At 36.0% G+C, this 71706-nt stretch overlaps 5 protein-coding genes across 6 annotated transcripts; 3 read left to right on the top strand and 2 right to left on the bottom strand.

Annotated features, from left to right (window-relative positions):
- Window positions 1–13740: 13740 nt before the first annotated feature.
- LOC135593489 (protein LUTEIN DEFICIENT 5, chloroplastic-like) lies at window positions 13741–21603 on the top strand. The gene is made up of 15 exons (XM_065083577.1): window positions 13741–14163; window positions 14249–14471; window positions 14601–14672; window positions 14751–14861; window positions 14958–15149; window positions 15239–15400; window positions 15828–15923; window positions 16007–16108; window positions 16381–16413; window positions 16499–16579; window positions 16685–16767; window positions 17887–18018; window positions 19549–19609; window positions 20952–21017; window positions 21107–21603. Exons 1-15 carry the CDS (start codon window positions 13847–13849, stop codon window positions 21344–21346), a joined length of 1971 nt encoding a protein of 656 aa, XP_064939649.1. The 5' UTR covers window positions 13741–13846; the 3' UTR covers window positions 21347–21603.
- Window positions 21604–22544: 941 nt separating this feature from the next.
- Window positions 22545–24702, top strand: LOC103973687 (uncharacterized). The gene is made up of 4 exons (XM_009388323.3): window positions 22545–22852; window positions 23525–23586; window positions 23695–23799; window positions 24312–24702. Exons 1-4 carry the CDS (start codon window positions 22669–22671, stop codon window positions 24444–24446), a joined length of 486 nt encoding a protein of 161 aa, XP_009386598.1. The 5' UTR covers window positions 22545–22668; the 3' UTR covers window positions 24447–24702.
- Window positions 24703–28283: 3581 nt separating this feature from the next.
- LOC135593488 (auxin-responsive protein IAA10-like) lies at window positions 28284–31135 on the top strand. The gene is made up of 5 exons (XM_065083576.1): window positions 28284–28755; window positions 29218–29558; window positions 29710–29812; window positions 30451–30535; window positions 30812–31135. Exons 1-5 carry the CDS (start codon window positions 28292–28294, stop codon window positions 30857–30859), a joined length of 1041 nt encoding a protein of 346 aa, XP_064939648.1. The 5' UTR covers window positions 28284–28291; the 3' UTR covers window positions 30860–31135.
- Window positions 31136–31496: 361 nt separating this feature from the next.
- LOC103973688 (myosin-8) lies at window positions 31497–53042 on the bottom strand. Of its 2 annotated transcripts, none has more exons than XM_009388326.3 (39): window positions 52674–53042; window positions 52118–52246; window positions 51711–51854; window positions 51359–51504; window positions 51122–51278; window positions 50920–50978; window positions 50656–50815; window positions 49763–49912; window positions 49524–49660; window positions 49289–49435; window positions 49040–49141; window positions 48096–48153; window positions 47901–48002; window positions 46104–46141; window positions 45856–45982; window positions 45586–45756; window positions 45374–45505; window positions 45175–45284; window positions 45041–45101; window positions 42259–42436; window positions 41916–42121; window positions 41455–41574; window positions 39741–39839; window positions 37916–38128; window positions 37638–37777; window positions 37351–37474; window positions 37224–37262; window positions 37042–37125; window positions 36790–36960; window positions 35719–35874; window positions 35399–35584; window positions 34637–34765; window positions 34481–34551; window positions 34311–34410; window positions 34168–34224; window positions 32868–32924; window positions 32598–32678; window positions 32140–32222; window positions 31497–32035 (listed from the first exon to the last, which is right to left on the bottom strand). In XM_009388326.3, the coding sequence occupies exons 1-39, from the start codon at window positions 52674–52676 to the stop codon at window positions 31921–31923; spliced, it is 4542 nt and encodes a 1513-aa protein (XP_009386601.2). In that variant the 5' UTR covers window positions 52677–53042; the 3' UTR covers window positions 31497–31920. The 2 variants fall into 2 exon arrangements, with proteins under 2 accessions (XP_009386601.2, XP_018677091.2); XM_018821546.2 differs by having other exon boundaries at window positions 37042–37116.
- Window positions 53043–63724: 10682 nt separating this feature from the next.
- On the bottom strand, window positions 63725–69621 carry LOC103973691 (WAT1-related protein At4g16620-like). Its single transcript, XM_065084525.1, has 7 exons — window positions 69449–69621; window positions 68855–68920; window positions 68328–68444; window positions 64759–65008; window positions 64343–64504; window positions 64112–64263; window positions 63725–63845 (listed from the first exon to the last, which is right to left on the bottom strand). The coding sequence occupies exons 1-7, from the start codon at window positions 69619–69621 to the stop codon at window positions 63725–63727; spliced, it is 1041 nt and encodes a 346-aa protein (XP_064940597.1).
- Window positions 69622–71706: the final 2085 nt, after the last annotated feature.

Below are 71706 nucleotides of genomic sequence, written 5' to 3'. Positions count from 1 at the left end.
GTTTTTACCCTTCACATTGAAGGGGTTTTCCACGTATATCTTGGTGTTCTGTTTGATTGTGTTTCCATTTTATTCCGCTGCATATTATGGTCTTCTAGTATTTGTTCATATACAAAAGTTATTCCTCTTTATATCCCCATCAACTAGTATCAGAGCGGGGTTTTGGTGATTTAATTTTTGTATTTGAACATGGAGGCCAGTAATATTTCTCGCATGATTAGTTTGAATGGAAATAATTGGATGATATGGAAACCAAGAATGGAAGATCTCTTGTATTGCAAAGATTTGTATGGACCTTTGCAAGGGGATAGTGCAAAACCTATAACTATGACAGATAATGAGTGGAAGAGGTTAGATCGAAAAATAATTGAGTTTATTAGACAGTGGCTTGATGATAGTGTCTTTCACCATGTTTCTACTGAAATTTCTACATATTCTCTTTGGAAAAAATTAGAAAGTCTCTATGAAAGAAAAACAATTGGCAACAAAGCTTTTTTGATCAGAAAACTTGTGAACCTAAAATATAGAGAGGGTGCTTCTATTGCTGAGCATTTGAATAAAATGCAGAGTATTACTAACCAGTTATCCTCTATGAAAATGTCTCTTGATAATGAGTTGCAGGCATTGTTACTTCTCAGTTCATTACCAGAAAGTTGGGAGACACTAATGGTTTCCCTTAGTAATTCTGCGCTAAATGGTATTGTCACTATGAGTCAAGTAACAAGCAGTTTATTGAATGAGGAGTTGAGAAGAAAGAGTTCGGCAACATCTCAGAATGATTCACAGGCACTTATCTTAGAGAACAGAGGAAGGTCAAAGTCTAGAAGCAGTTCACGTATGGGTAGGAGCAAGTCAAGATCAAGAAAAGATATTGTTTGCTATAACTATGGTGAGAAAGGACATTACAAGAACCAATATAAGCAACCTAAGAAGAACAAGAAAAAGGGAAAAGAAGTGGAGTCTACAGAGTCAAAGGATAATACTACAACTACAGTGCAGGGTGGTGATTATTTGATTTTGTCTCCTTCTGATGATATTTTTTCTTGTGTGTGTCAGGATCTTGAGTGGGTGATTGACACAGATGCTTCTTATCATGCTACACCTCGGAGAGAGTTTTTTGCTACATACAGGTCTGGAAACTTTGGTGTTGTCAAGATGGGCAACTATGGCACAACAAACATCATTGGCATGGGTGATATCCATTTAAAGACCAACCTTGGCTGCAAGTTGGTACTTAAGGATGTGAGGCATGTGGTTGACTTGAGGCTGAATTTAATTTCAGTTGGAAGACTAGATGATGAAGACTATGAAAGCAGATTTCACAAAGGGCAATGGAAGCTCAGTAAGGGTTCTCTTGTTATAGCTAGTGGAAAGAAATGTCATACTTTGTACAGGTTGCAGGCTAAAGCTTATGGTGAGCAGTTAAATGCTACAGAGAAAGACTTCAGTATGGAGTTGTGGCATAGGCGATTGGGACACATGAGCGAGAAGGGGCTGCAAGCTCTTTCCAAGAGAGAGGTATTACCAGATCTCAGAGGTATACATCTGAACCCTTGTATTGATTGTTTGGCTGGTAAACAACATAGAGTTTCATTTGCTAGTGCTGCTTTGTCTAGAAAAATGCATGCCTTAGACCGTGTTTATACAGATATATGTGGTCCTTTGAGGACAAAAACTCTTGGTGGATCTATTGATGTTCTTGGTATAAGTGGTACACTTTATTTTGTCACTTTTATAGATGATTTTTCCAGGAAAGTTTGGGCTTATACTTTGAAGACCAAAGATCAAGTTATTAATGTCTTCAAAGAGTTTCATGCCAGGGTTGAAAGGGAGACAGAAAGGAAATTGAAATGCATAAGATCAGATAATGGTGGTGAGTATACGGGATTGTTTAATGACTATTGCAGGTCACATGGGATCCAACATGAGATGACAGTTCCTAGTACACCTCAGCATAATGCAATTGCAGAGAGGATGAACCGCACCATCATGGAAAAGATCAGATGTATGCTTTCACAGGCTAAGCTACCCAAAAGGTTTTGGGATGAGGCTTTGAGGACTGCAGTTGATGTGATCAACTTATCACCATGTACAGCCCTAGATGGTGATGTTGCAGAGCATGCATGGTCAGGGAAAGATGTTTCCTACAGGCATTTGAGAGTGTTTGGTTGTCGTGCATTTGCACATGTTCCAGATAATGAGAGGTCCAAGCTGGATGGTAAGTCTAAAGAATATATTTTTCTTGGTTACTCACATGATCAGTTTGGTTACAGGCTTTGGGATCCAGAAAAGCAAAAGGTGTTCAGGAGCAGAGATGTGGTCTTCTTTGAGGATCAAACATTTGAGGATTTGAAGAAGAAGGCACCAGCCAAGACTTCTGCAGAAGGATTAGCAGATTGTGACCCAGTTATTCCTCCAGTATATCAGGGTGATGGGGGAGATGTGTAGGAAAATAGTGTAGAGCCTGATGTTGATTTACCTGCAGGACATGTTGAGCAAGAAGAAGTAGGAGAGCAAGTTCCCGTAGAACCTCAGTTAAGAAGATCTTCTAGACAACGTCAACCTTCCAGAAGATACTCTACAGATGAGTATGTGATGCTTACTGATGCAGGTGAACCAGAGAGTTACCAGGAAGCAGTTGAGAGTGAGCAGAAAGAGAAGTGGTTAGTTGCTATGCAGGAAGAGATGGATGCTCTTCAGAAGAACCACACTTATGATTTGGTGCTGCTACCAAATGGAATGAAGGCCTTGAAGAACAAGTGGGTTTTTAGGTTGAAGACTCAAGAATATTGTTCTCAACCAAAGTACAAAGCTAGATTGGTTGTGAAAGGCTTTGGTCAAAAGAAAGGTATTGACTTTGAAGAGATATTTTCTCCTATTGTTAAAATGTCTTCTATTCGTGTTGCTCTTGGTATTGCTGCTAGCCAAGACTTAGAGGTTGAGCAGTTAGATGTGAAGACAGCTTTCCTTCATGGTGATTTGGAGGAGGAAATTTATATGGAGCAACCAGAAGGCTTCAAAGTCAAAGGTAAAGATAATTTTGTCTGCAAGTTGAAGAAGAGCTTGTATGGGCTAAAGCAAGCTCCAAGACAGTGGTACAGAAAGTTTGATTCATTTATGACAGAAAATGGATACAAAAGAACGGCTTCAGATCATTGTGTGTACATCAAATGGTTTGATGAGGATTTTATTATTCTCTTACTTTATGTTGATGACATGCTTATTCTTGGGAAAGATATGTCTAAAATTGACAGGTTGAAGAAGAAACTGAGTGAGTCTTTTGCAATGAAGGACATGGGGCCAGCAAAGTAAATACTAGGCATGCAGATTTCTCGTGACAGAAAAAACAAGAAGATTTGGTTGTCATAGGAGAAATACATCAAGAAGGTATTGGAAAGATTCAGTATGAGCAACACAAAACCAGTTGGTTCTCCTCTTGCAGGTCACTTCAAGTTGTGCTCAGAATAGAGTCCGTCAAGTGATGAGGAGAAGGAGAAAATGCAAAAGGTTCCTTATGCTTCAGCAGTTGGAAGTTTAATGTATGCAATGGTATGTACGAGGCCAGACATCGCATATGTAGTGGGTGTTACTAGCAGATTTCTTGCAAATCCAGGCAAAGAGCACTGGGCAGCAGTGAAGTGGATTTTTAGATATCTCAGAGGGAGCTCTAAGGTTTGTTTAAGCTTTGGAGGTGGATCACCTGTGTTGACAGGTTACACAGATGCAGATATGGCAAGAGATATAGATACGAGAAAGTCTACTTCAGGTTATGTACTTACTTTTGCAGGGGGAGTTGTGTCATGACAATCCAGGTTACAAAGGTGTATTGCTCTCTCTACCACAAAAGCAGAATATATTGCTGCTACAGAGGTATGCAAAGAAATGTTATGGATGAAAGAATTCTTACAAGAATTGGGGCTAAAATAAGAAAATTATGTGGTGCATTGTGACAGCCAGAGTGTCATCCATTTGTGTAAGAACCCAATGTTTCATTCTAAGTCAAAGCATATAGATGTCAGATACCACTAGATTCGAAATGTATTTGAAGAGAAGCAGTTGCAGCTTCAGAAAATTCATACAAATGACAATGGAGCAGACATGTTGACGAAGACCTTACCAAAAGAAAGACGGGAGATATGCCGACAGTTGGTCGGCATGGCTTCACATTGAGGAGTCATGGGACAGCCTCCCTTATGGGCTGAAGGGGGAGGTTGTTGGGTTGATAACCCATATTCAGCCCATGTGGGCTAGGGCAGCTCACAACCCACACCCCCTCTTAACCTAACCCTAATTAAAATTAGGGGGCTGTGGTGGCTACGTTTTAGAAGCAGAAAAAGGCTATAAAAAGGCAGCAATGAGGCAGATCTTGTGAGCCACGAGATTCCAAAGAGAAGAAAGAGAACAAGACAGAAAAGGAAGAGAAAGAAAGGGAAGAAAACAAGGACAACGCAAAGAGACTATTCTCAATCATCTAGCAGTGTTCTCATCTCAGGTTAGATCAAATCTACAGTAGACTCTTGCTGTGATTACTTGGGGAGGTTTTAGATATTGTGGGTAGTGACGTGATCCTTGTATCCCAGTTATTCTCTTGTGGTTGTTGCTAGGGTTTTGGGCAAGAGATTGAGATTTGTATATTCATTATTCTCATAGTGGATTATCTCTAGTTTGCCCCGTGGTTTTTACCCTTCACATTGAAGGGGTTTTCCACGTACATCTTGGTTTTCTGTTTGATTGTATTTACATTTTATTCCGCTGCGTATTATGGTCTTCTAGTAGTTGTTCATATACAAAAGTTATTCCTCTTTATATCCCCATCAGTGAAAGCTAGCAAATCTTTCTCTTTTGAGATATACACACTAGCAATTCTTTCTCCCCCTTTGTCATTGGCAAAAAGAGGGAAATAACAATATAATAATGTAATTCATTTCCCTTTACTATAATCTTCAAATCATAACAAAGATAAATAACAAAGATGAAAAATCAAGTCATGGATGTCAAAATAATTTTTCATCATGAATATTTCATCATTGCATGCATCATTATCATAAGTTGAAGTACTACATGCATAATATCAAATCATCATTCATAATTACATCAATATTCCAATCATTATTTCAATCATAAAAAATGAGATATCAAGTCTAAATTTCGAGTAATCAAGATCATGAAACAAAAAATGTATAAGAAGAATTTATGCATTTGGGAGCTCTAATATGTTTATGTTTATCATTCAAGCTAGCAAATTTGGTTCTCTTGAGATGCTAGCTATTTTCTTTCCACCTTTTGTCATTGTAAACAATAAAGAAGAATGGAATAACATAATGGTATAAATGTTCAAGTCATCACAAAAATACAAAGGTGTCATTTGAAAATCATGACATAAAAGATATTAATATGAAATTATGAATGCCACAAGACATGATTTATTTCAACAAATCTCTTCTTTTTATAAATGAAAAATAGAAACATAAGAGATCAAATGATATAATATATTGATTGCATAAGAAATCTCAAGTTATAAAACTCAAAAAATCAAGGTAAAGCTCATTCAAATTTAAATCGTCAAATCAACAAAATTACCTTTAAGAGGTTCAAAATGACATAAACAACTTTATCAATCTCTTACTGAAAAATAGATAAGATAGATAAAAGAAATTTTCAAAAAAAATGCTTTTCTCTTTTTAGTTGTTTCAATGATTTATTTCATAGAAGTATGTCTTTTTCATTTATGCCGAATAAAAACATACATCAACGTTTAAAACCGAAAGGGAACTTTTATTATGGCAAAGATCGATAATCCATAAATCATAAAAAATATCATGTATTATTTCAAAAGAAAAACTCATTAAACATGATCATTATGCTTCATTACTTTGGGTATAATACCAAAACATGGTTCTAAGTTTTCAAGATATAACATGCATAATTTCAAACTATAAACTCATTAAGCATGATATCAAATCTCTTAGACATTTTCATTACATCATTACATCATCAAAATTGATTTCATCAAACATAAAGCATTTTCAAAATATATTTTTATTTTTAAGTGAATCTAACTTTTCATGCTTAATGCTTGGAATTAACATGCAATTGTCATGCTTAAATTTTAATTTTTTTTTCAAAATCACTTAGAAAGAGAAGCATGATATTTTTTTTCATTTTTTTTTATTTTCTTACTAACTAATTTAAAAATAATTCATGAAAAATCATCAAGTAATTTCAAAATAAAGTAAAGGAGTTTCGTTTGAGTTATTTACCTCATTGTCGAGAGTCACCAAGGCAAAGTTTGTTGTTTCGTCTTCATTGGTTTGCTCCTCTTCTTCAGATATACTCATTTCATCCCAAGTTACTTTGAGTGTTATCTTCTTCTTTGATAACTTCTTTTTAAGTTTATTTTTATTTTTTAATTCTTTTTAATAAATTTTTTAAGTTTTAGAGTGAGAAATTTAAGTTCATCATCACTTGAGTGCTCAAGTGGTTTTCATTTGTTCTAAGTGCAAAATACTTCATGTTCTTTGGAATATTGTTCTCATATTCGTTTTGTGCCACATTGGTCATTTCATAGGTCATCAAAAACTCGATAAGTTCTTCGATCAAAAAAGTATTCAAATCCTTGGCCTCTTGAATGACCATTACTTTATAGTCCCAATTTTTATAAAGAGATCGTACAATTTTGTTTACAAGTTCAAGGTTCGAAAAACTTTTACCAAGAGTTTTTAGACTATTGACGACATCCGTAAAACGAGTGTAAATGTCTCCAATAGTCTTGCTTGGCTTCATTCGCAAAAGTTCAAAATCATATATCAAAAGATTTATCTTAGAATCTTTTACTCTACTAGTGCCTTCGTGTATGATTTCAAGAGTGTGCCAAATATCAAAAGTTGTTTCGCACATAGAAATTTAATTGAATTCATTTTTGTCTAAGGTGCAAAATAGAGCATTTATAGCTCTAGCATTTAAAGAAAAAGTTTTCTTCTCTAAATCATTCTATTCTTTCGAGTAGAAGATTTTTTAAAATCATTTTCGATAATATTCCATAAATTTAAATCCATAGAAAGCAAGAAAACTCTTGAGTTTTTCAATAAGTGTAGTCCGTCCCATTAAAACTATTTTTGATAATATTTCATAAATTCAAATCCATAGAAAGCAAGAAAACTCTCATCCGAGTTTTCTAATAAGTGTAGTCCGTCCCATTGAACATAGGAGGACGAACGATAGAAAAGCCCTCTTGAAAGCTGAAAAGAGTCATTTCTCTTGGGTGTTAAACCAAGTAAGAAATAATGTGGCTCTGATACCAACGGTTAGGAACGAGTCAGCACTAAGAGAGGGGGTAAATTAGTGCAGTAGTAAAATCATGTCGGTTTGAAAATCTTTCATACGATAAAACTCATTTCATAAAGATGCTTAAATTGAAAGCGTTTGGAAGAGTATAGTAAGTAATAAGAAGTCAGTTTGCAATTAAAGTAAATTGCCCAAAAGAAATGTAAACCAGATTTTTATAGTGGTTTGATCATCGTGACCTACATCCACTTCACTGATTCCTCTTCCGTCGAGGCCACTGGCATCCACTATCAGTCTTCTTTCAATGGATAAAGACCAACTACCCTTTTATAACCCTCTTCTCCTTTTCACATGTTTAGGTGACAACATTTACAAGCACGCACTCCTCCCTAAACAAAATTCTAAACTTAGAACTAGAGGAGGGGATTTCTAAAGTGATTACTACAGTATTTTCTCACTTTTAAACTCTATGTGCTTATGTGTGTTAATTACGGATGAGAGGGGTATTTATAGACCTCAAGTTGATTCAAACTTGGAACCTAAAAATGTCTCATCTTGGGTTTCCTAGGTCCTTGCGGTACCATCGCTTGTGTTGGTGGTACCACCGCTTGGGAGACTGTGTCTGGATGGTACTATTACCTAGACTAGTGGTACCATTGCCTGACACCGAGCAGTACCATCGTCTGACACTGACACCGAGCGGTACCACCACCCAGTCTGATGGTACCACTACCTAACACAATCTCGGAGACTATACCACGACGGTGCTGCCTGTTGGGTAACTGTTTGGGCTTTTCACTTAACCCAACATAGTCCATACATGGGCCCAACTGGCCTCTAATTGGGTTAGCCCAATTTCAATCTCAATTATGTGCTAACCATGAAATTTAAGGTATACACTAAGAAAATCCAATCCAGTTAGTCTAGGTTTCTTCCGACGAGCTTCCGGCGATCTTCTGATGATCTCTCGGCAATGTTCCAGTGGACTCTCGGTAAGCTCCTGGACTTCACGACAATCTTCTTGACGAGTTTCGATGAGCTTTTTTGGTAAGCTCCTGGACTTCTCGATCAATTTCGGTAGAATATCCGATGAACGTCCGAACTTTCGATGAACTCTCGAACTCTCAACGAAGTCTCGTTCTTGACCCTAGGGCTTCATTTTGTTTTATGCCTTGATCACTATCATAGTTAATCTTGCATAAATAAAGCCTACTTTGATCTAGACAATTATTACAAAGCTTGAATCATGTTGTCCGGCATGTCATTGGTTCATCAACGCTTCATCTGATTCTTCAACGCATCATCCACTCTTATGGCCTATTGCCCAATCGCCCAATTGACCTCCGCAACTCCGATTTTCTTGACGCAATTTCAACTCTTCTTGGCCCGATGCCTGAATCCATGGCCCGAAACCTTTTGTCGATATGTCGATCGATTCGCTGACTCGACGCCCAATTTTCTGACATGTTTCTCTCCGGCCCAACATAGTTCTTCCTGCTTTAATTGTCTCTCCCTGATTGAAGCTTCCTGCGTCACTCAAAATGCAGATTAAATCATAAACACTCTCAATTGGTTTTATCATGAAAATTTGAGATTCAACATATTTAAGCTTTGTAATAATTGTCTAGATCAAAGTAGGTTTTATTTGTGTAGGATTAATTATGATAGTGATCAAGGCATAAAGCAAAATGAAGTCCCGGAGTCAAGAATGAGATTTCGCTAGGAGTTCAAGAGTTCGTCGGAAGTCCGGATGTTCGTCGAAAGTTCTGCTGGAATTGATCGAGAAGTCTAGGAACTTGCCGAAGAAGCTCGTTGGAACTTGCCAAGAAGATCGTCATGAAGTCCAGGAACTTATCAGGAGTCTATTGGAACATTATCGAGAGATCGTTGGAAGTTCGCCAGAAGATCGTCGGAAGCTTGTCGGAAGAAAACAAGACTAACCGGACCAGATTTGCTTAGCGTATGCCTTAGAATTCGTAGTTAGCACATAATTGGGATTGGAATTAGGCTAACCCAATTAGGGGCTAGTTGGGCCCATGTATGGACTGTGTTGGGCCAAGTGAAAGGCCCAAATAATGATCCAACAGGTGGCACCGTCGGTGGCATAGTCTCCGAGACTATGTCAGGCAATGGTACCACTAGACTGGGTGGTAGTACTACCCAATGGCAGTATAAGGTGGTGATACCACCCAGACACAGTCTTCTAAGCAATGGTACCGCCAAACTGGGCGGTGGTACCGTCGAGTGTCAGTGTTGTAGGTGGTGGTATCGCTAGGACCCAGGAAACCCGGGATGATACCTTTTTAGGCTCCGAGTTTGAATCAACTTGAGGCCTATGAATACCCCTCTCATCCCTAGTTAATGCACACAAGAATTGAGAGTGAAAAAGAAGAAAAACATTGTTGTAATCTTGTATGAACTCCTCTTAAACTCAGTATTAGAGAAGCTTAAGGGAGGAGGTTGTAAAGGTTATCTCCTGAACCTGTTAAAAGGAGAATCGAGTTGTAACGGTAGTTGATCTTTGTCTATTGAAGGAAGATTGTTAGTAGATGCTGGTGGCCTCAATGGAAGAGGAATCGGCGAAGTGGATGTAGGTCACGATGACTAAACCACTATAAAACTTAGTTTGTATTTCCATTCTTGTAATTTATCTTTACTGCAAACTACCTTACATGCTTACTGCTTTCACTATGCTTACGAACTTGATTTGAGGTTATCTTTCCGAAATCGATTTTTTAACATATGAAGATTTTTGTATCGATGATTTTTATTCATTGCACTAATTCACCACCCCCTCCCCCCCCTCTTAGTGTCGACTCATTCCTAATGATTGGTATTAGAGCCACGTTATTTCTCGTTTGGTTTAACACCCAAGAGAAATGACTCTTTTCGGCTTTCAAGAGGGCTTTTATATCGTTCGACCTCCCATGTTCAATGGGACAGACTACATATATTGGAAAACTCGAATGAGAGTTTTCTTGCTTTCTTTGGATTTAAATTTATGGAGTATTGTGGAAAACGACTTTCGAAAGTCTTCTTCTCCAATGAACGAATAAAATGATTTGGAGAAGAAATTTTTTTCTTTAAATGCTAGAGCTATGAATGCTCTATTTTGTGCTTTGAGCAAAAATGAGTTCAATCGAGTTTCTACTTGCGAAATGACTTTTGACATTTGGCACACACTCGAAATCACACACGAATGCACTAGTAGAGTTAAAGACTCTAAAATAAATATTTTGATGTGTGATTTTGAATTATTTTGGATGAAGCCAAACGAGATTATTGGAGACATATACACATGTTTTACGGATGTCGTCAATAGTCTAAAAGCTCTTAGTAAATGTTTTTCAAATTTTAAACTTGTTAATAAAGTTTTATGATCTCTTTCTAAAATTTGAGATTCGAAAGTAATGACAATACAAGAATCAAACAACTTAAACCATTTTCCCATCAAAGAACTGATTGGGTCATTGATGACCTATGAAATGAGTTGCATGAAACTTGATGAACATGAGAACAAGAATTAAAGAACAAGAAGGATTTGACACTTAGAACAAATGAAGTCCACTCAAACGAAAGCCGAAGACGAGGATGATGAACTTAAACTTCTTATTATAAAACTAAAAAGTTCATTAAACAAGAATTAAAGAATAAAAATGAATTTAAAAGGAAGTTGTCAAAAAAGAAGAGAACAGCACTTAAAGTGAGTTGGGATGAAACGAGTGCATCCGAAGACGAGGAGCAAACCAACAAGGGCAAGGTGACGAACTATACTTTGATGGCTTTCGTTAACAAGGTAAGCGACTCAATCAAATATCCTTTTCCTCACCATGAAATTACTTAGTGCTTTTCATGCTTAGTTATATATATATATATATATATATATATATATATATATATATATATATATATATATATATATATATATATATATATATATATATATATATATATCATGACTATTGCATGTTTTATGATAAAAGAATAAAATGTTAAAATTAAATATTTTATGTGTAATAAAAATATTAAAGTTTTGATACCTTGATGATTTTATACTATGTATGAGATTTTAAAATTATACATGATGATTTTTGTGATTTATGGTTTATTGATCTTTGTCGCAATGGAAGTTGCTTTTTCAGTTTTAAACAAGATGGATGGTTTTAAAAACTTGAGCATATTTATATGAAATCAATCACATAAAATGAAACATATAAAAAGGAAAATGAATTATCATTGGAATTAAAATGATGAATCAAATCTCTTGTTTGAAGAAGCCTTATGTTTAATATGTTATACTTTTTTTGGTCTTGATGGTTTTTATGATGAAATTTATTTTTCGATCCTAAATATTGATGCATGTTTTTATTTGGCATAAAAAGACAAAGGCATGTTTGAATGAAAGAAACAACTTAAAATAAAACACATAAAAAGGGAATATATTTTCCATCTCTATCTTATTGATTTTTCGATAAAAGATTAATGAATCCATGTATATTATGCTTTTGTGAATCTCTTGGACTATGAAAATGAATTTGAATGAGTTTTATCAAAATCATAATTTCTCAAGATTTATAACATAAAATATTTTATAAATCAAGATCTCTTATTTGATCTCTTAGGTTTCTCTTTGCCATTTTCTAAAGAGGAAAACAATCCAATTCATGATTTTGATTTCTCGATATTTAATACTTGAAATCTTTGTATGAATTGAGATTATTTTCTCCTTTTTCTTTTTGCTATTCACAAAAAAAAAGGGAGACTTATCCTAACAAACCATGATATGCTACTTGACATCTTCAGAATTTATAACTTAGTTTTGTTATGCATATCTTCCCTTTTTCGTTCTTGTTTACTATGATAAAAGGGAGAAAGAAAATTTCTAGCATCTCAAGAGATTGATAAATCAACTTATGTCATTTTGAATCTCTTGAAAATAATTTTGATGATTTGAATTTGAATGAGTTTTATTCAAATATTGATTTCTTGGAATTACTTAAGATTTTTTTTAATCAAGATCTCTTCTTTGTACTCCTATGATTTTTTCTTGGTATTTTATTTAAAGAGTAGATTTACTATATGAATAATGTCTTTTGGTATTCATATGATCTTATATATGATTTTTATAATTCCTTGTATCCATGAAATATATCTCATCACTAAATTTTTCTTGTTATCCTTCATGTGATGATATGAAATTATGTATGATATTATGTTGATGGATACAAATGAGAAGTTATGATCATGCATGGTAGGATGTAATATAATTTGACAAATTGATACCATCATGATGTGAAAATTTTATGATTTGGAATGATGTATATAATACTATGATTTTTTTTTATAAAATGATATATCATAAATGCTTGAGTATCATGTATGATATTCCCATAATGATGATTATTTTTTTTTGTATCATGCATAAAGTAAAGATAAAATTTAAGATTTTAAAATTATGCATATCTTAATTTAAAACTATAATGATGCATAAATAAAATTGATACTTTACCTTTGTTATAATTTAAAATTAATAAAAAGAGAAATAAATTGTATTATTATTTTATTATTCTTCTCTTTTTGTCAATGACAAAGAGGAGAAAAAATTACTAGTGTGCGCGAGATTTGCTAGTTTGTACAATTCAAGTAGATACAAAAGTTGCTCTGTTGGGTGCGCCATCTACGGGAAAGACCCCAAGGATCTCTGCAATGGGATCCCCGATGATGCGACGGCTTCGGATTCCAAGCCTTTCTTGCTCTCAAATGTCCTCATCTTCCATTTCTTGTCCCGGTATCATCAGAGAAGCTTTGTGGATTGTTGGTCTGGAAGTGCATCGTCTTGATTTATCCCATCCTCCTTCACGCACCGCACCAGGCGATCCAAGTTCGCTCGATCATCTTGTTCTCTTCCCATCTTCAGGCAGCAGAAGATCTAAAACATTAGGGCCCCAGAGACGGAGTTCGACACCATTCCGTGTCCGCAACGAGAGAGGAAAAAAGGTATGCATCGAGGACAAAACATAGTTTACTTTTTGGGCATAAACTACTCAGGAGGATCAACAAGGTACTGCAGCATGGCACATCGAGGTCTAGGAGGTATGCATCGAGGACAAAACAAAGTTCCAAGTTTTGGGCATAAACCAGTCAGGAGGATCAACAGGGTTACTGCAGCATGGCACATCGACATTACAGTCCAATGGAAGTCTCTCTGGTGATTTCATAACCCAAACCATATTAAGGTTCCCCCCAGATACCAACAAGGATCCAAATGAGGACATTATCGAAAGTAGAGAGACTTGATTTGCATCGTCGTCTTGATTTGATAGCCAAGCAGAATTTTTGTAGCTTTCTATACGGAATTTTGGAGCACTGAGATGGAATCTTCAAACTTCACCTTTCATAGGTAGTGACGCACGTGAAGCGTGTCTACTTGAAAGCTCTTGATATCTAATCCTCCCACGTGCCTTTGTGTTGGCCGGTTAAAGCGCTACTTCTACCACCTTCCTTCTTGAGAAAAGGAGGAACGCTTGACCTCTTTCTCGTGGGGGAGCAAGAGTAACGTTCCATGGCTTTTAACCTCTCCTCCTCTCTTCTCCAAGTCGCCCATATCTCATCCAAACCGCGGCTGCAACGCAAAGCCTTGGCTGCTGCCTCTTCTCGTCGTCCGTTTGGTCGTAAAGCTGAGTCACCCGCACATCTCCGATCTACTCCGAGCCTCCCCTTGCGGCCTACAGGGCGTTCCTTCCGATGCTCGTCCTCCAGCAACGACCGTGGTGACGAGGACCAGGCGGTGACGGAAGTCCAGCGGCCGTTAGAGGAGAACCGGAGTGCTGAGCTCGCCGCCCGCATCGCCTCCGGCGAGTTCACCGTCCAGCAGCCTGGGTCCGTTGCACTTCTCCTTTTCTCTTTCGTCAATTTGTTCTTTTCTGAACTAGTGATGGATTTGGACCTGTCTTCTCAAGAAAAGGTGGGTTCTTGCGCTGAGGAATGGGCTTTCGACTCTGGGGCTGCCGCACGAGTTCTTGGAGCGGCTGTTCTCGAGATGGGCCTGCAGCGGCAGCGGTGAGCTCCTTGAGATCCCTCAGGCGAGAGGATCGGTTGATGCCGTTGCAGGGCAGGCCTTCTTCATCCCTCTCTACGAGCTCTTCCTCACTTATGGAGGCATATTTCGCCTCAACTTCGGCCCTAAGGTAAAATCATGGGCATATCTATTATCATTCTGTTTCTTTGCCTTCTTACTGAAAAATTCGAAAAAAAGAAAAAAGGTTGTAGTTCTGCAACCTTTTTTCAATGAGTGCTAACGTTTCGATTTTTATCAGTCCTTTCTGATTATTTCGGACCCGGACATTGCTAAGCACATACTGAAGAACAACTCCAAGGCTTATTCCAAGGTATCTCCATGTTTTTATCATTGTACCTGTTCGGTTGTCTAACATTTATAATTATACCTAGAGTAATGGTTAATGCAGGGTATACTAGCAGAAATTCTGGAGTTTGTGATGGGGAAGGGTTTGATTCCAGCTGATGGTGAGGTTTGGCGTGTTAGGAGACGTGCAATTGTTCCGGCATTGCATCAGAAGGTGATTCCTAAACGATTGTAATTAAGTAATCTGAATCTGTACTTTCTAAACATTTGTTTGATTTCTGATACATACTAATTTTGGTCTATTTAACAGTATGTGTCTGCGATGATAAACCTCTTTGGGAAAGCTTCATTTGGACTGTGTGAGAAGTTGGATGCTGCAGCCTCGGATGGAGAGGATGTGGAGATGGAGTCGCTCTTTTCACGGTTGACACTTGACATAATTGGAAAGGCAGTTTTTAATTATGAGTTTGATTCATTAACCCATGATAATGGAATTGTCGAGGTGATCATTTGTTTGTTTCTTTTACCATTAGAATCAGTTAAAATTTGTTTCTTTTCCATAATATGTTTCTCTGTTAATGGGATCATCAGGCAGTATATGTCGCCCTGCGGGAAGCAGAGATGCGTAGTACTTCTCCCATTCCTACTTGGGAAATTCCAATATGGAAAAACATCTCCCCAAGGCAGAGGAAGGTTTCAGAAGCCCTTAAGTTGATTAATACGACACTGGATGATCTTATTGCTATCTGCAAGGTAATTCATGATAACTGCTTTATATTTATTGCAACTGGTTAGTCATTTTTTTGTTCATTGGGTTTCATTTCTTGATGAACTGAAATGTCAGCAATTCTCTCTCCCTTTATTTAGAGTCTAGAGAGTTGTTAAGATATTCATAGGCATGAACTCTTTTTCCTGGTTGTCATTATTCAGTACACTTCATGATTTTATTCAGAAAGATCTCTGTATATAACTTAATGACTATGCTATATATCTGCTGCCCCTTGTGTTGCTTCTTACCAACATCTTGGCATGCTATGATCCTTTGCTCCTTTAGTGCAGCTACCAAGGTTTACTTTGACTTCAATGTTCTATAACTTCAATAAATTATTTGATCTATTTGTAACATTATAGTAAGATCATTGCATTATTCTCGTTACAATTTATATGTTCATAATTGCAGAGAATGGTAGAGCAAGAAGAATTGCAATTCCATGAAGAATACATGAATGAGCAAGATCCTAGCATTCTTCACTTCCTACTTGCTTCTGGAGATGATGTATGCCTTGAATTCCATGCTTTATTTAATACGCAGGTCTCTCAGTCAATCTTACTCGCTTAATTGTTTTATTTTTTGTCTAGGTCTCTAGCAAACAACTTCGAGATGATTTGATGACAATGCTTATAGCTGGTCATGAAACATCTGCTGCAGTGTTAACATGGACATTTTATCTTCTTTCTAAGGTGTCTATTCTATGATTACAATACTTCTGAGTACTGTTCTTATGCCAAGTATTGTAGTAAGTATTGGAGATTTTAATAGGAAACTTGGATGGAATGTCTGCCAAATGACATACTAACATCATCATACACAAACATGAATAAAAAACATTCGTCGTTGCCAAAAACCTAATTTTCTTTTATGTAATTCTTCATAGAGGTACAATGAATTTTATGTGGAGATTGCAAGTTATATAGTTCTATTGCAAGTTAACTGATGTATTTTCTTTATATAGGCACCAGAAGTAGTTGCTAAGCTCCAGGATGAGGTAAAATTATGTAATTCTGGATAAAGGTGTTATTCTTTTTGCTCAGTGACAACCATATGGCACTTCATTTGATGATGGGTATTAGGTTGATTCTGTTTTAGGTGACCGATCTCCAACAATTGAGGACATGAAGAAACTGAAGTATACTTCTAGAGTAATTAATGAAGTAAGATCTTCATTCGGTATATACCTACCAATGGGACATTGCTTTTGTTGTATGCTTTATGTGAAATAGCAATGTTTATGCATCCAAATTTAATCCTTTTTGCAGTCATTGAGACTTTACCCACAGCCACCTGTTTTAATCCGTCGTTCTCTCGAAGATGATGTGCTCGGAAAGTATCCAATAAGCAGGTGATGAGATGCTATTGTACTCTTAAATAATTCATGCATATTTTACTGAACTAGATATGATTATCTATCTTTAGAATTTTTTCATTGTGTATGGTAGCTCTTCTTTGCACAAACGAGAAGCGAAAACCATTGGATGATAGTAATCTTATACTTCAGAATGTTCCCTATTACTGACTGTGAATGGAATTGACGGTATTCCTGAATTAGGCATGTGCTTAAATCTTCTAATCTGATTAGAAGTGCCTGCTGCCCGTGGTGGTTCTATATGTGCTTACCAATGTCAGTGGTTTGTAATTTTCCCATTACTGGATCAACCAAACATAAACAACAGACTTTAACACTTGATGCTTTCTGTAACTCTATGGGGGAGGAAATAGAATATGATAGTCTTTAATGAAGACAGGTATCGTTCAACCCAATATTTTGTCCATTAAATTATATGAAGGAAAGAGAACATGGGATGACACTAATCAGATGACATGGGCATGGAGCTGTCATTGGAAATGGAAATAACTTAAATGAGGCTTCTACATGGATTGCCAGCAATCACATTTAAGAAATGTTATAGGTACATTTGGAAATGTGGTTTATAGATCAAGGGTAAAAAAGGAAAAAAGTATATATTAGTGAAGATAGAGAAAATCCATAAAATGTAAAAGCCCCAGAAGGGACATGAGATTGCTATAAGGAAATCCACCTTAGATTGTATAAACTCAACCTGCTAGATGCACAAGTTAAACCTCAACCTTGAATGTCTCAAAAATATAGCTTTGTGAACTATTAGTATGTAGTGTTCATCATTTTTCTTCTTTTTGTGCCCATAATTTCACCGTAGATGTGTTTCACCTGCAGATGAGCAAGCATATACATGAAGGATAGCATAATAAAAAGTCATGCATGCATGCATTTTATTTGTCCTTTGAGCATCCAAACACATAGACCTACTTTGACAGCAAGATCATAGTGTAGTTTATCAATTTGATACTATTAGCTCTGAGCTCATTCATTATGATACAGTGATGTGATTCTTATTTCCACTGTGTCTAGTGTCAGTTTTAAGATATCTGGAAGTTAATAACTATACTTTCCATCATTATTGAAGTCTTCTTTGAATGACAGGGGTGAAGACATTTTCATTTCTGTATGGAACCTCCATAGAAGTCCTAAGCATTGGGTTGATGCTGAGAGTTTCAATCCTGAAAGGTGGCCATTGGATGGACCGAATCCAAATGAAAGCAATCAGAATTTCAGGTTCCATGCTGACTCTGAATTAGCATCTACTATTAGTCTTAGATTCTGCAGCTGTGGTTCTCTTGTTGGAGAAATTTAAGTATCCAAATAACTACATATGTATAGCTTGCTTACCAATCTTGCAGTCTTTTGCTTGCCTCCAAATTTTAATAATAAAGTCTCAGACTGCAAAAATTATCTATAGGAATCTCTTTAGTACATATCGCTTTTCATATGGTCTCTTATTTATGCTGCAGTGTTCAATTTAAACTGTTGTATATTATTGTTTAGTTGATGTTTTTTGGGAGATATTGCTTACTTGGATTAAGCCAAACTATGATGTACTCTCTTGTGCCCAGTCGCATGTATATGCTGCCTAGTAAACATTATTCTTCTTCACAAAGCTAAACTTTACAGTCTACATATTCTTAATTGTTGGATGTTAACTGTTATCTTTCTGCCTGTTATTTCTCCAGTTGTAAGTCTTTGTTGCACCAAATGATTCTACTTTGTTGCTTTATATGGGATTCTTTAAAACTAATGACCAGAAAGCTTTAGTGAATCATTTCCAACAATTGGAAACCTTTCTCATGTGTACCTCCAGTAAGTTGAATACTACATGTGATGGAACAGTGACATATTTTCAATCAATAATTGTTCAACTAGCATTCTTTTTTTTATATCCAATTACAGTTACATCTATTCTCAATATTGACCTTCATGATAATTGTGAAGGGAGTAGCAGGAGAGTTTAATTGCAATATATTTAACCTGCACTACAACTGGTTAGTTTCTTCCTTCAGCAAAATATCCCTGAGAAAATCATTTGAATTTTATGGTTGTTAAGATTTGATCAGAAAAGTGAGTGTTTTACTTTCAAAAAGCAGTTTCTGTCGAACATGAACTCCTGTTAAATCACATGAATGAGAGATCATTTTAGTTCAGGAGTCAAAATCTGATCTGAGAAAACCAGGGACTGAAGGATGATCCAAATGAATGGTTGATCAAGTGATTTGTGTTAATGGAAATTCATTTTTTGTAATTTGGGTCCATTGAAGCTATGATGGATTCAATTTAAAGAAGCAATTATAGCTCCTGTTAAAATCGTAGGATGATAGGATCATTTTATTTTGGAAGCCAGATTCTAAACTCAGAAATCTGGACTAAGTGTTGGTCTAAATGGATAGTCAGTTAAGTGATTTGTGTAAATGGAAATTAATCTTTTAAATTTTGGGCTCATTGAAGCTTTATTGTATTCCATTTAAGGAAGTGATCATACGTGCTACATCCCATCTTTGATGTCATGGTTTTATATTGCTTGTATATGTATTGAGGAAATTACATCAATTTCAATATTGATGAATGATCCCTGAAGAGAACATTATAATGAATCATATTTGGAATCAAGAACTACATGTTGCTGACATTATTTTTATGTTTCACATGTTGTCTTGTGAACTATCAATTGTTAATGAACCATGTGTATGGAAGTTTTTCAGTATTTCGTTTTCAACTGCTATATAAATAATATATTGTATCCACTTCTTTCAGTTATTTACCATTTGGTGGTGGACCACGAAAATGCATTGGAGACATGTTTGCCACCTTTGAGGTAACACAATGACAATAACAAAGTCGTAAGTCCTAACTATTTGGGGTTAGTTATATGGATCTTTTGTCATCATTGAAATTTGTAAAAAACCATATGTTTAGTTGAGTTCAGATTACTTAAATCCTTATATATAATTTCTATTAAAGTCATTTTAGGTCTTCCTCTATCTTTTCTCGTACCACTAATATTAATTATTTTATCTTTTCTGATTATCGTATCATGAGCTCCTTAGCACATACCCATACTATCTTAAATATTTGTTTCTCATCTTATCCTCTATCGAAGCAATACTTAATTATTTATGAAAAAAATATTTTTTTCTTATTTTTCCTAGTAATTCTATATATCCGTCTCAACATTCTTATCTCGGCAATATAAATTTTTTATATATGTTTTTCTTAACTGCCTAACATATAGATCCATAAAGTATTGTTGGTCTCATGATCGTCTTATAAAAATTTTTTTTAATCTCAAAAATATCTGATGATCACACAAGACTTTTGATGCCCCTCATTATTTTAACCATCTTATTTTTACTTTATGAATAATATATTTATCGATCTTTTCATCTTGTTGAATAATTAATCTAAGATATCTAAGACCTTTACTTAAAGGGATTTCTTGTCCATCCATTATAATTATATTCTCGTCTATTTTTAGAATTACTAAATTTGTATTTAAGATATTCAGTTTTAGTTCTATTTAATCTAAAACCTTTAGTTTCATTTGAGATCATCGTTCTTTTATTACATATTTCTAGATTAAATGATCTCTAGAAACAATTATATATATGTTATTTTTTAATCTAGTTTTCTGTTTACTTTATTGTTGATCAATCATATGGAAATGAATACATACACGCAGACCATGTCAAACTCCACATCATTTCTCTGATCATCAGATTCCGAACTCTTCTCATTGCTTATAACGCAGACTTGAAGCTAGAGATCCTTTTCTTTCTTTCCTCATTCATGTTACGGGCCTTGGCGTCCTACCATCATGCTGTGATGTATATTATTTCATATTAGTAATTTTTAGTGTGATTCTCACCTGTTTCTGGCTCTTGGCACTTGAGATTTCTGACTTTTGTATTTCATTGTCATGCTGAAGATGTTCAACATGATCTGATCGAGTTATTGGTATGAGGATTAGAGCTGACCAGTGCAACAGATGAACCCCAAAAATAATTAGCCTGCAGATGAAACAATGGAATATCATATTATTGATAGAATAATGCTTTCATGTTTCATATTTGGAACATTTCTCTGCTTCGAGGAAAGATATTTAAACAGTTCTCGGCCTTGAAATGCTATTGTTGATCTTGTACACGTATTTTCTGCAGACAGTGGTTGCGACTGCAATGCTAATTAGGCGATTCAACTTCCAAATGGCCTTAGGAGCTCCCCCGGTATGCATTCCTGATATTATGGACATCGTAGCTTACAACTGCTCTAACGTTGATCATCTGATGGCTGCGTGTCTTATCCTTTTGTGCAGGTAGAGATGACTACAGGTGCAACGATCCACACAACCAAGGGCTTGAAGATGACAGTTACGCGTAGGACAAGGCCTCCCATAATCCCCACCTTGGAGACCAAAGTAGTAACAGTAGATGGTGATCTGCAACTGAGCTCGACCCTGTCCAATGCTGCAGAAATTAGCAGTGGTGCACCTAAAGAGGATCAGCAAGGTGAAATCTCTACAGCAGCCCACCAGTCTCAACAAGTTACTGGCTAGGCCATATCCCAAGCCCTGATGGCACTTGAATGGCTCAATTGTAGCCCTCTTGTCAGATTAATCTTTCCAAAATTTGTAGTTTATGTTGTGTAAATGCGTTATAATTGGAAATGCTCTTAGCTGGCCTTGTCAGCCTTCAGTCTCATATTGAAATCGTTTTTCTTGTTTTTCCATCCTTATTCAGAAGGATGACTAGCGTGAAAATGGATAAATATGTTTTCTATATTACCAAAGTAATTTCTCTTTTCTTGATTTTACATGATAAAGTTTTCTTTTCTCTAACAGTATGAGTTTATAATCTGTATATCGACATCAAACAGTTTGAATTTAATTCTGTGTGATCAATATGTATTTGACCAGATTTCAGTTACAAGTTGGTATGGTGTATTGAAAATGAACAAATGTATTTTTTTACTTCCATGGTACATTTCTCTTTTCATAATTCTACATGCTAAACTTTTCTTTGCAGTAATCTTTGTAACTCATATAATTTTGAGGATGTCAGATAACTTTTGTTAACGAATGAAATATATATATATACATGATCTCTTGCTCGCTATCGTCACCTGCTCGCTAGACATAAGGGTGTCGCGAGCATGAGCATAGGTATCCACGCAAGAAGGGGATGGTCCAAGGGATTAGCATGTGCACAAAAACATCGGAGGAGGGTTAGACCACGAGCGCAATGGGTATGGTTGGTGAGGTTAACTTACGTATGGAAGCATAAGCAACTAGTGGAGGGTGACTAATGGGGTAGAGGAGGGTGATCTATCAGGCAAAAGGCGACGATCGATGGAGGTAGGATGATCATTTTGAAAAAAAAGATATTATATAAAAAATTTTGGGTGCTCTTTGAAAAATTTTTAAACTTGATATTTTTTTTAAAGAATTCGTTGTATATAAATTGATCCTCGAATTATAACATATTGGACCCTAAATTTTCGGATCTTCTGTTTGGAAAGTCAGATCCTTGGCGGATTGAATCCGATAATGCATGGAAACTAACTTCTTCTTACAAGCTTCTTCGGGCTAGCATCATAGATCGATCCGTCCTGATCACATCCCCACGTAGCGCCTCTTGTGGGTGCCATTGTAAAGGTGCGGATCGAATCGGATACACTAATCTTAAAGCGGGATGAAACCGGCACACCATGGAGGACCCGAATTCATGCTGCGGTTGTGAGGCTGGGGTTTCTCCGTGCATAAAAAATCCCACGCTTATCTCACGGCCCATATCTTCTCTCTCCACCATCTCCGCCGATTCCGATCGTCTTCTTCCTCCTCCTCCTCCTCCCTCTGTCCCCCTCGAAAGTTGACGAGAAATGGCCGCTGCTTCTACGGCTCTCCGCCCACTTTTCCTTCCCCATCTCCCGACCACCGCCACCGTCGCCGTCCGCCTCCACCCCCCGCCTCTCCTCCTCCCGCTTAGAAGCCTCCGGAGCTCTCTCCCCCCTTCGCGTTCTCGCCTCTCCCCCGTCGTCTTCGCCCAATCCAACCTGTTCAAGGGTTCGTCTCTTACTCTACTCTCTCCCTCTTCCACCCTGTTCCAAATCTGTGCAACGACCTTTGTATTTGTGTTTCTGATTCGTGTATTGTTGTCCGTTTATCCGGGAGTAGGATTCGGGGTAGGCAAGTTGTTCTTGTCGTGATAAAACACGAGCCTTTTTGTGTCGATTACTAATTTGATGTAGGAACTCGACCTGTGAGATTTTTTGTGCATCTAATGTTTGCTTATCTTCTATTACATCGATCAATTCCTTTTTTTATAAGTTGGTAAATATCTGGATAACTCAATATCGACCAATGTCGGCATACTTCTGGTGGCGTACCATTGTAAGATGATGTATCAAAATAGTCCCAGTGTGACATGGTGTTGTGCTTGCGAGAAACTACTTTGGTGAATTAAATTCAACTAGTTAGGTATATTTGCATGCATGTCCTGTATATTGTTCCTCATTTGTGTGATCACTAATAGAGATCACATTCATTTAGTGCTTAATAAAGCATGTAGCATTTTAGGTCTCAACTGAATGTACCAGCAAAATCATGGATGAAGATGTTCTCAAGGTATTTGATGGTACTAAATGATTTTGCCAATCATGAAATGGAGCTCATTGCCTTGTTTAAGCTGGTATTTGTTGATATTACCCTCTAACTTTTGCTTGTGATATGATGTAGCCATTCAGACAGCTTGGAGAATTGGAAAAGATGTGACAGAGGCTGGAGCTAATCTGGTGCCGGTAGGTTTGCTACAGTGATGATTCTTCATTAAGTTATACCATTTAATTATGCGTCTCTCTTGGGTAGAATGCATCATTCAAACATAACATTGGCAATTTTAATATCAGGATTCAATTCCTCGACCAATAGCAAGGATTGGCATCATTACTGTTGCTGTCACTATTGCCCTTTTTATTCTGAAGTCCTTCGTATCTACTGTATTCTTCGTATTGGTACGTTCTCTTGCCACTAATTTCCGAGGAAGTTCACAAATGTCAGTCCTGCGATGAATTAGTTTTAGAAGAAAAATATTTATGTTATTGACTTTAGTGGAAAAAATCAAGGTAACAATTTTCATAACTTACTATATGTTCTTAATATCTTAAAGATCAATACTTCTACACTAAAGTTCCAAAAATGTTTAAATTAACTAGCTTTCATCTTGAATGATATCCACTGTTTCCGACGATATGGATGATTTTTTTTAAGATAATCATATAAGCACTCAATTTTCACTTTATACTAACACTCGCTACATGGAAGTTACATAGGTCGTGTTATTAGCATCGAGGAAACACACTTTCCTCTGGATTTTCTTTGAGATTATGTGGTTTTTATGTTTCACAAAGGAGGCACTAAACACTCATTTCTGTCTCACGAAGGGCTTGGAAGAAAAGAGTTTGTTGTCACTTTGTATTTTTGACATTCTTTAACTACGGCTGACAGGCATTTGATTTGTCAACAGGCCGTGATGGGACTCGTGTATTTCGTCTTTGTTTCTTTGAACACGGACGAACTCTCTACGCGCAGCAAGATCACCACATCCAATGAGGAGGAAACATTAGAAGAAGCAAGAAGGATAATGGAGAAATACAAGTAGCAGATTTCTGAGATGGAATAATTTTTCTCTTTTTTTCCTTATAGATTTTGATTCAATACTAGGTTCTATAAATGTAATTAATCCAGGGAATTAAGGATGCACATCTTTCAAGCACCATGAAGAAAAAACTCGAAGAAATTTCACCTTTAGCTGAAGATAGAACATGCTTATTTCTTGCAACATTCTGTTGTGCTTATCTTGCAAATTACTGATAATTTGCTGTATGTGTTCTCATCAATTATCCACTTTGAAACAATCTGTGCAAATTTTGGTTTCTGTGAATTAGTTTTGAAAAAGCAGTTCATATATGGTGGAACAAATTAAATCTTTTTTGTGATGGTCTTGAAGAAGCAGTTCATTAAATCTTTTTTTGAGGACACTAAGCTCATTTGATAGCGGAACAAATTGCTACTGGATCGATGGAGATGTTTTATTTTCTATACCACAGAGATAACCTCGGGAAAAGAACATGGCTCCTTGGCTTGATGGAAACATGAATCTCTTGGTTCTTGTTGCCTAGTAGGGTAAGAGATGCCTGAAATTAACACCCAAGGAGGCCACAACTAATCATAGTTAGCATTAACTAGTTTGAGTTTGAAAAATAAAATAAATATCACAAAGCATCTCCAATATTCTTATAATCATAATAGTATGTATTAATGTTAATTAGAGTTTGAATTTAACTGTCAAATACTAGTAAATTAAGAGAGAGATTGACCATAATGACATATGTACAAATTTTTTATTATGAAATGACATACAGATACTAAATCTATTTAGAAAGACAAATATGAAATTAATTAATTTATATATATATATATCCAATAATTTCTTTAAGAATATGCTATTGTGATATAATAATAATAATAATAATAATAATAATAATAATAATAATAATAATAAAGTTCCTAAGAATATAAATTCATGAACATGATTGCCTCTTAGATTAAGCCAATGGCCATGATCATCTGATTGGCTATCTAAAAGAAGAACCATCTGAAAGTGGAGAACTTGGTAATTCATCTCAAACATTGTTTACCTTCTCCGCAGTCTCTTGTGCAATCCATCCATCTTTAAGTCTGGAAGAATGTCTCATCAAAATCATGTCAAATCTTAGAAAAGAAGAAGAAATAAAAACATAGAAAGGTTTCTTGGACACAGACATCACAATCAGGTCATTGTTGGGGAAACTAGGAGAATACAAAAGGCTTAAAATGTTTACTATTTGTTATGGTTTTATGTAGTGTTTAAGTTCATGGAATGGCCATGGGACAAACATAAAAGGCATAATATTCTTGGTTGCTTAACCACATACACCAAACCACTCCGGTGTTTGATTCAGACCCAGCAGAAGAAGATGGAACTCCATCAAACTATAGGTTCTCGTTTTGTCTCCCATGGATTATTGTCTCTGTGTTCACCTAAAAGCTCGGCTGACGAATGTGCCTCGCAAATCTGCTTATGTGCGTGCATCTCTCTCACTGTAGTAAACATATTATCAAGGACAGGAAACACCTCCGCTCGTTCATCATTCTGCCAGAAAAGATCAAAGGATATGAGCTGCTTCCTAACATCACATAATTCTATGTGTCGTGTTATGATCCGATTCTAGTTTAAACATATTGGCAGCTACCTCTGAATCGATTCAGTCAGTACTGGTTCTCATTGCTTCCAGCTCCACAACAAAAGCTGTAGAAAGGGATGCTGCAAACTGTGGCGAAGACACACGGAACAAGGAGTCCGCTGAGACCTTTTGTGAAACCCAAGAACAAGACCACCGGGTCAAAATAATCATCATCAACATCATATTTTTTTGGCAAAGTAGTCTTCAAAATTAATTAAATTATACACAAGTATAAATATTTTTCCTTTAACACATCAATCATGGATAGCATTTAGTGGTCAATCGTGACTACAATAATGTTAAGGACATCGATTTCGCGCCTCACATCCGAATTATTCCTCGTCGATGGCTTTCCAAGTCGTCAAAATTCTGATCCAAGTGAAAGTGTTGCAACAATGAGATGGGTAATACTTTCTTTCGGGTCGTCCCCTTATATCCGATAGATAGTACGTGTCGGGCTCATCATTATCCGTACCCGTTAATTTGGGATCCACATGACCATTATGGGGTGTGGTAAAGGTTGTTCCGAAACGAACTCAGCAAATTTTTGATGATCATGATCGTTTTGTTTACGATGTGGACGGTCAAGATTAGACAGACATCATGCGAGGACCTTTTGGTGTGCGAGCTCACGAGCTACTTCGTTCGACTCGCCACGAAAATGTGGTTCGTAATCGAAAGCGGACGTAAACCCAGCGTCTTACCCGAGTCGAGATGTTGGGCCACCTGGATAGCAGCAGCTCACGTGTTGCCCTCGGGCCCCACCTCCTTGGCTTGTCATCCCGGTAGGAGCAGCACTACAAAGGCACGATCATTCTGCACGCGCACGAGACCACCACTGCTCGGAAAAGGAGACGACACGTCATCACGTACGCCTCCTCAGCCGTGGAGTGATTTGATAGTTTAATATTCAACCGTGTCATCATTAATTAGTCCCGCAAATCTGACTCTCCATGAGTAATTAGTTCTAATTCTTAATTAAATGTGCGCTTAAGAAAAACCATTGACTCGCTTAAATTTATGATTAGAAAGACAGAGCATCTTTGCATGATTACTATGGTATTTAGCAATAGGTCCAACTTGCTAGATTTAAATTGGCAATGATAGATAGGAAAGAGGGAGGATTATTAATTAGGGCACGCAACTTTGATTAAGAAAAACATGATTGTAGATGATCGATGTGACCTCCATCGAAGAGTGAGTGCACCGTGATTTAATTTGTCCCACCATTGTCACCATATCAGCTTCTCAAATTGTTGAAGGATCGTCGAGTTTGATGTGATTACGTCGGACGATTATCGGGTTAGAAACATCAAACATTCGCTCGCTCGGATCCTACGCCTAAATGAATGAACATAAGGGGTTTTATGCGTGCTATAATAACTAATCTCTTCTCTTCTCACGTGTAAGAATGTGATTTATATCATAAAATAAAAAAGGACATAAATTTGAAATAACTTACATAACGGATCCCATTTTATCGGGTTAAGAATCCGATAGGTATACTAGTGATCTTCTTTAACCATCTTATGTTACGAGAGAGAGAGAGAGAGAGAGAGTCAATGGGTTGGGTGTCGTGTTGGCCCCAAACCAGCATCTTTCCCATCCTTTTCTCCCTACCCTCCCACTGGGGAGACAGCATCTTTGCCTGCCAAGTCCTTTGTCCCCTCATTATAACGAATGTGGGGGTGAGAGCAACCCCAATTACCCACTTAATCTCCCGTTAATTAAGCCTCTCTCTCTCTTATTTGCTCCTTTATCCAACAGATATGGCAGCTTGTGCTCGGTAGATGCGCTGTCGGATCCACGGCAGGGAACACGGGAGGCTTTCTGGCAATGTTAATGACTACGAGAATATGACGTCACTTCCTCTCTGTAATCTCAAAAAATGTTGTTCGCTGTTCGAGGTGAGACAGGCGAGGGAAAGTCTGGGCTGTAAAGAGAGAACAAGAACAACAAGTCGTCGGGGGCCACCACCATCGCAGGGCACGTAATTTTCCGAGAACCCGAGACCTGCACGAGGCCAATGACTCACGGAGCCTCACGACCGTTGACGACTCGTAACGGTGATTGGTGGGTGTGTGTGGGTATGCGGCGTTGTGTCACTTGCAGCTCTTCAGACTCGCTGCTTTAAAGGGTCCCGTCGCCGCGCTGTGGTTCCCATCTCGAGCTATAACACCTGAGTGGAGAAGTACTACCACCCGAGAGGGGAGAAGGCAGAATGCAGATGGTTCGTGGCTACGATGGAGGCTTGGCGTCGCCTGGGTCGGTGTCGAAGGCGGAAGCGGCGGCGGCGGCGGCGGAGGAGGAGGAGGAGGGTTTAGTGGCGGATGATGTCGGCGGTGGAGCGCCAGGGAAGGCCGGGGAAAGGGAGGAGGAAGTGTTGAGTGGCGATGGCGAGGAGGAGGGAGAAGAGGAGCTGGATTTGGGGCTGACCCTGGGGGCGGCGAAGAGGGGGAAGTCGGAGCCGTCGGCGGCGCGGTGGGGCTCGTGTTGCCGCATCCTGACGGCAAAGGACTTCCCGTCCCTGTCGTCCCTTGGTTCCCCCAGGTCCCCCTCCGCCTCCTCCGTCTCGTCTTCCTCCGGCACTAACCTCGGCGGAGGGATCGGGACTGGCGTCGCTGGGACGAGGCGGGCGGCGGAGTCCGTCTCGCACGACGTCGGTGGCTCCTCTCACCCGCCCAGGTGAGCCCGAGGTCCTTTCTTCACGTTCCCTTGCTTTCTCTTCACTTTAGGCTTCTGTTTCCACACATTTCCTCTGTCTTATCTTTTCCTTTCCCCCTTCGTTTTGTTACTTCTCGTTGCCGAATGACTGAAAAGTCATAAAAATTCCATCTTTACTCTCCTCATATTGTTGCCTTTCTCTTTGCTAATATCATCACCGTTATTTCCTTGAATGCTACTTTAATTAGTCTCTACTATCATCTTTTCAATGGTATGTTCTAAAGCAAAAAGATCTCAGTGACTGAAAGTATTCAGTGCTTGTTGTAACGGATTTGGTACACAAAAGCCTCTTGAAAAGGAGTGAGAAGGGAAAAAGAAACCTTTTTTTTTAATCTCTCAAACTTATGCTGTTGATTTCTATTGAAAGATTTGTGTAATGTTAATCCTTAGATTGATTCCTGAATAAATTTGGGTTGGGAGCAGTCAGGTGGTGGTGGGATGGCCGCCTATCAGGCAATTCAGGATGAACAACTTGTTCAACCATTCCAAAGACAGCACCCTTGAGGCTGATACTGCTGTTGCCATCAAGAGGAGCAACATCGCTGGTGGCGCCGATGGTGGTAGCAAGGCAGACAATGGCAACAAGGATCATGAGAGCAGAGGAAAAGTGAGGAGTTCCTTCTTCGTTAAGGTGAAAATGGATGGGGATCCTATTGGTAGGAAGGTGGATCTCAGTGCCCATGACTCTTATGAGGCACTTGCCGTCGCGCTTGAGCTCATGTTTCACTTGCCCACCATTTCCTCTGCCATCGAGGCCTCTGTCCGTAAGTTCATCACTTATCTTTCTGCCTAAGAATCGAAATGTTTTATGTCATAGTACAAAGGAATTGTATCGACTCCACAATTGTCTCTACTTTACACTAATTATGTTGGGATTTGATGGAGTCATAATTTCATTGGTGTGGATGATGGCAGATGGGGCAAAGATTTCAAAGTTATTGGATGGCTCTCTGGAGTTTGCTCTTACTTACGAAGACAAAGATGGAGATTGGATGCTGGTTGGAGATGTGCCATGGGGGTAGGTCTTCTTTGCATCTCATACCGATGCTGATTCTTGCCTAGTTATATACAAGCCCTATAAGTGCAGCTAGAAATCATCCCTGGATGACTATCTTGGCTGCACGACATACTTCTTTGTTGATGGTGATATCGTTGGTGTCTTTATCGCCATTAGTATAAATATGTGGATCGGGATTGTTTGCACTATGATTTAAGCACCTTTTTCTGAAGCTGCTGACTAGCTTAGCTATAATTTTAGTGGAAATACATTAGCAGATCATTGCATACTTTTGTTGTTGAAATACTGTATTTGAGATTTTTTGTGCAATGCATACTTTTGTTGTTGTTGCAATGTTACAGCTACTATTCTGAGCTAAGGTTTTAAATCTTGGTCGAATACCAGTCTGTATTATTATACATAGCTAGAATTGGTAGGGTACGAGCGTACCAGGCGGTAAACCAACGTAAACCAACATGTACCACAATAGTAACAGAAAAAAAGAAAAAAGAACAATAATACCAATCGAACTGATACCAGGATTTTTGTCAGACTGGTATTTAAAACTTTTTGTCTGCACTAATTTTTCATCGTTACTTCTATCAATATCTTATTTCTTTCTGCATTTATCTGATTCGGTATACCAACCTGACTTGCAGAATGTTCTTGGAAGCAGTCAAGAGACTTAGAATCATGAGGACTTTGGATGCAAATGGGCTTGGTAGGTCGATTCATTTTGGAAAGGTTAGTTCCAACTTCCAAGCCTAGTGCTATACTGATTGAAGTCGATCCTAACAATCACAATGTTCAAAATTGCACTTTTCATGGCCCCCATTTTTTTTTCTTATCTCATCTGTGCATGCTATATTGCAAATTAGATCTTCAATCTCTTTATGTTTTAGAAAATTGCAATATGCCTAATCTAATTGAAATAGAAGTTTGCAAATGAGAGCTTCTTTGCTTAGTTTTTCTCAAGTAAACAACTTTTAATGTTCACCTAATGTGACTGGATTGCTGCAGCATTTCAACAAGGTCAGTGGCTTGATAGAGAGCGATCCTCCTGCCTAAGATATTGGACCATTATGATCTACCATAAGAAGAGGAGGAAGGAAGCTGTAGAAAATTGAACAAGACAAGAACAGAAGAATCAAGATCGAGTTTTCTGTGACGTGTAGATCGTTTGCATCATTTTGCCCATTAAAAATCATATATTGGAGAATTGCCTCTTTTTTTTTTTTTTGGTTGGATGGTTGATTAGGTGACGGGTGTATGCATGGCATTTCAATATTGTATATATTTCCCTTTGTTTCGATTAGGTTTATCAAACTCGCTACTCATTTTCTATTGGATGGATGGGTCTCTCTCTCTCTCTCTCTCTCTCTCTCTCTCTCTCTCTCTCTCTCTCTCTCTCTCTGACTTCAAACAAGCTTATGAGGACAAAGCCTGATATGCATCTCAAACCCAAAGGATGATTGATACATGCACACCCTGCGGCATAATACACAACAATGATTACCAATGAGTAAGCTTTAAAAATGCATTCATTGGTATATCTTGACGAATTACATAAAAACTATAGGAGTCATTAAAGTCATGTAAAGAGGCTCGGAGAGAACCTGGAAACCATAATAAGTGGTGTAATGCAAACAACAACAATGATGACTGCAGAAAACTTATTCAGAAGGTTCTCAGTTAAGAAAATATATGAAAAAAAATTTCAGAATATTCTGCATAAAAACAGAAGAAAAAATAAATTTATCTGCTTGTGAGTATTCTGCTTTATAATAATTATTTCGTACTAATCCTATATATACTATACAAGTTAAAACGGGGAGGGGGACTCTCAGAACATTCCCTTCCAAAAACAATATAATTGAACAGAAGCAACGGTGTGTAGAACAAAACAAAACGTCTTCTGCATCTTGTGTGAAGAACTCTTAATGGAGGGTGGTGACACTCATCCCATCCCTACAAATTGCCCCTAACAAAATCTTACACATTTTACTCCCACCATCAAATATACACACCCACTGAAAGGGAAAAAATGAATGCTGAAAAATGGTATGGTAATGAACTTCTACCACTTCAAGATTATAATGCGAGAATTCCTCGGGTCTAGACAGAGCCTATCATTCCTGTAAAAATTGGAAGGCCGGGTTTTCCGTAAGTTCCTCTGCTGACCTGACATGCATAAATTCCTTCTCTTGCAAAGAGCTTAACAAGTCATCTACCGAGAAGGGAATGCTGTACCAAGGAGAAAAAGATCAGGATGCGGTCAGTATTCCAGTTCATCATGAAAAAACAACAAAACATTGTGTAAACACATTTGAAATGGCTTTTCCTTTCACCTCGAGTTATCATCTAGCAGGAAGGCACTGCTTTCTGCGTCATTAGAATCCTCTGTCATTAATACCCGCATATTGGAGAGGACCTGTATAAAGGTACAAAGACCAACAGTTAGTTATTCTGAATCGAACTCAAGGCTATGCAATTCAGTAATGCAACAGACAAGCAACTGCATGAAAAGTTCACATTAAATAACTATTTGGGCACCCATCTTTTATTGTTCATGTGAAGTCATATCCAAACACAGTTGTCTAGACATGCCCTGAGGTAAATCACCGCATAATACATAAACCCAAGAACTAAATGTATACAGGAACAAGTACTAATGGTTATATATATGTATGTATACATACATATATATATATATATATGTATACATACATATATATATATATACATACATACATATATATATACATACATATATATATATCACGGTAAACTAATTCCTTGAACTTACATCTGCAGAGACGCTTTTTGTATTGTACTTGTCATCCCAGTACTGAATGCAAATTCTATAGAGCTGCTGGACACTAAGAACCTGCAGGAAGAAAGAACCATAAGAGACTGTTAGATCCAATCAACCACCCCTCACCAGGAGCACAATACGACCAATCTACTACCCCTCCCAATAACAAACCTACTGAGCATTAATTAAAACTAAGACCCACAAACACACCACTTCCAGCAATAAACACAGACAAGAGGGTGCAAGTCAATGTGATCTTACTGGGCAGAGATCGTTCACAATCTCATCATATGAAATCCTATACTTCTGAAATATCACCTGCATATAACAAGAGAGATTGTAAAAAAGACGTTTAAACTACCAAGTAAGCTTCTGAGACTGTAGCAATAAAAGTTTAAATGATTGAACTACGAGATAATGGTCTAACAATATAACCTGTTCATCACAATATATTCACGCAAATCAAGTTCATCCATAACTATCTGCATCAGCAGTTATTTTGTTGAGGTGGCACAGAGGATGGAGAGAGAGAAAGAGATGGATCAAGGGAGCGGTCTATATGTCTGCAGAAGCTATGGTGGGACTGATCGAAGGTAGAAAGCAAGAGAGGTAGGAAGAAGCAAGGGGTACCCCTTGTGTTGCTGGAAGCTGAAGCAGCAGACCAAAGTGGAAAATAAGAGAACAGGATGCGGGAGGAAGGAGCAGGAGAAAATGACCTCATTGGCAATGCTTTGAAGTGGTGGCCAAAGTGAAGATGAGAGTAAGAAGGAAAAGTGAAGAGGGAGGAGAGAAAGGATGAAGCAGGTGAGGGACCATTGTCAGTGGCTGCACTGCATGACAATCCAAAATGCAACTGAAAACTTGCAGGCAACCAAACATGTGCAACAGGACTGCTTACAGCAAATGCTTTTGCAAGCTGTCTAGTTGTAAGCAACCAAACAACCCTTTCAATTGATTATGTACACAAGCCAAAAATAGCAGCCAGGAAACAACTGGCTTTATAAGAACATCATAGGAAACATGTTCCTAGGATTTAAGATTATAAAGAGAACTCACATCTTCTGGTTAAGCCACTATGATTATTTAAACTAGCCCAAAGTATTAAGTACTAAAAACTGGCCTGCACAGTTCAGTTGCTGGATCCTTTATAAAAACTGGCCTGCACAAGTAGTATTTTATTTATCCAAACAAGCATGACATGATTGGTTGTACATGTTAACGTCATGGGAGGTCAATAGATAAGATTCCAAAGCAAGATACTATTGTGCTCGGTTATATTTTCTAATAGAGTAAAACAGTAAACAGTAAACAGTAACAGGATGCAAGTTAAAAGTTAACTTCTTAGCTGCATAATTTGAAATCAATATTGCATAATTAGAAGGCATCTTATTTGTTAATATAGCATTCACATGGATCTAGATAGAATTCATTGCAACTGCACAGCACAAAACATGGCTGCCTTATGTCAAGATGTTATATTTATAATTCAAGTATAAAGCTAGCTTCTTAAATGAGAGAGCATCATTGCCATGTGCTACAGATAGAAATAGAAATTACTTACCAAGAAACCAACAGCTTGTCTAATGTGCTTAAGTTCATCCCAAGACAAACCTGTGTACTGAAAGGAGAATGAATATCAGATACTACAGGGACTAAATATTCCTTTGAACAACTGCATTGAACAACCGCAACGAACATTTATACCTGAGGTTTTGTTTTTGTACACCATAGTTCCAGTTCACCTAGACCAGATTTCACATACTCTCCGTTGCTAAAAGAGCAACACTCACGACGAAGAAGCAGACTGCAAAGCAGTAAAGGAATTATATTCTAATCACCTACTACACAAAAAAAAATATCAAACAGTCACTAACCTGTTAAAAACTTGTACGTTGATGAATGAGAAAATTTGCGTGTACATCTTCTGAATTAGAACAAGAGGTACCTGAAAAACAACAGATTTAACTTAAAGTTCTATGATGGACTCCCAAAAGGTACAGTTTTACTTCATTTTAATTAAGACATCATACATAATTTTCTTGCATTGTTTTAAGGAGGTTATCGAGTCTCTCAATGATGTTCTGCCAATGGTTCCCTTGTGTCTGACGAGGTGAACGCCCAACACCTCGCAGCATACTTGCCCTTGTTGTTCTTGGGGCCTGAGTATCAAGATCAATAAAATAGCAATTGAGATGTGCTTATATTGTCAAAAGATTATAATAATTCATCCATAGAAAATATGATGACAGAGAAGCATTCCAGAGCAGAATTTAGGAGAACAGAACAAGGTATACAACAAGTAATTTGTTTCAAGTGTTGGGTACTCCATGAATAGCTCACACATTAAGTAATGACTTCTACTCTACGGTAAAGGATCAGAATTTAACATCATGAAATGTTCCACCTAAACGTTGAGTATGTTGTAGAATTATAACTAAGAAATGATCTGACAACATACATGTACTTATTTAAAATTTGATTAAACAGACTTAAGACAGTGAAAAGTCCTCCAAATTGACGAAAACAGGTTTTGACTGTTGGCAATATTTAGAGGACAAACAGTCAAATTGGTAAACGAAATCCCAAATATCAAAAAACTATTAGTATCAGCACATTAGAAGCAAAAAATGTTCCATCTTAAACTAATTAATATGACACAACTAAAAAAAGAAAATTAACTCAAGGTTCATACCATTAACTCCAATTAGTTATTAAACATACTTTTCATCTAACATTAGTTATTAAACATACATTTTATCTAACAGACATGTATTTGTGGCAATACTCTATACCTGGATGCATAACGATAGCAAGGAAGATAAATCCTTTTTCACATTATCACGGATAATTCCATATATCTTCTCCACATAAGCTGTTAGCTGCTGCTTGAAAAGCAAGGCAGGATACTTTGCCTCAACTTGGCGCACAACAGATAGTCCATCCACAGCAAGGCTTACAGAAGATGAGGAGCGAAAACTCTAGCATTCAGTAAAAAAGAAAAAAGATTTGTATTAAACATAAGTATCATAGATGAAAGCCAGATGCAGTGGCCCAGGGTAACAACTCAAGATAACCAAACATAATGCAAGAGATATTAACAGTTTTTGCATACTTGAGTCATTCTCCCAAAAAATGATGTTGGCGCAGGAGGTTTTCGTTGTGCAGTACTCCCAACTGCACCAGCAACTTTAAGACTTCGTTGCAGCAGGAATAACAAAGTAGAACCATTTGATAGCCAGTATGCAAGATGGTCATTGTCATGCTCATCCTGCACAGAGATCGAGAAAGTCTGCGATCAGATGACAATCAATGTAGAATCTAGAAATTGTAGGATGGCTAGCAACAAAACAAGCAAGAACTGTAAGTTCAATTGTATGAGCTATTGTCAATGACCATCACTTAGAAGCAACAAAGGACATGATTCCAAAGTATGCATTAGCCTTGAGACTTGACAAAGACACTAAAACTTGAACGAGGAGATTGTAACATCTCTAATAGTGCCATATTGAAAGTGGGAGGAACATTCTGTTGTTTAAGGCTACATTGGACTTTGGTATTAACTTGGGATGCGGTTATAGGCTCATCAAGCTACTGTGTCAATTTTTCCATCAGGCAGGATGATGAAATACAACTCCAAAATAAAAAAAAGAAACAATACGTAAGCCGTCAATACATTGGCAATAACAATATGTCATTATGTAATGATAAGAGTCGGTTTCCTTGCAAAATAATCAGTGGAAATGAATTTTCCACAAAAAATATTTCCATCAAAACTAAATAGAATTGTTGAGATCATAGAAAAAGGATGAAAAGGCTAGTCTATTCTTTTATTGATGCTGCAAATGCAGAGAAAAAGTAAAGCTTTGTCTCCTTTTAGAAAACAAAGAAATAATGCGAAGAATATTTTGGAAAAATTTTGATTTCATTCTCCAAACTAGAAAAATCTGTAAAAAAAGCCATAAATTTCCTAGAAATCTGAAAAAGAACTCCCAGATATTTTTGTTTCTTAACCAACCAAGCAACAGAAAAAGTAGTTTTCTGAGAACCAATTCCATGAATTTTCCACCTTAAGTAGTTTGCACAAACGGAGAGGAAAGAAAATGAAGAAACTTTATATGTCACTTGTTATATTCAGGAAAGAAAATGAAAAAAAAAGCATGTGGACTGATCCTGCACAAATTACCTCAATTGCAGAACCGATCATCTGTATAAGATGATCAAAAACACTAGTCTTTTCTGCTTCAAATGATTTCCAATGAATAAGACATTTGTAGATTGTGAATGCAGATACTGGCTTTCCTTCACTAAATCCGATATTTTTAGAGACACAATTAATAAGGGCATCAACATCTTCCTGCATAATAAAAACATCTACCTGTTAAGACAAAAGCAGTGCACCTAATAGATTGATGATTTGTGTTCTATTTACATATACCTGCTGCCTCTCGATGGAGGGTCTATTTAACTTGGTACCACCATTTGCATAATCATTGACAGCAGGAGGTGCACTCTGAACTTCCTAAACAGATTAATGTTGTTATGATACAAATCATACAGGACAAGTTTTGTATGTATATGAAGCAAACTTAACATATTGAACTTATTGATTGCACAAACCTTAGGCTCTTGGAAATCATGGTGACCATTTTCCAAATTCTGCTTCAAAAAGACAAATGGAATGATGCTATATCATACATACTAAAAGAGTCAAACAAATGATCCTTGTTGGAAAATAAATCAGTACCTGATTGGTAGGAGTGACTGGAATTGATAAATGTTCTGACATGCGTTTTATTGGTGAATGCAACATAGCCTGCTGCCGAAGAATCTGATCCTCTGACTCCAGGTTAGATAGTTTCTCTTGAAGCCTGTCCCCAGATCAAATAAGATTATACAATTTTGTTAATTTAATCCACTAAACTAAGGGAAGATAACCACATAAGATTTAATAATATGTAGATTTAACATTATAAGATATCAAATCAGAGGAGATATATACTCATATCCCTAAAAACTTCAACAAAGTAGGACCTTTCAATTGCATTGTTGAGGTTAACGATCTTAGATTCTGCCTCCGTTGCCTTCTTCAGCCTTTCCTCACTAATTCTGCTTGTTTCTTCATACTTCTTCTCAGATTCATCAATCTTCATTTCAAGAGAACTCACCAAAGCCTACATATTATGAAGTAATAAATGATTCCATAATCAATTGCAGCTATGTCAAATGCATTTGAATCCAACTAAAGAGTTTGCTCTGGCAGTAAGAAATTAACTGAAGAGATACAAACCCTACTACATGGATCATCTCACCTTAAGCTTCTCATTCTCATCCCTAAGCTTATCCATAAGAACTGTATCAATAACTGGGATTTCTTTAACGACAGGAACTTGTTCAGCAGCCTGCTTGGCAGCCTCCTGTTCTTTTACTAGCAAAGCTTTTGTTTCATCAAATTTTTGTTGCATCTCCTGCAAAGCAGCTTGCAGTTTTGCATTCTCCTGTGTTTTAGCTTCTTCCATATCCGCCTACAAGAAAGAGAGAGAAAATTTCTTTAAAGTCAAATTGCCACAGACATGTCCCTGTGAGTAAATACATGTAAATATGAATGCATGCACAAATGTATTTAATTATGATCTCCAGAAGCCTAGATGCGAGGTGCATGTGTATCATATATACAGACATAGATGTTCATATGCTAAGGTCTCTAGGAGCCTTGGCACAAGGTGCATGCCTAATTGAAGCAATGTTACTCCAAATAAATAAATTATAAATCATCTACACAAACAGAACTTAGATGTAATTATCATTCACCAATATCCTTTTAGCTCAGTAATTAAAGTGTTATTGACTTAGTCAATAGTGAAATTTGATAACATAAGTGGTAAAAAAGAAGAGGAAAGTAGCAAAGTCCGAAAAACACTAAGTAAAAAAGAAAAATAAAAGTAAAGAACAGAGAATAAATAGAGAACAATGAACTAATATACCCAATTGTTTAACCTCTTCTCTTCTCAAAGAACTGATGATATATACCTTCACAAATAAAATAAACATGATCTCTCGCATCTCATAGATATCATCTTGTGTGATAATCATAGACTAACATTATAGTACTCATTTGTGGCAATGCTCAAAATTTTAACTACATTGCACCTCAAGACTTCAATAACAGTGTATATATGCATATATTATGTGAATATACTACCTTTAAGATTATAGGTTAAGTAGAACAAAACCTAGATCTCTGTATCACTAAAGTTCAACCAAAGTGCTTGCAGGAAATATGAAAGGTCACAGCTGATGAATTTATTATTATTAATTAGCTTACATGGTTGTAAGAATGGTTTGAAAAGTCATATTAGTACCAGAACCCAGTCAGACCAGTACATATGCTTAGCAGTTAACACCTATTTGACAAATATTAACATTGTATAATCTTGGTACAGGGGTGGTACCATGATACAGCAACATGATATTACGCAGCTAGACTGGAATGGTAGTCAATACACCTCAGAATACCACAGTGTACCTAGTTCCTTTGTTATAAGAAACTACTACCTATCAATCAACTGATTTCTAGTGAAACTAGTTGCCCTTCCCAATTAAATTTTTCATGTTGATTTTCTTTCTGTTCTAGAAGTTAGTTCACTGAACTTTCTATGTGATCTCAATCAGCATTTTAGACAGCAGAAAACTAAAACTTAGAGACTTTTTCTTTCCATTTCTAACACTATAATGAGGATTCAAGTTTCAAGTTTCAAAAAAATTAGACTTACTAAACTTAGAATTTAGAAGAATATTATAGGAAATTTATAGATTAAGGAACAAATAAAATTGACTTATTTATGACATCCATTTCCTGTAAGTTCAATACTTTCTGATTTCAGGATATCACTAGATGAAGCATAATGACTTTTACAAGACACTGATCTGATAAATTTATAAATAGTCACTTGGCTCCCGTAGATAGTATTTAACATTAAACATCACAAACACATTTTAACAATTTTAATTAGAATATTACCAAGAAACACAAAAGCATGACACAAAAAAATACCGGTACAGCTAACGTGATTTTGGATCTATAGACAGTCAAGATATAAAATTCACAGGAAAGGCCACCATGATTTCTATATTTACCCGTATGCGTTTCTCCAGCTGTAGACGCCATGTAAGTTCCTCAACTTGCTTTTCTAACTTATTTTTAGCAGCTTGAAGGGCACCGGTTTCTCTTGCAGCCTACCAAAAAAGAAAGGAAAAAGTAAGCAACAATAAGTGCATGATTAATCCTACAAGACAAAAATTGTCTGTACCGTGATAAAAAAAATTCAAGATATCATTCTCAGTCTCAGTTCTTCTCTTCATCTTTTCCATTTTTGATCTTTCATTGTTGCTGCTATTTTGTTTTAAAATAATTCTAATTGATTATCCGCAACACATCACTCATTTGATGCTTCACTCTTAAGAATTTATCACAGCCATTTCCCTCATTGTTGCATTTCATCATCTTGAACTTCTTCGATCAAATTTGTAAGCTATTTTGCAAGAAAGCAAGCAGAATTTTATTTTCACATTGATTTTCCCATTCTTAGGATTGCAAATCCCAAATTCTCACATACGTAAGTAGTAAAGATGTCACAGGTTAGCAAAAACAAATATGGAGCTCAGGACCCAAACACATCTCAGCATCACACAGACAATATGCTTGATCTCCAACTTCTAACTCCAACAACATTCCCTGGTACCATCTAACTATCTACATATCCCTGATCACCCTAGAAACAGTGTCTCTTCTTTTTTCCCACTTCCCTTTCTCCATTTTGATTGTTTAACTCTTGCTGTTATGTTGTATTAAAATATGCCAACCTATTTTCTGCAACATCTCATTTGATGTCTCATTCTTGCCAATTTGTCATAAAACCATTTTCCTCACTGCTGCATTCCATCAATCTGAACTTATTTGATTAGATATGCATACTAACTTCGCAATACAGCAAGCAGAATATTATTTTCATATTGAATTTGCCACTCAAAATCACAAATACCAAATTCTTACGTAAGATATACAACATGATGTAAATGGAGCTCAGAACTCATAAATTTACGTAAGATACCAAATTCATATTAAAGCTGTCACACATTAGTAACAACAGACATGGAGCTCAGAACTCATAAATTTGTTAATGTAGTACAGGCAGTATGATTCATATTGACCTCTGGTCATTCCAACACATTTCAGGGATCATACGTACACAATATGCTTCATATCTAGCTTCTGCTCCTTCCAACACATTTTAGGAATCATACATATATCTACTTGTTATGCAGATTTTTTATTATTTAGTGCTGAATTTCAATTCTAGACAATTTAAAATTGACATGAAGTTGGTTTCATAGAACACTTGGCAGGAAAGTGTCAGATTAAATATGGAGAGGAAGATAGGAAAGTTGCATCAAGAAGTTATGGTAATCAATAAAAAAATAAAATACCTCTAATGTTCTCCTGAAGCAAAGGTAAGTTCAACAAATCTCTTAAAGAGAAATTCACTATACCTATGTCTAGCTCTAAAAGGAAAAGACTTATGATCTAGGCTTCCATATGGCCAGGAAACACACAACACTAGTTTCATAATCCACTCTAGGGAACATATCTAGCACTTAGACTAGAATAGCCCCCTCAAACAAAGATGACTTAGGAACAATCAGAATCAATTAATTTGCTCTTCTGTATCAACTATAATTAGAGCTTAATAATAAGAAACTTCAGGCAACATATATTAATCAGGCAAATTAACCTCCTATTCAAAACGTCAATGATAACAAAAGTACATGAAATGTTTAGTAAAAGTTTTACCATTTTTAATTTCCGCAGTTCACTTCTCGCAACTCTTCCTCTCCATGAACATTGAGTAGTGATTGCTGCTTTCTTCATTCTTGAATAATGCAAACATGCCAAGTATTGGCGGCATCGACTCTAGCAAAAGAAACATGATAAAGAATAGGAAGAAAGGTTTAGCATTTTGAACAAGTACAATAAACAAACAAAAGAGATAATGAACAAATAGAAAAATGAAGAGAAATTGGTCTATGTAATCCTGTATCAAGATTGCATAGACCATTAAGACATTATCCATTATTAGTCAGCTGCAGTTCATCAGAACAACGAAGATTACTCAGAATGAAGCCATACATATCATGATGGTAATTTAATCATTATGCGCATGTGATTATATGAAAGTATGCATGTAGTGTCAGAAGAATTCCAGTTTTCCATAACTGGTGCAAAGCAATCCATTCATTTCTTCAGTATTTTACCTGAATAATGGTTGCAGCTTTTGTCTGTTGCCTGAAACGAAGCTCCTTACGAGCAGTCATCCCACGTAAACCAGCTTGAATTGTGATAGATGAATATAACAACTCCTTGTAAGTTTTTCTTGCAAAATGCACACGAAAATATGTCTGAATCCTAAGTGCAGCAGCTTCTTTCCGCTTGATCTCATAAATTTGCCTTGCATGTTGTCCTTCAAAGTAAAAAAGAGAATACATTACCTTACATCAGCTTGAGACAAAAACCTGTATATATGTTAGAGAAATGAAAACAACAAAATTATTAATACCATTAGTCATAACTGGTACAAGCATATTACAGAATGAGTACCTCTGCATATTGTTTGAATCATTATGGCAGACTTTTTCAGCAAAATGAAACTTCTACGGGACAAGTATGATCGAACTTTTCTTTGAATTAAGTTAGCAGATCTCCCTAAGACTTCATTTCTAAGGGCATCAAGTTCAGCCATCTGTCCAGCTCGAAGAAACACCTTCGTCTTTCCTATCTGAATGGTGAAAATATTAGGACAATCTGTCACTGCATAATCTAATTAATACTTAGTAGTACCATTTAGCATAGAAAATTTAATGACACTCATAATTTAAGGGTCCTATTTATGTAACCATATTTACAAGAACTTACAATATTGGAAAAGCATATTTTCATTTACTACAGACAAAGGTACTATGCCAACTGTATAACAACAGTCTTCAATAATGTTTGTCCACAAGCCAAAAGTGAAATTAGAATATACTTTAATTGTACTTATCAAGAGTTATAACTCTTCTTATATCAGTTGGATAATTTAAATACTTGCATAATCATCTTAGATATATCAGAGGACATAAATTGTACATGTGAGACCAATGTCAATAATCTACATACCATATTTAGAAGATGGAGGACTAACATGGGAAGAGTAGAGATGGGGTTACAAGAATTCATAATCACACATACCACAAATCTGATATTGCCCATAAATATGAATAAATATACACAGAGAGAGAGAGAGAGAGAGAGAGAAATTTAGTGGAACAGATAAGATTTAAATCACTGCTCTAACAGAAAAAGTAAACCTGATTAAACATCCAATTATGAACTAGCTGATCATCTTTCATCCTCTTGCCAACAGTTGGTGATAACTATGTGACATGTTAGTTCTAGTTGTCAAGGAACCATTAGAAGGCACATCTAATTGTTGGGAGGATCCAATATCTAAGGGGTCTAAGAAATTAGACCTTAAGTTTGCTGCAGAATTATTTGACTTTGGAACTAGCTTGTGCCTTGTCAACTTCTGACAGGGGTATAACTCAAGTGGGAGAGTTCCACTTGCGACTGATGCCACAAATTAGACCTTCAAATTCCAGGTGGCATTGTCAGAAGTGGAGAAGCTCCACTTAACAGCATTCAACTGTGTATAACTTCCTAAAATTAAAAGACTTAGAGAAGTACTCCATGAGATAAGAGATAAGACTTAGAGGACTCATAAGACATGATCCTTAATGATGATGGGACTAAAATATGTTGAAATGTGACACTATCATGAGATAAGATCTATGAACCCCCATGGAATCTGTTGACATTATAATCCATAATCCTACAATTGTGCATCAGAGAGTATTGGTTTCTTAAAAATATTGTCCCTGAGCCCGGTATCAGATTGTGGGCATTCTTATTGACTGTTTGATACAGCTGTAAAATTATTTCATTAAATTAACACAATGATTAAATTGTTCCACTGTTAACAGATAAGGTAAGCAAGCACCTTGATCAAGCTACTATAAGCAGGAAAGTTGATAACCTTATTACAATGAATATTCCCATGATCAAGGTCTTCAATTTCAAATAATACCGTTCGGTACGGGTGGTAAGTACCGGTCCATCAGCAGATCGGATACCGGACAATATATATATATATATATATATATATATATATATACTGAACGGTATACCGCTCGGTATACAGTACCGTACCATACCATACCGAGCGAATGTCGAAACTCTGGTACGGTACAATATTTCAATCCTTGCCCATGATCATTGTTAATATTAATAAAGGTACACTCCAAATAAATAACTATCAACTAAAAAAATATAAAAAATCCCCTAGTCAGAACTATTATGATAACATTAGCTTCAGAGACTAGATAAATTACTCAAATACTAGTATTTAAAGCTTATTTAATGGATGACATCCACATATTATAAACATATGTCGAAAACACTAGTGACGCATCATTTTCAAACTATTGAACAGTATGGCACAATCATCAAGCCCTCATTTCAATTAAATATAAAAGCTTATGCCTCCATGCATGGATTGCCATGACAGCTGGTGCCTCCCATGTGCTGGTAAATCTCATGCTGACATATATTCGGCAGTGAATATTTGTACTGGGCTAGTATGTGTGGCTAGGCATAAAATTAAGTTAATGGTGTGCTTTCAAGGGGATGTAGATTTATAAAGGTCAATAAGTCATAAAAATTGGCAATTTGGAACAAGACTTTTATCTGTTCTCTATGTCCTTATTTTTCTCCCATTTAATGTCCCCAGTACATCAAGGAACAAAGGCATGGTGAGACAATTAATTCCTTGACTCAATGTTGTCTCATGTTATTTTGATGTTCCAAGCTTCAATTAGTATCTAAACAAGTTGTATTTTTGCACAGAATTATTATAATATTATCTGACTGACTACTAAATACAAATTTACCAACATTAACTGCAGAAGCTGCATAGCAAGTGAAATAATTCCATTATTTGAAGTTAGTTTACCAATTTAGTTTAAAATTTTTGACAAGCCTAGTTTTTCCAGAGGATGTGTAATTGTTACCTTTGTTTAACCTGAGAGGACATCAGCCAATGGACTATGTATCATGGAACCTTTTATTAATTGAGCTAATTATGCTCAGTAGTCTTTAGGTCAGCAAAGTTTTCTAAAGCCAGTAATAATGTGAACTGGAAAATTTATGGCAGCACACTGGGGGTAGCAGGCTCAAGAAAATTTGTTTGTTATATCTTTCCATTGAAACAATGACTCAGTTTTTATGAAAGAAAAATAATAGAAAACAAATAAGTTGCAAGTTGCTTTCTATTTTTTAATTGTACCTGATAGCCTTTGAGATTCACTTTTCCTAACAACTTCTTTGAGACAGCTACCTCATCACAACTGCCATGAGAAAAATAATATCGGACTAAGCAAATCTCATCATCCAGACAATATTGGGTTAATTGTACTTTACCTTCCATCGAAAACTTCAGGTGCAAGGATGCCAAAACGGTCTATGAATTCATCAAATGTTCGTCTAGTTGGATATCCAGCACAACTTATCCTAATTGCCTCCATCACCCCCTAAATCAAGGAGAAAAAAATGATAGATATTGGATGCTTACTATGTGAAAATCAGCAAAGCAAGATGCAAACTTAATATAAAATCCTACCCCACAACGTAGCTGCTGGAGAACATTATGATTCTCATAAATTGCTGGCTTCAGAAGATTATTTGGTTTCACACAACGAATATAGTGTGGCTCAGTGGCACTTAGAGTTTCTAGCAGAGCCTGTAATTGTTGCTGCATAGTTGCCAGAAATCATGAATAAGTAATTTGAAAGATAGATGCACTACCTAAATTGAGAAAAAATACTGTTGTACCTTAAATCTAGCGCCAATTGATGAAAATTTTGAGGATTTTGATGCATCCTCAGAGAGAGGAGGAAATAGGCTTGAAACAAAAGAACATTTAGAGGCCGTCAAGAGTGCCTGGTGCTCAGCAACAACATAATCTTTGTTCTTGTCCAAGAAAAATTCTGTCTGGTAGGTGACCTGGATGAGGAAAAGTAATTTCAAACTTTTATTATTTGCAAGCATTCTTGTTTGACAATCATAGTGAATAAAAAGGATAACATTAATTAAAGTACTCACATCACCAGCATAGTGGGAAATTATAAAATCAGAGCGTGATAATTTTGGCTTGCTGAACCGCTTATTGTTTTTGAAGGACTGGTACAACTTCTGAGCAAATGTTTCATGCGTTGATCTGGGTAACATGCTGCATAACAGAATCAAGAAAATGTTGATATCAGTCAAACAGAGAATAATTTTTATTAATGCAAATGCACTAGTAGACAAACAGAACAAAGACCAAGTTCAGCTGACATGCCCATACATACCAAGCTTCATCAAGAAGAGCAATTATTCCACCAGGTTTCTGAAAGTCAATAGTCAAATATCATGATTAGATAAACCTAGTGAAACCAATAATACATGAGGAATGCATGTATATAATGATAATCATATGGCATATTTATGTTCAAATTTTCAGGTCAACCTTTCTAAGGGATGTCAGTGATTAAACCTGTGAAAGTGCTAAAATGTTTACGAAAAAATTTTAATATTCATGTCACACTTCCATGTCTCCTCTGAAAACATTGAAACAGAAACAAGAAGCTGCAGAAATAAATGAATATTACAAACAGGGACCTATCGACCAAACAAATATCACGTGTCAATTTTAATAAATGAAGAGATAGGATCAAAGCTTCGTTACAACATCAAAATATCATCAGAGAAATATAAAAAATTAATTCCCAAATAAATTGAATCTTGACAATTTAATTCCCAAATTTAAACTATGGAGCCAATCAACAACCAACTAAATTTTAAGGTCAATCAATACGTCAACAGCGTCTTTCTGATGAGCCAAGTATATATTTTTTTATCTTAATGATAATAGCACAACTTCCCTCCTAATCCTTAGCTGCGTCCAATTCTTCTCTCTTCTTCTCCTTCTATAGACATATAACAGAAATCAGACAAACATTTGTCCCATGGCAACTAGATGCTCTCATAAATCATAATAAAACTTACTTGGCCATTTTGAGAGAGAATGGGAGAAGAATGTAAACCAAAATTGAACAATTTAATACTACCTACTTTGTGAGGCACATTCAATAACTGGTTGATAATATACTGCAATCCAATGCCTTTGTTTTCTAGAAATAGCTCCAGTTCCCAATAATTACTTCAAGTCCCAAAGCTACAGTTAGGTGTCCATTAATGGGGGCTACATTGATTGAGAACAAAGAGAAAAGAGCAACCACCCAACACCGTCATATCATGAATTCTGGGAATCAGCCTTTAAATCTTCATTTCCAGCACCAACAAAGGGTAGAAAATGAGGGAGAGAGGGAGTATCCTGTACCAGATTCTCTCTGAATTTTCATCTTAGGGTAATCTATGATCCTAGAACTCGTCAAATTTATTTTAGATATTTTCATTGTATAAGTAACAGTAAATCATGTAATAAGATCAATCATGGATGTTAATTGTTAATCTTTTCTTCGTTTGTCGACAATGTTACAGAAATCTCACCATGATGCTACCTTGTAGCCTCAAGAGTGCATTTAACTTCCCCAAAAAGTTTGCACTCAACAGTTTAATATTCAGCTACCTAAACAGAGACTACTTGGTCCTCTGTGGCCAATCAATGATACCAAGAATTGCTGCAGGATATTTTAATTAGAAAGGTGTGGTTTTTTTAATTAAAAAGACAATAAAACATCTCCTAATGAAAACTAAGAATGTCAAGGATGAATAACTAAGTTCTTTTCCAGAAGGATAACAAAAAGTAGCTTATTGTTACCAAAATTCATTAGTATTATAATATATAAGCTGCTAAAAAAGGGTGAGGAAATTTTAATCCACTAAAACAGAATTAAAGACAAGTTCCATATTGATAGAAGAAAATATTTCTATATATGCATATATAGCACCATGAGAACATTCCCAATATGTTGCAAAAAGGCAGAAGAAATTCTACCAGTTGTTGTATGCATAAGTTACTTGCATCTCATCAAGAAGAAACATTAAAATAAGACCATTAATAATTGAAACCAAAGGTGGGAGAGAGATTGAAATGATGATATCTACTAGAAGCTAACAGCTACTGAACATGTAATCAAACAAACCTTTTCGATCAGATCAAGAATATCCTGATTATCAACAAATTCAATGTAACTCCAATCGATTTCTTCTTTTGTATATTCTTCTTGCTCCATTTTAAAAACATGCTGCAATGGAAAAAAAGGAAATGAGTTAGAAAAACCTGTTATCAAGTACTGCTGTTGCTTGCAAGGTATAGCATGTCATCCATTTATTCAAACCTGGTTAAAATGTTGCTGCAATTTTTCATTTGTCAGATTGATGCAGAACTGCTCAAAGCTGCAAAATGTGAATGTATTAGAACTCAATCCACTTGCTACAAACTGATAAACTTTACAGATCATTCTTCATCAGAAGTGCATAATAGTGGTAAGAGGAGGACACTATATAAGAATCAAATTTTACAAGCCAAAGAAGAAAAAAAATGAACCAGAATTTTAAATTTCAACGAATCAAAGTTTTACAGATATCCTATGTAAAAGGCCACAATGTCATGATATGAATCCAGCTCACTCTTTTGAAAAAAGGAATCATATAGAGTTTCAAGCCTAACAGATTTAAGTTGCACGCTTAGCTTTCAGTAAATGTAGCAAAAGAATATAGTTTTACTTTTAGATTTCAATAGATGTAGAAAACATGGTCATATCTAAAAGAGAACACATCCAGTGAAAACTGAAAAAAGGCAAGTGTGCCTGCATCCAAGGCATATATGAAACTAAATTTCCAGCAACTGAGTTTGCTCAATTTTTTTCTGAGGCACTGAAACAGTTTGCTTAAAGTGTATTGTCAGATAGTCCTTTTAATGTATGTTGCCAGAGATTCTTAACCAGGAAGGGATGCATATGATCTAGCAAGAGCTACCGTAATCTCCTTGAGTCCCTTCTGAAAAGAATACGACAACAAGAAGCAAGAACAAGTAATTCAATATGTTCTAAATCTTAACTCAAATAGTATAAAAAGCAAAGACAAATTTTTAACTTATGTACTGATCTACGAACTAAAGTTACTAAACATAGCACAGAAAAATCAAATCACTCAACTAAAAGTGGCATCTAGAGGAAGGAAATTATCACTAGCAAATAGAGCACAGGGGCTCCAACCCAGATAGTTCACAACAAGATGTTGGCATACTTTACACAAACACAAAAGCATACCACTTAAGCACCTGTTTGTCTTGAAACTTTCAAAGCCATATATGTCCAGAACTCCAATTAAGTTCTTTGAATCAGGATCTTGACCAATCGAATTGTTGATTTTGTTTACAAGCCTGAATGTAAGAGAAAAGAAAATGTGATCAGTACCTGGTGAATGTATTGAAGGAAGTATGCGCTTAAATAGGATAATATTACAGGGAAGATAGAAAGTGAACTTAGAAGGCTAAACAAAGAGTATAGCATATTGCTTCAATAATTACCAATCAAAAAGTCGTGAATATATGATTTTTGCAAGGGCATCCCTACTAAGCACAGCAGCTGCCAAATCCAAGGTTTTTACTATGTTCTCATCACGGGTTACAATAACACGCGTACACAAAGAATCCTCGAGTGCATTTACATCACACCTGGGGAAATCCGTAAGCTGTCAACTACCACAATTGCATCCCACATGATTATGTACACTTTAAAATTCAACAAACATGTCACTCTTACATTAAAAGTTCAGCAGCAGTTCTCAAATGAAACCAAGATTTTTCATCTTTTGGCTGTGATGAATCTATTTCCTTTCCATCTGCAAACTCAACATTCCCTAAATGAAGAATAGCAGCCACAACCCGGAAAATGGCATCCTGAATGAAGAAAAAAATACATTAGGTATGGAAAAAAACTAGAATAAAAGGGTATTAGGATATTAGTTTCCTCTCTTATATAAGACAAAAAAATTAGAATACCTGTTCATCAGCAGTTATTCCAATAATATCCATAGCGTTTTTAGTTTCCAGGTACTCTTTTGCATCATCTACTCCATCAAGCTCATAGCACTTAGACTGGTTAAGATAGTGAAATGTTCTAGGACTTCCCAGTTTAAATCTTCCTATATCCTGATAAATAACATTTTAAATATTCAGTTAAGTATCAGAAATGCAAACTTTTGATAACTACAGCCAGTCAATATGATAACCAATATGAGAATTCCAATTAGAGCATGAACTTCTGAAGGACATCAATTGCACTAAGGAAAACAATCTTAATGTTCGGCATTTATCCAGTTGTAAACTTACTGAGGTCACATTTCGTCACCTGCAGTGACTATCACTTGCAGGTGTTTGGTTGCCTACAAGTAAACCACTTGCAGCATGAGTACATGCAACTAGACCCCTATATGTTGCAAGTGGACTTGCAAATTGAAGTGCTGCATGTTGCACTTGCAAGAACCCATATCTTGTCATAAGTGGGTTGGATACCTTCTCCATCCTCATACGGGTTGCCTCCTAACATGTTACCAATCCCCCTATCTCCCCTCCTCTACCTTAATCTACATAACCGCTGCTCCTTCCTCTTAAAGCCAACTATACATGCAAGCATCCAAACAGACCTAAAATTTCTGTATGCAGAATTTAATTTTTTTTTCCTACGACTGCTACTTGCAGACATTTCCAGTTACAGGAAACCAAATGCCCCATACATGATATTGTGAATATATAGTTTTAAGGTTTTGTTATACAGACTGCAACAGTTGTCAGACAATCTATATACAGTTCACGGAAACATACAGTATCACTACACACAGGCTTAGGACAACTCAAAACAAAAAAAAAAAGCTAATCATCAAGAGGCTCATTACCTCTGGCGGAGCTGCACAAAGCATGTAAAAACAATGATAATTTCTCTCAGGATCAGATACTTGGCAGACCCGAGATCTCTCAAGAAGGTAAGTTCGAATGGCAGCTCCGGAGATCCTTCCACTCTGATCAAACTGAATCTCAACAAACTTGCCAAAACGACTACAAGTGGAATATCAAAAGAAGGAACAGTATTTAGTAACCATAATATGCATAAATGTGGATCTTATGAAATTAAGAGGAATATCATAACAGAATTTTCAGACCTTGAATTGTTGTTTCTAACTGTCTTTGCATTCCCAAATGCTTCAAGAACAGGATTCGACTGTATATGAAAAAACAATATACCACAGAGAAGGTTATATGAAAGAAGCAGAAGAAAGAACAACAAAATTTAAAAATAAATTTTAAACAAAGGATTGCACATTCAAGACTGACATTATAACCAGTCACAGGAAGGTATTTCACCTGCAACACTTGTTGCTCGACAGTTCGGCCTTCAGATGCAACTCTACCTCCCATGTATGCAAGATACCGCATAAGCATTTTGGTGCTTTCTGTTTTACCTGCTCCACTTTCTCCACTTACCAAAATTGATTGGCTTACTCCCTCATTTATCATCTGCCTGATTCATTATGACAATTGTGTAATCAGAGAAAAAGATATCATTGGGAATCTTCTGAAGTTCATGGAGTAAAATAGTACCGGTATGCAGCATCTGCAACAGCAAATGGATGAGGACTTAGCTCACCAAAAACTGCCCCTTTGTATTGTTCCATCATGTGGCTATCATAGAGATGAGGCAGCCTTCGGAAAGGATTGACAGCGATCAATATGTTTCCAGTATAGGTCTGGTCATACAACTTTATTTGTTAGCTGCTCAACAATGCAATAAATGAATGGGGGAAGGACTATCTAGATTCTAGAATAAACAAGAAATTCAGAAATCAATGCATAAATCAAATATTACAAGTAATTTCATCTTAATGTACAACAAGTTAATCACGGAGAGGATGAAAGAGACCATGATCAGCTTAGTTTGTTCCAGAGAACTTACATAGATTTCATTCATGTCATATCTAGATCTTAAGTTCTGTAAAACTCCAGGTTCATGCAAATAAGCAAGCTTTGTCATGTCATCCACCCCACCAGGTGCGGCCTCAGGATCCTTAGGATGAACCTTCAAAGTTTTGGCAGTCACCTGCAGTGCAAATATGATATCGACGTTAATGCTTGAACATACATTTATATATTGTTTTCTACAGGGAAATAGGTTTTAAATTTCCTAATTCTAAATATTAGGTATATTAGTTCCACATAGTCATACTAAAATATCAAAAGAACAAAAACAGCTTCGGACCATCTTCAAAAGATATGTATATGTACCAAACTAACAGCATATAATCCTCTCTTGATTTCTAGGAGGACAGGTTATATGCAGATACGATTAATTAAAGTACCCACCGTCTTTCCAGAACTACAGCTAATGGTGATTTCGTCCCTTTTGACGTCCAAAACTTCCCCATCTATCCAAGCCACATCAGGATCTTCGACCCAGACCTCAGATCCCACGGCAATATTGGGCTGGGTTGCCTGTCAAGAGAAATGCATTACAGTGTGAGAAGTATATATGTCAGTTGTTTCAACGTATGTGATTAAAACAACATGAATCAAGAATCGGGAATTGTTGGACATTCAAGCATCGAATCAAAGCAACGCATGCCATAGAAAGCCACAATCCAATCCAGAACGCTTAATTTTATCATCCATTCATCAAAATTGGTCGTTAAGCTGAGTGCAAAAGCCCGGAATGCAATGCCTAAAAACATAAGCAACTTGAATAAATTTCTCGTGGAATTGGTGGCGCCTTGGATCCCAGAGAACACAGACAAAGCAATGGGAGAATAAAGAGTGCCTTTAAAGGCTTTGAACTCACTAGATTATTTTTCTTTCGAAAAGGATCGAAGAAGGGGAAAGCAAACAAGAAAACAAAACGATCATAAGATAAGCGATCCAATACCATCTTCAGATCCCGACGATGTCAGAACCTCGAAAAGCTTCTCGAAGTCCTCCCGGGCCCTAATCAAAAATCCAAGCTTGCCGCCGGAGCCAGTATCCACTTCGTGCCCAAAGAATCAATCTTTCTTTACAATCAGGCCCTCGTCTAGCTCCTCGCCAATGCTGAGATCGGCTCGGACGACCAAATGCCCGTTCCGCTTCTTTAAAGTTTCGAAAGCGCTCCCACGGAGGCGACGGCCGGAAGAAGGAGGTGGTGGAGAGAACTTTTCTCTTGCCCTCAGGACGCCCTTGTATCGCCGCCGCCGCTGTGCGCTCCGCCGACTTCTGTTCCCCCTCCTCTGTCTCTCTCTCTCTCTCTCTCTCTCTCTCTCTCTCCTATCGAGTTTCTTCTCTCTTCATTGACATGAAGGCAGACGTGACCGGTATTTACGTAATTAGGATCAAAGTTTGCTTCAATAAATGTGTTTCGGAATTGTCCATAACTAGCATTTTAATATCAGGATTAGCCCCAATGATTCCTGCCCCCTATCGGCTATCAGGAAAAGTTCAATTTCCTTTTTCGCTTTCATTTATTTTTATTATAATTAAGGAAGAAAATAATTGCATTCCACCGAAATAAAATTATGTATATCATGTCAATATTATGAATAAAATGTTCTCTTCAATTTATTTATAATATATACTCGAATTATATTTATAATGATGTATAACATATTTTTATTTTGATTATTATTCGGTATATTAGACCCAAGAGGATGTGAATGTAGCTCTGTCAATAAGTTGTTTGAGATTAACAGAGAAATCTTCTAGGATAAGATCATGATGCATATAAAGATATCATCGAATTTTGGATGAAATCGAATTCTGGATTCCAATATTATATTTATTTTTTTATTTTATTTAATATATATATATATATATATTTAATATATATTTAATTTTGGATGAAATCGGACCACATTTGCACTTGATAAAGAATGAGGGAGGTTCGAATTCAGTCTGTATTTAAAACATTTTTTAAAAAATTAATGATCATCCAATCAAAATCTTTATAGCAAATTATATATATGTTTCTATATTTTACTTGGTATTTAATTAATATTTATTACAGTACCTTTCCTCCTATTTAATAGTTTCTTGAGTCAAATTAAAGATTAAGGGATCTTAAAATTAAAGATTGAGTCAAATTATATATATATATATATATATATATATATATATATATATATATATATATATATATATATATATATATATATATATATATATAAGACTCCTACAAATTAGACTATAGAAACCTGTTTTGACTCCTCAAATTATACTGCTCGTATTCATTAACATCACTCTGTATTATATCTGGTTTCATGGTTGCCAAGAGAAACCAATCACTTCCCATGGTATTATGACGCATGTAGCTAGCTATCTTCAAATGTCCATATCGTATTAATATTGAAGAAGGTAGCCCGAGGAGGAAGTCATTGACCTACTGCCATTTAGATGAGTGCCTTTCCACCCTCCAATCAAATCACTCATTAAAAGCATAACTTACGGGTGTCAATTTTGTACGTAATATAATAAATAATATGATTCGAATTCGATAACCCAATCTGTCAAAATTATTCGATGTAATTGACAATACCAATACATCTAACCCAGAATGTCTCAAATAAAAAAACGAATATTATTATTTTTGGCACTTTCAAAGCATTATTTACGGGTGTCAATCATGCAAAATGAATTCTACATCAATCCGAATGGTAAATCGATAAATTGTTTTAATCCGTCTGTTGTATGATGGAACGGACGTGAGATCAGGAAACCAACTTACCTGCCAACCGGACCCAAATCGAGATTCAGTTGGGTGGCATTCTCGTAATTTGATCCTTTTCATAGTTTAAGAAGGGCTACGGATTGCTAAAGACAGGCATAGCGTATGTACGTGACAGGCATCGACTTGATTTTTCTCCCTTTTTCAACATTTATTTTTATAATTTAATATCATTTCAGAATCACATCCGCTTTAATCAAAAGTAACATTGTGTGTGACATGATGGATCAGACATGCCAAACCACGACCACCACAGCCGCGCTTCCCCCTTTTTGTTTCTTACTGCAAGAAAGGAATGTCAACGGTCAAGATCTTGAGAGGAAAAGGGGAACCGTTGCCTTAGGTGTAACCCACATCTTCGACCTGCCTGCGTGGTCGGAGACAATCGTACGTGCTCTGTCCAATCACCAGAAAGGTAAAAGAGCGCGTATCGAGTGTACAGGTATGAAAGTATTTTCGTAAATTTACGGGCCCATGGGCTCCGTTGCGTACGACCACGACGCACGTCGTCCAGCGGAGCGAAGGCGGGTCCCGGTGGGCTCGTGACACCGCGTCGCTCCCGCCGAAGGCGATAGAAGATCGACGGTTGGCAATCCGCGGCGGTGCGGTCCCGGCCGTCCGATTCCCACCGTCAGATGTGGCCCACCGCTTCCTATGATTGCGGACAAAGAACCGGCGGGGCCCGCGCACGCAAGGCAGGTACGAGATCGAGGAAGCCGCGGTTTATCAAGAAAATAATTTTGGAGCGGAAGGTGGATGAACGGAACGGATGAGATTACTCGCATCGAAGTTTATGAGATGCGGTTGTAGAAACTAATTAATAACGTGGACTCGGTCTCAAGTAAGATATTATTAATGTGAAGGAGAGATTGTTGTGGAGGGAGTTGTTAATTTCTATTTTGAGTTAGTTATACAGTCCATAACAAATATGAACGTAATACCGTCGGTGGAGGGCACGAGGTGGTCGGTGTTTAAAATGGGCATAACGCGTCTCGGCGTCGCACAGCTAATAAAGAGGAAGGTTTCTTTTAGTGCTCAAACGCCACACGGCTTTGAATCTTAACTTTTAATTGTTAATTCATGAAAATAATGTCTTTAATACGTGTGCGATAAGTGATAGAGTCTGATCATATATAAATGATATAGTTTATATTAATTTTAACAATGTAAATCACAAATATCATTAGAGCACAAAATATTCTAATAGGCAAAGATTTCCGAAAGTATTATCTTTACCGGAAGACATAAAAAAAGATGAAAATACTCATAAGTAGAAATGAGATTTTTTTTTTTTTTGGATATTCAATGCTAATGTCGTTACAAACCAATAAATTTTAATACAGAAATGATTTTTTTTTTATGAGGTAAAGGAAACAAACCATCAAAAATAAGGTTTAGTTAATATTTAAATATTTTAAGTATTTTCAAATTTTTGATGAGAAAGAATATTTTGTCATCTAGGTACTGGGAAAAAAAAGGATAATGTCCTAATCAACCCAACGTGTTTTGGATCTACATGTATAGTAAAGAAAAGATACTACTGTATTTAAAACTTTCCCGAGATCTAAAGTAGATACGTTTGTATGTCTTGTTATACAAAGATTGAGGTCAAATATAGATTTCTTGACTCAACTCTCCATGCCCAAGTTAGTCCCAAGATAATAGATAAAAAATAATAAAAAATATCTAACTTCAATTATTATGTCAAAAAATAACTATTTATCTAAGTAAAAAGAAAGAAATATTTTTATAAAATATTCTTTGAATGGATAGCTTATAACCACTCTTTTAGACTTAGGTCCACATAGGTAATGAAGAGAGACAACCCATAATATGTTCATGTAACTAATACTAGATGGATAGGTTTTATCTCATTTATGTTAACCTAGTTGCCACATATTAGATGATGATTCAATGGGACACAAGTTGAACATATTGATCAGGCTTAACATGCTCGACCACGAGAAATGGGTGGGAACCTAATGGGTGAGAGTTGTTGATCACTTGACGTTGCAGTTGGACGATGTTGTATATCTTGACTCCAACTCTCGCAAGAGCTCTCAACCACTTGGAAGGACAAGGGGACCTCAGCTCACCCACAATGTTAACTCGATGGGGAAGACAAAGATGGTGGAGTTGTAGCAATTAGGCATTTGTTGAGCCACACCTTGGATATAACCATTTAGTCCTGACTATTGGTGATAACACAGGCCTCCTTACACATTTCAAGCGATGGCTCATCTCTTTTCTGGCTTCGAGCAGTAGTGTCGGTCTGTTGGGTCGATAGATGCATGTTGACCATCTATTTTCTCCCTTAGTATTGAGGGGCTTCGGAAGCCTCGGTAGCCTAGAAGATGTTTGCGTGAAGATTTATTTTTCACAAGAGATACACATCAGAACAAACTTAACAAGAAGAATGAGAGGGACAAATTTAGATACTCACCCCCAAGGGTGATTCCAACCTTCATGAGCTACTTATCAATCATTTGCAAGATAGCTGTGGTCTCCAATAGGGGCACGGATAGTCGACGATGTTGCTCTTGCTCTGACCTTCTCAGCCTTGGGATCGGGTTTTGAAACTTCTTGGTGGACCACGTCAGGTTGACGAGCCACCCCCTGTATAAAGAAATAAAGAACAAACACTTCTTATAACATTGTTAAAAGAAGATACCCTTAGGACTCTATAACCATGTTAGGAAAAAAAAAATAGTAAAATGAATCCTTGAAGCTCACATTGAAGCAAACCAGTAGCAAGGTTGGCAATAGGGAAATTCTAAGCCTTTAATACTCCCTAACAAAAGAGGCTAAATAATGCTAGGAGTTTGATACTACCTAGGCTAGAGAAAATTTTTAAAAATTAAGGATTTCAGTAAAAAAAAAGGATGGAGGGGGAATCTAAGTCCCACCTCCAAGGTGTTAAGATAAGTGCGGAATAAATGATGAAACACATAAGGTCAATCACTAGGCCTAGGAGTGATTAGCTTGAACTCGATAGGAATATTAAAAGTCTCCCTTATGTATTTAAGGTCGATAGTAGAGATCCAAGAGTTGAAGTTATAGAATCTAACGTAAACTGTCTGAGAGAGTCACCTCTAAGGAGGTAGCCTCCCTCGTTCGAGCAACTTTGACCCCTTCATTAGATGAGGAAGTATTAAATATCAACACCGAAGGCGATGACAGGACTAGAGAGTCACCCAACTCACGTTCAAAAGTAGGGCTTGACTCGGAGAAAGATGACATTCATACCTAAATTATGAGGGGCTGGATGACTAAATATGTTCAAAGTTTTGAGGGCCTGAATGTTTGAAGTCTAAAGGCTCTGAGAGTAGTAAAAGATGTGAAATGGGCAAATGACATCGGTGGTTATTTATATTTTCGGGGGTGACCCTTTGTTTAATCGCTTCGTAGCCTATTGCTTTAGTTGACAGGTTGTGGTAGCATGCCATTGGGTGAGGCTAAGGTGCCATAATCATTCCGATCTTTTGAATCCTCGATATACACACAATCCGCACATGGATGCCCAAGCGAGCACCATGTCACCTCTATGTCAGGTGAAGATAGAGATTAGATTTGGCTAGATTCGATGAGCGATTGAATCAAAGCTCCCATCGATTTTGAGGTGAAGGCAGCATATATGGGTACACATAGCCAAGCCCTATTTTGGACATAATATCTACCCCTTTGGAGTCATCTATCTAAACATATTGTGCATCATTTGGACCGGGAAAATATCAATCCTTACAATCAATCTATCCCCAACTGGGCCACAAATACCTCCAAAAGATAATATAAATTCCATTGCCCATCACAAAATAAGTTAAAAATATTATTTTTTAAAATCTAGGTTGACATTAAAAAAATACTAGTTTCAATGAAAAATATAATTCAAAAGACTAATTATCATATAAAAAATCAGTCCATCTATCATCCCCAATAACATGCAACAAATCAAACTACAAATGATGCAAAGCCTTAGTGAGAAGCCTTCAACTCTAGTGGTGTTACCCTTCCAATGGAAACCTACCCATATTTGGTAGTGACAATTTTGACCCATAAGTTATCCTCCTGATTTAGACACATAGCGATCCTTCTAACTTAGAGAGCAATATTTATAGTGTGGATATTGCATATACTCAAACTACTCTTATGTTTGGATTTAGTAATAGTCTCCCAAGCAATTAAGTATAAACCCTTGGATCTATCATTTGTTTCAAAAGAAAGTCTCTTATAGTTTTTTCCAAACCATTCATTACCCTACCAGAGAGCTAAGACACGTTAAAGGCATAAGCTAAAGAAGCATTAAGGATAGAATTAGTAAGAGTGATTCTATCTGTCTGTTGACAAATTAATCTTATTCTAATTGCCTAGCTTTCTTTATAAAGTTTGAAGATATATCATCAAAAGTAAAGACACTAATTCTACAATGGCTAATCAAAGTGGTAAAATACTTGAAAAGAATTTTTTCTTCCCGAAAAGAGCATGTTTCACTTCTTTTGTCATTTTGAATGTTCTTGGGAATGTAAATTTGATATTCATTAGCATTAATCTTTTAATTTGTGAGAGCCCTATTAGTTTGATTTTTTTAAAAATAGTTTGACTTCCTATTAGCCTAAAACAAATAATGATATCATTACCAAACATTATGTTAGATATATTGGTCTAATTTTTAAATTTAAAAGAAAGAAGCATACTTTATTTTATTTAATAAAATAATAAAAATCTGAACAATAAAGGTAAGGAGAAAGGGATTCCCAACTCACTCTACAGTGGCTTAAAGATTTTCTTTAAAATATATATCGATAGTGCTAAGTGGTGGAGGAACCCTAAATCAAAGGCTCAATATTTTGTTGTTCTTGTTCAATATGTTGTTTCTTCTTTTTCTTTTATTTTTACATGTTATGGAAACCACCCAATCACATGCATCATAATGATTTACATTGAATCTGCCATTTGAAGTCTAAGATCCTGAATTGATTGTTTCGAAACCATTTTTCACAACTAATCAATCTAAAATTAACTCTTTTCAGGTGATATTTAACAGAGTAAAAATACCAGCTGTAGTAGTTGCATAGATGAGACATTGCTGATTTCATCTTTATATGTTTATATTTGATCTGATACTGGAAAAATGACACAGGAAGCTTGAAGAACCCCTGTAAGAGAGTGCTTTGAGGAGGTTTGAGGCCCTCAAAGCATCCTCTCCTGTATCACAGAATTTGGAGCAAATGTTTATGTTAAAAAGCCAAAGCAATCTTTATCTTTGTATGTTTAACAGAAACATAAAAGAGTGCTTTGAGGAGGTTTGATCAAATTGCTTAGGCTTTTTAACAGAAACATTTGCCCAAAATTCTTTGTGTTGCTTTGCATTTTTGGGCAGTTTTGACTCAACCATGAAATCATCTTTTGGCAAACCTTACTTACCACACAGCAGCATTGACTTTTTTCTTTCTTTCTGGCTGAGCATTGGATTATGATTCATGAAAGAGCAAGGGGTGGGGTTGCTACCTTCTGTTTCATTTTGGTTTGGCTTTCTTTTTGTGATGCATCTTTGGCTCATAAAACCACTGATTTCCTCCTCTTGACTTTTCTGTAGTTGGATTAGTGCTAAAATTCTTCCACAATATGTAATGTTTAGACAAGGGAGAATTGGAATGTGAGGACAGCGAGATGAGTTCTTTGTGTCACACTGCAGCTGGAGCATCTCAGGAGCCACAGCTTACGGGAACATCTGGGTAGTGTTCTGATGGATGGATGCAGCAAAGTTCTTCCAATCTGCGGTGCTGCATTGACTGCTGGCTTCAATGGTGGAGCGAGCAGCAATGCTGGTAGAAGAAAAATGACAGCGGCACGTGTGAAGGAGCTTCTTCGAAGGCCTTCTGCTGCTGCTGGAAAGAAGAACGTAGATCAAATTCCACTGCTTACAATCAATCTAAACTTACTTCTCCTCATTCTCCTAACAAGTATCAATCTATATAACGTGGTTGTTAATGTTGAAGGATGCAGGCTATGATAACTTGGTGGACAATGATCTTAAAGGAGATTCAACCACTTTACAGAGTGCAGAATTTGATGAGTACAAGAGGACTGGAAGGTGGATAACTACAGACTCAGACTGTAAGCTTTGCTGCTCAAACTAAAGAAACTCTTTTACTTGGAGAAGACACAGGATTTCAGGGCCTTGATGACTCCAACTTGCAAGTTTTTGTTGTATGAACTAGCAGATATTGTGCTGGAGCTTCCACTGTGTATATAGTTAACCACAAGGATGAGAGTTTTTCTTGGAGCAATCAATCATCGCAGTGATCAGCATGCAGTGGTCTCTTCTGTTGTCCTTCTCAGGGTGTATTTATTGCTAAGCAGCCTTTGAGAATATTTAAGTGACATTTGGTACAAACATAGGTGATGCGATAAGAAGGTATTCTAATGTTACAAGTGTTAGTTTGGCATCCGCTGAAGCTAGTGTAGCATCTGATGAGAATTTTGGAAATATTTTCTTTGCTATTGATAACAGGACAAAGTCTAAAAATGAATGGATTTTAGATTCAGGTTGTTCACATGTGTCCCAATAGAGATTTGTTTTCCACATATGAATCTTGTAATGGTGGAATTGTTTTGATGGGCAATAATGCCACATGTGATGTTGTTGGTAGAGGCACAATTCGAATTAAAATGCATGATGGTATTGTGAGGACGCTCACTAATGTTAGACATGTTCCTGATTTGAAAAAGAATCTCATCTCTTTAGGCACCCTAGAGGCCCTTGGGTATAAATACACAGTTGAAGGTGGAGTTATGAAAGTTTCTAGAAGTGCCCTTATTGTTATGAAAGCTTGTAGGTCTGGTAGCTTGTATATTCTGCAGGGAACTACTGTCACAGGTTCAGTTGCAGTTTCGTCATCATCATTGTCTGATTCTGACATCACCAAATTATGGCATATGCGTTTGGGTCATATGAGCGAGAAAGGTTTGAGCATATTGAGCAAAAGGGGTCTACTTTGCGGACAGAGTACTGGGCCACTTGACTTTTGTGAACACTGCATTTTTGGAAAGCAAAAAAGAGTCAGCTTCAATTCTCCGGCAGTTCACAAAACGAAAGGTACTCTTGACTATATTCATTTAGACCTTTGGGGTCCAGCTCAAGTTCAGTCTAAGGGTGGTGCCAGGTATATGTTGACTTTCATTGATGATTATTCCAGGAAAGTTTGGGTTTATTTTCTAAAGCATAAAAATGATGTTTTTCTAACCTTTAAACAATGGAAGGCTTTGATTGAGAAGCAAACATGTAAATAGATTAAGCGGCTTCGAACAGATAATGACATGGAATTTTGTGAAGGTGACTTTGAAGAATTCTGCAAAAATGAAGGAATCGTTCGGCATCGCACTGTTAGGATGACACCTCAGCAAAATGGTGTGGCTGAACGTATGAATAGAACACTCTTGGAGAGAGCGAGGTGTATGATCTCAAATGCAGGGTTGACAAAAGACTTTTGGGCAGAGGCGATTAATATGGCCTGTTACGTTGTCAACCGCGCTCCTTCTGCAGCACTTAACTTTAAAACTCCAGAGGAAGTTTGGTCAAGTACTTCTGCTGATTATTCTGATTTTAAAATTTTTGGGTGCCCAGCATACATGCATGTAAATGAAGGAAAATTAGAGCCTCGGGCTAAAAAGTGTATTTTCCTTGGGTATGCTTCTGGGGTGAAAGGATACAGATTATGGTGTCCTGATCCCAAATCCCCAAAATTTATAATCAGTAGAGATGTTACTTTTGATGAATTATCTATGCTATCTTCTAAAGAGGAATCTACTAGTTGTACAAATGATAGTGCGCAGAAGCAGGTGGAGCTTGAGATTGGTAGTTCAGATTCTTTTAAGTCGAACTCTTCTACTCAAAGAATGCCAGTAGGTGGTCCCGAGTCTACTGACGCAGATGATCCAGAGGAAGAGCAATATTCCATAGCCAAGGATAGACCACGGAGAGATATTCGACCACCACAAAGATATGCAAATTTGGTTGCATATGCTTTGTTTGTTGCAGAAGAGACAAGTGAAGTTGGTGAGCCTACTTCCTACTCAGATGCAGTTTCTTGTGATAATTCCGCTAAGTGGTTGATTGCTGAGGGAAAGGTCCTTGTTCAGAAAATTTATACGAAGGACAATCCAGTTGATATGCTTACGAAGCATGTTCCGGTTTACAAGTTCAAGCAGTGCTTGGAATTGGTTGGTGTTCATTGTTGGTGATTGCCCGTTGGGGCTTTTGTGAAGAAGGTGGAGCAAGTTTTGTTGGGACATGCCAAGGTGGAGATTTGTTAGTTTGGCAAGTACCATAGTCCCACATCGGGAAAATCAGACTTGTTGTCTCGTCTTGGAACTATAAATAAGGGCCTGAGCTTTGATGTTAGACACACCACGAGAAGTACCACACACACCACAAGAAATACAGCAGGCATCACAAGAAAACTTGCTTATGGTTTGAAGTCTTCTTGTTTAGGAAGCTGAAGGTGTTTTATGGCCTAGGAACATTTCCTAAGGCATTTGTAAGTGTCCCTCTTTTATAATAGTAATTTGCTCCTCTTTTTTCCGTGGATGTAGGTCAAAGTCAATTGACCGAACCACGTATATCTGGTGTTCTGGTGTTTTATTTGTTCTTGTCGCTTTTATCTTTCTGCTTTATTGTCTTTGTTGTGTTACCAAAATTACCCTTTGGTAAATATCCTGGGACTAGCTCTAACAACAAGTGCTGAATCATTGTAGCATAGATTTTATCTGGTCAAAAGGAAAGAAGTAATTTCCTTGATTGCTGTTTACCTTTATCTTGTTTTGAGGGAAACTTGTACTCTATTTAGTTGACTGCATAGAAAAATAATACATGGTTGCCAACTAGACGTGGATCGTGATTGTTTCAACTTTGAAAAGATTTTTCAGCCGCATTTTATTACCACAATTTCAACTGTGTTCATAGCATGATTAATGACATCTATTTATTTGGTTATAGTAGTGAAATTATTAATACCTCCACAGAGGAATCCACATGTTCTGGGTTTTACTTTTTCATCCATCATTTGTTTGTTCAGTACAAGAGATGAGCAAAAAGTATAAGGATTCAGTCTCTTTGTTTTGGGACAAAGATTAAGATCACAGAGGTCTCAGACTCTGCACACATACACCTTGTATACATCTTTTACTAGATCTACTTGCTGCAGAATTGGCTTCACAGAGCACATCTAAGACAGCAGCAACGGCAGGTTTTCGTCGCCATCGGCATCGAACAGACTACAATGTTCATTCTTCTTTGCCCACAAGACAATGTAGAGTCCTGCAAACATGAGGACCATTCCTGCTAGACTGCGCAAGGACAGGTTCTTCGATTAGTTTTCACTGTTCATAGTGTTGATGAATGCAGGACGTTAGCAATTGGAAGTAAATATCAGATCTAAATTGAATCACCCATGCAGTGTTTTGCAGGAACTATGTTTTCATCCATCAGGCATCAATAAATTGCTATGTTTTCAGTGTATGTTTAGGAGAGCCATAGATTAAGGTTCATAAGATCTCAAGCTCTTTCCTAATCACAAAACCTGAACCGATATCGAACATTAATCAGTCAGTACCTTCCAAGGGTAATGATCTGTCTTAAGAGAATGGCTGAAAGAACAACAGTGGTGACCGTTTGGATGGGGCTGAAGATGGCAACAAGGACTGGACCCTTCTTGATGATACACCATGTCTGAAATGTAATGCCTATGGCCGCCACTACTCCAATCTGCATGTCACAAGAAATAAGAACTGATCAAGCTGCTGCAGAGATGAGTTAGGATATAGTGTAGAGAATGGCACAGCACCAGACTGACAACTCCAGCAATGCTTGTGATGCTTAGGGTAGAAGAACCAGCATTGATCTTTCCTTCAGTCAGGAATTGCAGCAGTGCAGTGAGAAGGGAGCCCATCAAAGAAGTTATCACAACCAAAGATGTTGGTGCTGGGAATTCAAGCGTTGTTGCAGCCTGCAACAACAATACACTTTTGTTATGCCTCAATCAAACATGAACTCATTGCCTGTTCAACATATTGGCAGAATTGATTCCATTTAGTTTTCCTTGTCATATAGGTTGATATGAACAGTGACCATCCCATCAATTGTTGTTCATTAGATAGATCGAACCGGGCAATTTACTTGTTTGGAAAAGATTGAACAAGAAACCTAAGCAGCTAAAAACATTACTGAATGTTGAAGATTAAGATGTTACTGAACAAGTACCTGCAAAACAGTGGTGCAAGACTGGCTGATCGCCCCTGCTAAAAGACACAAGCAGCCTACTATCCAGTCATTGTAGATGGCGTTATCCAATGTCAAGGGCTTGGCCAAGGCAGCTGACAGATTAATGGTTGAACTTGGTGACTCAGATGGGCTCTGCAAGAAGCACATTGCCATGGTCCCAGTCAAGCACACCAAGGTTCCCATGACCTTGGCTCTACTGTACCAGCAACTTGCATCGAACTTCTCAAACCTGCAAATGCATGCATTGCCTGTCACCTCCAGCTTTTCTTCTCATGCTGTTAGAGTGTAAATTAAGTCTCAAATATCATAAAACATTTGACAGGTTTGATTCAACTTCTTGTCAAGGAATGCATTCTACATTGTGCAGTCCAACTATCTTAGAGTCATGCACTGATGCTTGCTTGATGTGGATGTTAGATTACGTGGTTTTATCTAATTAAATAAAATATATTATAAATCTGATTAAAATTTGATAGCGATTATTGGTTAATAAAATAAAAGTTCAATTATAGTAAAATTCCTGAGGAGATTAGGAGAGACTCTCTTAATTATCATCCTAAATCATATGCTGTTATATATAAAAAGACATGACTTCAAGAGATGATCCATTAGTATTTGAGATTATATATATTCTCAATCTCCCTTGTAAGCTATCACTCATAGCAGTTCTATGAAGGATAGGAAGAGAAAAGAAGACGAGTCTAATTCTCTTTACAAATCGATATCATTGTAACTTTTGGATTCAATGACGATGTGCCTACATATCATATAAAGGTTTTTTTGGATGATATCGAAAGATATATATCGTAAATATAATCTATCGTTATTTGATTTCAGTTTTTGGCATTAAAATTTTTTACATAATTGTAGTATAATTATGGTTTATGCTTAAAAATATTTATTAGCATCCTTCACTTTAGAAAATGTATTATTCAATTTTGATTTATGATACTTGAACAATCTATGTGTATTGTCTATCTTTTTTTCTATTTAGTCTATCCCATCACCTACTTATAAGCGATTCGTTAATACATGTTAATACTATTTTATTGTTTCCTATTTGAGAGATTGCTATTCCTAAAATTAATAAAAGAATTGGTGAAGGTGAATAATAAAATAATATTGATGAACTTTCACATAATGTTAATATCACCGTTAATGATCTTATAGAACTACAACCGAAAGTTTTGAGAAGATGTCAAAGGAAAAAATGACCTATCAATTTTTATGATTGTGTGGTATATCTAAGAAAATTAGATTATAACATATAAATGAAAATGAACCCCTTGTCATATTTACAAGTCATGAAAAGAAATAATTATGAAAAGTGGTATGATGCAACGAAGGAAACATTAAAATTGATGAACTATAATGATATTTGAGAACTCATTAAATGACCTAATAATTGTAAAAGATTCAATTGTAAATGAGTCTGTAAAATAAAATGTAACTAAAGGGGTAATATCAAATGATATAAAACTAGATTTGTGACCAAAACTTTTTCTTAGAAAGAATGCATCAACTATAACGAGATATTTTCTTCCGTTTCTAAAAAGGACTTGTTGAGGATCGTCATGACATTAGTAGTTCATTATGATTTTAAGTTATATCATATGGATGTAAAATTAATATTTTTGAATGAGAATCTAGATGAAAAATCTATATGAAACAACTTGAAAGATTCATAAAAAAAGGAAAATGAAAGGTGGGCTTACAAAGTTAAGAAATCTATTTATGACCTTAAATAAGTTTTTAGGCAATGATATATAAAATTTAATGATACTATTACTTCTTTTGGACTTAAAAAAATACTATTGATTAGTATATATATCTAAAGGTTAGTAGGAACAAGTTTATTATATTGGTCTTATATGTGGATAATATTTTGCTTGCCAATAGTGATATTAGTTTCTTGTATGAAACAAAGATATTTTTTATTAAAAATTTTAAGATGATTAGTATGAATAAGGAAACCTATGTTATTGGTATTAAGATATTGATTGAGTTTTCGAGAGATTTAGTATATAACTTTATTCAACTAATAATATACATATTACAAGAGATGAAAGATTAGTCAAAACTAATGCCCTAAAAATGACATAGAATAGAATCAAATAAAAGATATTCCTTATATATGCACAATTGAAAGTCTATTATATACTCAAACTTGTATAAGATCAAATATCAATTTTGTAGTTGGAATATTAGATAGATACTAAAGCAACATAGGAATAAAATATTAGAAAGCTATAAAGAAAGTAATGAGATATCAATCGGGGATGAAACATTAGATACTCACATATAAAAGATCATATTTGCTTGAAGCGATAGGATATTCAAATGTTGATTTTGTAAATTGTCTCGACAATAGAAAGTTTACTTTATGATTTATATTCATATATAGCTAGATGAGTAATTTCTTGAAAAAGTATAAAACAATTGCTTATTACATAATCAACAGTGGAAGTCAAAATCTGTGACATATTTTAAGACCATAAATCACACTTTATGATTACGAAATTTTATTTTAGGACTTAGTGTGGTTGACTCAATTGCTAGACCGTTGAAGATATTTTATGATAATACCACAATAGTTTTCATTTTTAAAAATTATAAGTACTTTGGGAGTTCCAAGTATATCGAGATAAAGCACTTAGTAATTAGAGAAAGAATTTAAAAATAATAAGTATTAATTAAGAACCTGAGCACCACCTTAATAATTATTGATCAATTTATTAAAACTTTAAAGTCTAAAATATTTAAAGAATATGTTCTTAGAATGAGGCTGATGAGTAAGCTATAAAAGATATTTTTATTTAAATATCTTGTTATTATTTAAAGTTATTTTATTTTTATTATCCTATTTATATTTATGTTTATGCATATTATAGTTAAATATAATAATAAGATTAATTTAATGATTAATTATAAAGGTCATTATGAATTATATTAGAAAAGATAAAATACAAGAAATGAAGTATGATATTGATGACATACAATCGCTATTACTTGCATTAGTAATTAGATTTAATGTAGTATTATTATGCTTATTGTGTTTATTGGGCTTATTGGCTTGTCTTAAAATTCATGATCATATATAAAATAATTTTTAATTTTTTTAAAATCTAATTAGATAAAATTATTTTTAAATAAATTTTTATTTATTTATTTTGATTTAAAAAAAATTATATCTTATCAATTAATAGGTTAAGTGGGAGAATATTAGATTGTATGATTCTATCTAATTAGGTAAAATATATTATAGATATGATTGGATTCTAATAATAATTATCGATTAATAGAAAGAAAATTTAATTATAGTAAGATATCTTACGAGATCAGATTGATAAGAGGGACTCTTCTAATTATTATTTTAGATCATATACTCTTGTCTATAAAAAGATAAGATCTCCTGATATTAATACATCAATTATTGAGATTATGGATATTTTTAATATCTCTTAGTCCATAAAAAATATCTCTTAATCCCTAATCTTATTGTTAAGTCTAATTCTTATTGTAAATCTACGTCAAAGAACAGTAAGAACCTGAGGCATGCTGCAATGATGAAGATAAGGCCAGGAGTCAGGTTAGGCATTGCAGAGGCAACATCCGGAGAAGCTTTCTTGATGCCCACCAAGTTAAGAGCTTGACATAAGGTTGCCCTGATGAGTTGCAGAAGAATCGCTACAAATCAAAAGGTCTGTTTTTTTGCTCATTCTACCCACCGTAGAATACAAGTACTTCCAACAGAGTCCAATACAGAACAAATGAGAAGGAAGAACCATACAATTTTATAATGAGGAAAACAAGAAAGGACAATCCATAATTTCAATTTTATCTATAAAAGAAGCTAAACAATTCTTTGTTAGATTAATATATTAGAAGCTGATTGATAAAAGAAAAGTTAGTGATTTCTATATCAAGAACACTTCAATTCACTGCTGATCATATTATAATTTATGTAGGCCAATAGATATAATAATGCTAACTCGAATCCTCTATATTTCCGCGTTTAACAAGTGATGCCAAGTAAAATGGAGATTATAGATAAATCTTGGCAAAGAAAACTTACCCTCCTAAGGCAATCAGAAAAAAATGAGATAGCAGAGCGGCACTCAATTTGGCCGGCCATTTCGTCCTGCATAATATGCATCAACTAATTAGGTTTCATTTGGATGAAAGAAGATAAAGTGAAAAAAAAAATGATATGACAATATATTTTTTTTATTACAATTAGATACTCTTTTAATTTAACTAATAATATCGATCCTTATGATATTATAATAAATTAATGTTCTTATAAAAAAGGAATATCGATCTTGATTCATCCAAGTGGAATTTGACTCCAAACGGAGATTAGCGATAGGAATTGTACTCCTCATCGGAGAATTGGGATTGTAATTAACAACATACGATGGCTGTTTATGTTACTGTATCGCCCATTGGGTCGCAAATTTTGGTAGGATCAATGGTGAGAAGTATATTTTGATGAGGAGAGGGTGACTTTTATAACTTTCATGCTTCCGGTTAAATAGATATTTTTTATTTTTGAAAAAAAAATATTATTATGGAAAAGGAAAAGAAATGTAATTTTTTTATTTATTTTTGAAAAAAAAAATTTATAAAAGAAAAAGAAAAAGAAATGAAATATTGCAGACATACATACTTGTCGCAAACTACGGCGAAGGGGAGGAGGATGACACCGGTGACCAAGTTTCCCAAGATGGTGAGGAACAGCGGGTTGACGCCGGCGGCGAAGACGCCGTTCAAGAGCACCGTGTAGACGCCAAACATGATTTGCACTCCAAGGTTACCGGAGATGATGACGAATTCCTCCATGAATCCACCACCGCTGGAGGAGAACACATCTCTTTATATATTATATACTAATATTTTCTTATGAAATGAGAACAAATCAATTCTTCGTCAAATATAACCTTACGAATTATAATGAACAATAACAATCATTATTCTACAAACAAAATCATGCAATAACAATTAATATAGGCATACATACATCAAGTAGTATCTGATAGTGCATGCATTTTAATAGAAAATTAATAAATATTATTCTATGGAATGAGTTCTATATTCATGGATGATAGAGGAAATTTATATCATACTCGATGAAGTGATATTTTGAACATGTTTCTTCAATAATAAATGAAGAAATCATTCAAATACTGAAATCTATTTGCCCTTATAAAAGAAACATAATCATCATCATCGTATATCTCATGTGTATTCAATAAAACTATATAAAATATTATATAATAGATCATGCTTAACATACAACACGCGAGACTTGATCCGGTCCGTTGATAACATGAACCATATAGCTCCTTTCACGATGAGACTTCCAACACGGAGTGCTCATCGTACATCTCATGGTATAAATAATCATGTTATTATCATTCACTTCGACGTCAAATCTCAGTTAAACTTAAAAACCGGTAATCATTCTCAAATTCCATAACCTTAATTGACTTAAAATTCTAGTTAAAACTAATTGACTTCATTTCTGTCCATCGGATGTTGTGTCACTAAGATTACTGCTCCGAATCATGCTATGTATAGAGTATAATTTTGACACGAGCTGGGTTGACCCCATCTGACCGATCACAGCCTGATTCAAAGTCAAACTTGAGCTACATACAATAGACCCCTTTATTCAATTGACATACATAATCTAATTCAATATAAGACTCGAAATTTCTTCATATGTGACATAAAATAATTAAATTAACAATAATAAATAATCTAATTTAACAAAAGGAAACATGCACTTTATAAAATTCGATCAATTAGTAGCATGCTTCAAGATAATTAAACCAATCTTAAGGAATAATCTGATTTATAACGAAACTCAATTAATAATTGAAATGCTTCAAAATAATTTACTTCAGATTTATGATTAACTCATAAACCTCATGAAATTCATTACTTACTGATTACTAATCATAATTTAAGGTTTAAATTAATAAAATGACATCATGATTTTGAAAATATGATATTATTTTAATATCTAAATTTTCAAGAAAACTAAAACAGCCAAATGTAAACCAAAATTTTCAACTAAAAAAAAAAGAGAGACTACCTATCTCTCGTCGAAGGCAAAGGTCTCTCTTTTATCCACTTTGTTGTTGTTGCTAGGCTCCTCGAGTGGCTTGACCAGCATTATATAGGAGAGGAGGAGGAGGGAGGGTGGGCTTCCATCGAGGAAAGTAACAATATTTTCTTATTTATGGAGAGGAAGGAGGGCTCCCCTTAATGAAAGTAAGAATATTTTTGTCTTTATGAAGTAGCTTAAGTAGCCAACAAAATTAAATTAGGAAATTTTAATTATTTATTATTTTTAATTATGCTATATAATTAAAAAGTTTATTAATTTAAATAAGATTAAATTTAATAGGTAATTTACCAAAAAAATTAAAAATATAAATTTATCATATGTCGCCCATATTTGGTTTCAAGGGATATTCTTTTTTTTTTTTTTAGATCTCAATAATGTCATTGAATCAGGTTATTTCAAGCCACATATCTAAAGGATGGTTCGGTCCCATTTAGATGATTCAGATCAGATTACTTTAAATCGGGTTGAGTTTGGTCATAAAGGATTGGGTTGGACTTTGTTGAATCTACGAATGAGTGCAATCGAATATAATCAAGATATTTTTTTCAAACCAATTCATAATTCTATAGAACCATTAGTATATCATTATAAGATATTTAATATTATGCTTTTTAATTTTTATGATTTAGGATGAATAAATTTTTAAAGAGGATGCTTTTGGGTTGAATTGGTGATCGAATACAATCCATTGAATTTTCATCAAATCTATCCAAATTTCTCCAAAACTATGATGAGATGATAATATGTTTAGTATCTTTTTCTTATTTTTCTTATAAATTTAGATTAATTAA

Source organism: Musa acuminata, chromosome BXJ1-9 (genome assembly GCF_036884655.1).
Source record: "Musa acuminata AAA Group cultivar baxijiao chromosome BXJ1-9, Cavendish_Baxijiao_AAA, whole genome shotgun sequence".
In the NCBI taxonomy this organism is placed as follows: Eukaryota; Viridiplantae; Streptophyta; class Magnoliopsida; order Zingiberales; family Musaceae; genus Musa; species Musa acuminata.
The sequence above is the reverse complement of the archived record's forward strand: the minus strand, read 5'-3'. Positions and strand labels throughout refer to the sequence as shown.

Excerpts from the sequence above, each read along its gene's own strand:
- LOC135593489 (XM_065083577.1), top strand. The coding sequence starts at position 13,847 with ATGGCTTTTAACCTCTCCTCCTCTCTTCTCCAAGTCGCCCATATCTCA. Across the intron at positions 15,150-15,238 it reads ATGATAATGGAATTGTCGAG|GCAGTATATGTCGCCCTGCG; the intron begins GTGATCATTTGT and ends TGGGATCATCAG. Across the intron at positions 18,019-19,548 it reads GAAAGCAATCAGAATTTCAG|TTATTTACCATTTGGTGGTG; the intron begins GTTCCATGCTGA and ends CACTTCTTTCAG.
- LOC103973687 (XM_009388323.3), top strand. The coding sequence starts at position 22,669 with ATGGCCGCTGCTTCTACGGCTCTCCGCCCACTTTTCCTTCCCCATCTC. Across the intron at positions 22,853-23,524 it reads CCAATCCAACCTGTTCAAGG|CCATTCAGACAGCTTGGAGA; the intron begins GTTCGTCTCTTA and ends GATATGATGTAG. Across the intron at positions 23,587-23,694 it reads CTGGAGCTAATCTGGTGCCG|GATTCAATTCCTCGACCAAT; the intron begins GTAGGTTTGCTA and ends TTTTAATATCAG.
- LOC135593488 (XM_065083576.1), top strand. The coding sequence starts at position 28,292 with ATGCAGATGGTTCGTGGCTACGATGGAGGCTTGGCGTCGCCTGGGTCG. Across the intron at positions 29,813-30,450 it reads GTTGGAGATGTGCCATGGGG|AATGTTCTTGGAAGCAGTCA; the intron begins GTAGGTCTTCTT and ends CCTGACTTGCAG. Across the intron at positions 30,536-30,811 it reads GGTCGATTCATTTTGGAAAG|CATTTCAACAAGGTCAGTGG; the intron begins GTTAGTTCCAAC and ends GGATTGCTGCAG.
- LOC103973688 (XM_009388326.3), bottom strand. Across the intron at positions 42,122-42,258 it reads GATTCAAACAATATGCAGAG|GACAACATGCAAGGCAAATT; the intron begins GTACTCATTCTG and ends TTTACTTTGAAG. Across the intron at positions 37,126-37,223 it reads ATGATTTCCAAGAGCCTAAG|GAAGTTCAGAGTGCACCTCC; the intron begins GTTTGTGCAATC and ends TAATCTGTTTAG.
- LOC103973691 (XM_065084525.1), bottom strand. The coding sequence starts at position 69,621 with ATGGAGGAATTCGTCATCATCTCCGGTAACCTTGGAGTGCAAATCATG. Across the intron at positions 64,264-64,342 it reads TTGCTGGAGTTGTCAGTCTG|ATTGGAGTAGTGGCGGCCAT; the intron begins GTGCTGTGCCAT and ends TGTGACATGCAG. Across the intron at positions 63,846-64,111 it reads CAGATCATTACCCTTGGAAG|TCTAGCAGGAATGGTCCTCA; the intron begins GTACTGACTGAT and ends GTCCTTGCGCAG.